The sequence below is a fragment of the Populus trichocarpa genome, chromosome 12 (assembly GCF_000002775.5).
Source record: "Populus trichocarpa isolate Nisqually-1 chromosome 12, P.trichocarpa_v4.1, whole genome shotgun sequence".
Classification (NCBI taxonomy): Eukaryota; Viridiplantae; Streptophyta; class Magnoliopsida; order Malpighiales; family Salicaceae; genus Populus; species Populus trichocarpa.
The window spans coordinates 11,192,096-11,263,501 of record NC_037296.2 but is presented as its reverse complement, the minus strand read 5'-3'; the positions used below and the strand labels follow the sequence as shown (position 1 = coordinate 11,263,501).

The 71,406-nt window shown below is 32.2% G+C and overlaps 7 protein-coding genes and 1 long non-coding RNA gene across 10 annotated transcripts; 5 read left to right on the top strand and 3 right to left on the bottom strand.

The window, feature by feature from the left end:
* The first annotated feature begins 10,782 nt into the window (after window positions 1-10,782).
* On the top strand, window positions 10,783-18,705 carry LOC18103792 (homeobox protein knotted-1-like 2). Its single transcript, XM_024581885.2, has 5 exons — window positions 10,783-11,371; window positions 12,066-12,191; window positions 12,514-12,649; window positions 18,066-18,304; window positions 18,443-18,705. Exons 1-5 carry the CDS (start codon window positions 11,009-11,011, stop codon window positions 18,599-18,601), a joined length of 1,023 nt encoding a protein of 340 aa, XP_024437653.1. The 5' UTR covers window positions 10,783-11,008; the 3' UTR covers window positions 18,602-18,705.
* A 7,120-nt stretch (window positions 18,706-25,825) lies between these two features.
* LOC7458063 (cysteine-rich receptor-like protein kinase 1) lies at window positions 25,826-29,597 on the top strand. 2 transcript variants are annotated; one of them, XM_024582272.2, is made up of 6 exons: window positions 25,826-26,948; window positions 27,092-27,199; window positions 27,293-27,631; window positions 27,846-28,080; window positions 28,312-28,456; window positions 28,654-29,597. In XM_024582272.2, exons 1-6 carry the CDS (start codon window positions 26,090-26,092, stop codon window positions 29,008-29,010), a joined length of 2,043 nt encoding a protein of 680 aa, XP_024438040.2. In that variant the 5' UTR covers window positions 25,826-26,089; the 3' UTR covers window positions 29,011-29,597. The 2 variants fall into 2 exon arrangements, with proteins under 2 accessions (XP_024438040.2, XP_024438039.2); XM_024582271.2 differs by having other exon boundaries at window positions 27,092-27,631.
* On the bottom strand, window positions 28,537-35,881 carry LOC127904080 (uncharacterized). Its single transcript, XR_008056909.1, has 2 exons — window positions 35,625-35,881; window positions 28,537-29,045 (listed from the first exon to the last, which is right to left on the bottom strand). It is a non-coding gene; the product is annotated as an uncharacterized LOC127904080 (long non-coding RNA).
* A 1,755-nt stretch (window positions 35,882-37,636) lies between these two features.
* Window positions 37,637-38,101, top strand: LOC7458062 (SKP1-like protein 1A). Its single transcript, XM_002318640.4, has one exon. The coding sequence runs from the start codon at window positions 37,637-37,639 to the stop codon at window positions 38,099-38,101; it is 465 nt and encodes a 154-aa protein (XP_002318676.2).
* Window positions 38,102-44,015: 5,914 nt separating this feature from the next.
* Window positions 44,016-47,114, top strand: LOC7458060 (50S ribosomal protein L19-1, chloroplastic). The gene is made up of 5 exons (XM_002318638.4): window positions 44,016-44,328; window positions 44,422-44,628; window positions 44,708-44,794; window positions 44,907-45,040; window positions 46,760-47,114. The coding sequence occupies exons 1-5, from the start codon at window positions 44,137-44,139 to the stop codon at window positions 46,866-46,868; spliced, it is 729 nt and encodes a 242-aa protein (XP_002318674.2). The 5' UTR covers window positions 44,016-44,136; the 3' UTR covers window positions 46,869-47,114.
* Window positions 47,115-50,437: 3,323 nt separating this feature from the next.
* LOC7484420 (probable serine/threonine-protein kinase WNK3) lies at window positions 50,438-55,175 on the top strand. Of its 2 annotated transcripts, none has more exons than XM_002318637.4 (8): window positions 50,438-50,832; window positions 51,054-51,091; window positions 51,266-51,493; window positions 51,594-51,817; window positions 51,942-52,099; window positions 53,124-53,307; window positions 53,641-53,778; window positions 53,889-55,175. In XM_002318637.4, exons 1-8 carry the CDS (start codon window positions 50,746-50,748, stop codon window positions 54,590-54,592), a joined length of 1,761 nt encoding a protein of 586 aa, XP_002318673.4. In that variant the 5' UTR covers window positions 50,438-50,745; the 3' UTR covers window positions 54,593-55,175. The 2 variants fall into 2 exon arrangements, with proteins under 2 accessions (XP_002318673.4, XP_024438265.2); XM_024582497.2 differs by having other exon boundaries at window positions 50,495-50,832; window positions 51,951-52,099.
* Window positions 55,176-56,816: 1,641 nt separating this feature from the next.
* LOC7484419 (40S ribosomal protein S30) lies at window positions 56,817-57,501 on the bottom strand. The gene is made up of 3 exons (XM_002318041.4): window positions 57,386-57,501; window positions 57,158-57,295; window positions 56,817-57,069 (listed from the first exon to the last, which is right to left on the bottom strand). The coding sequence occupies exons 1-3, from the start codon at window positions 57,387-57,389 to the stop codon at window positions 57,023-57,025; spliced, it is 189 nt and encodes a 62-aa protein (XP_002318077.1). The 5' UTR covers window positions 57,390-57,501; the 3' UTR covers window positions 56,817-57,022.
* A 4,167-nt stretch (window positions 57,502-61,668) lies between these two features.
* Window positions 61,669-65,034, bottom strand: LOC7484418 (protein DEHYDRATION-INDUCED 19 homolog 5). The gene is made up of 5 exons (XM_002318040.4): window positions 64,817-65,034; window positions 63,031-63,173; window positions 62,749-62,826; window positions 62,340-62,563; window positions 61,669-62,062 (listed from the first exon to the last, which is right to left on the bottom strand). Exons 1-5 carry the CDS (start codon window positions 64,893-64,895, stop codon window positions 61,960-61,962), a joined length of 627 nt encoding a protein of 208 aa, XP_002318076.1. The 5' UTR covers window positions 64,896-65,034; the 3' UTR covers window positions 61,669-61,959.
* Window positions 65,035-71,406: the final 6,372 nt, after the last annotated feature.

Genomic DNA, 71,406 nt, shown 5'->3' with positions numbered 1-71,406 from the left:
ATGTAATTTAAAATTTTAGATAGGAAATTATTGTATAATTCAAGACAAAAAAAATGACAATGAAAACTACAATCGAAGTGCTTGCAATAGACTGATTAAGACTTGTTACAACTATCTAGAATTTGACCATCTAATTTCTTTTAATAACTCACGAGAAGTAGTTTAGATATGTTCATAATTATCTAATTAAAATGACATATTAAGGTTGTATATTTATATATAAATTGTAATGTATAAAATGTATATATATTATGTTATTTTATATATAATACCTAATTAATTGATGATAAATTTTTTATTAATATAAAAATAAAAATTTAACATGTGATTTGCATGATGCAATTCAACAAGAAGTTAATTAGTTTTCATGGTCTTTTGCCATAAGTTTGCTATAGTATGGCACGTAGGGAGGCTTGTGCCAGAATTTCTGAATTTGTTGTCGCAGGGCCGGCATTGGATACAGTCTAGGGCCCCGTTTGTTTTCTGAAAAGTAGTTTTCTTTGAAAGTGAATTCCGGAAAAGTGAATTATTTTCTGATATTTGGTAGTGTAATGAAAATAAGTTGGAAAATATTTTCCAGTGTTTGGTTATGTTATGGAAAATGAGCTGGAAAATAACTTATTAATGTTTTATTTTTCTCAAGTTTATTAAAATAATAAGAAACAAATCTTACAAATTAAAAGGTTGAATGAGAATGAAATTGAAAAAAAATATAATTTCATAAATTATCTCAAATAAAATAAATAATAATCAAAATAATAGAGATCAAATTTAAAAACTTAAAAAAAAATAAAAGATGAATAAATTAAAATAATAATAATAAACATTTCATAAAGTATTTCAAATAAAATAAGTAACAATCAAAAGAATAAGGACCAAATTTGATAGATATAAATTTCAATAAAAAAATGATAAGGAAAAAGCAAATAGCAATTATAAAAATAAGGACCAAAGTTAATATAAAAATTAAATTTTAAGAGATGAAATTGAAAAATAAATATTCAAAACAAAATATATATATATAGCAATCAAAAGTTTGAGGATCAAATTTGATATAATCAGCAAATAATGACATTTCTAAATTTTTCACAACTTCCGGAAAGTGTTTTCCGCCCAAATGTTTCAGGAAAACACTTTCCTGAAAACCAAGCCAAATTTTCCTTTGGCTTGAAAGTGTTTTCCGTTGACCAATTTTTCTAATGGCAAACAAACACATGAAAGTTTGGAAAGTGGTTTCCCGGAAACCACTTTCCAGAAAACAAACACAGCCAAAAGGGAAAACACTTTCTTGTAAACCAAGCCAAATTTTTCTTTGACTGGAAAGTGTTTTTCTTTGACCGGAAAGTGTTTTCCGTTGACCACATTTTCTAATGGCAAACAAACACAGAAAAGTTTGGAAAGTGATTTCCCGAAAACTACTTTTCGAGAAACAAACATGGTCTAGATCTTTATAAAGTGGAAAGGCCACCAATCACTCTTCATGCCTTAATTAATTAACATATACTAAAAATTCTTAGTATTTTTTTTTTAATTTTCTCTTTAAAATGTTTGAGGATTTTTTTTGTATTTTTTTCAGATTTATTTTTTAATGTTGAGTTTATTGAATATTGAAATTTATAATTTTCATATCCAGATTATTTTTTGTTATTTTTTTTATTTCATCCTTCAATATTAGGTTGATTGAAAATTGGACTTTATAATTTATCTTGATTTGTTTTCTATGGAGTTATCCTGGTCTCCTGACCTAGGTTTAACAGGTTAACTCGGGTTTATCCGATGTCATTTTTTGTTCTTTTCTATTTTTATTTTCAATTTAATCATTTAATATTGGGTTGATTTGGGAATCATACTTCTTTTTTTAAGTGGTCATCAAAGTTTTATGACCTGAGTTGTGGGTTAGGCTGGTTGACTCGAGTTTTTTATCCTTTTTTTAGTTGAGTTTTTTTCAATTGTATCCTTCAATAGTAGATTGATTGGGAATTAGGCTTCATAATTTATTTCGATTTGCGTTCTATAAGATTATCTCGATCTCATTACTCATATCACGGGTTTAAGTAGTTGACTCAGGTGGTTTTTTATGTTTTTTTTATTTTTTTATTTTATCCTTCAACATTGAATTGATTAGGAATTGAGTTTCATAATTTATTTTGATTTGCTTTTTATGATGTTATCCTGATCTCACAATACAAGTTAACCCGGATTGACTCAATTTATTTTTTTAGTTTTTGTTTGCAATTCTATCCTTCAACATTTGATCAATTAAAAATTAGATTTTTTAATTTTAATTTTATTTTTGCTTTCTATAGAGTTTATCAGGGTCTCATGATTTAGGTAACAGATCTAACAAGTTAACTCAAATTGATCTGAGTTGATATAATATGTTGTCATTTTAATATTAAATAAAAATATCGTCTTAATTTTTTTAATTAAACTATATTTTTATCTATCATTTAAATTATTTTTTAACCTGTCAAATTAATCAAGTCCCATCAAATTAATCTCTATATATTTCTTCCAATAAAACACATTAAACACTAATCGGATATTTTTTTATATAATAGTTTTTTGATATGACCTACTAGCATGGACAAGTATCTAGTGCAAAGCTAAGATGCCACTGGTGGCCTAAACTTAGCCCTTCGGAAGGTAAACATGCAGAGGTGCTGTCACTGATTTGGAAAAAAGAAAAAGAAAAACCTTATTAAATGCAACTACAAATTATATATATATATATATAATCGATTGTGGTATGGAGCTTTCTACGAGTCCTGGTTTTTATCATTTTTTTTTGTTCACAAGAGAATGGCGATATGGTAATGGTGGGGTAGACTTGTGCTCTCCAGGCATAGCTCAAAACTTCAACTTCTGTTTTCTCCTCTCAGTGAGATGTTGGCGTCGAGAATATATAAAAGATGGTAAATATCGAAAGGGAAGATATATTTTCCTTTCTTTTCTCTTTTGTTTTTCCTTTCCTGCTCTAGTGGGCAACTAGCTATCATTAGAGAAAGGAAACATGCGAGTTTGCGCAAATATTCTATAGTTTATGGGGAATCGGTTCTATTCTTTACAAAATTTATAATTTTAATACGTTTTTGGACCCCAAATTCGGCCATCTACTTGTTAAAAAAGTTTGAAACTTCCACTGCCACTTTACTATAAAATAAAGCCCAGTGATGCACGTTGCTTTCATGACGAGAGCCGTCAAGATATATATAATTAATATTTTGCTCACGATCCTTGTATTTTAAGATTTATTGGTGAATAAAAAAAGTTCAGGATGTTGATGGCTGTGTTTAAAGTAATGAGTCCGCTTTCAACCCTCTTGGAAGATTTATTTATGTGAATTGTATAATCCATGGTCCGTGGCATAAATAGGTCTCAACACAGCACATGCTTTAGAATCGTGATTCATGTGTACATACAATTCGAGGGTAAAGAATAATGAGTTTTTTTTTGTTTGTTTGTTATCCCAGTTGAGAAAAAAACAGATAAAGTAACATGGTGAAAAAAAAAAATAGAAATACAGTATACTTTCAAAAATCATAGACTCGTATTTCATAGTTTTCATCTTCGACACACGAGTCATAGATAGCATCTACGATTTTATTCGAAATTTATATCTAGAAACCTTTTCTTTTCCTTTTTTTTCCTTCTTTCCTTCTCCTCCTCTCCCCCCCACAATCACCAGCATTTCCCCTCTCATGAGTGTCAGCAACCTCCCTCCCTCCCTCCCTCTCCACGACCAAAACACTCATAGTAGCACTACATCACCCATCTCTCTCTTTCCACCACGGCGACCCATTTTTTTTTTGGTCAAAACAACCACTATCGATCACAATCACCACCAATATTCTACATTTAGATGTATATTAAACACTTTCTCTCTATCAATTTAATGTAATTTATGCTTAGTATGTGTTAATTTAATTTTATTGAATGTTAGGGTTTTGAATTAGTGATTAGGTTAAATAGATATAATTTAAATTGATAATTATTTTGTTTCGATTTGTTATCTAATATAATTCTTTCATATGTTTTGATAGGTTACCTGATACTTTTAGTTTCGTTTATATATCGTAAGGGATCTGACCTTCGGTTAGCATAGATCTCGTTGCATTGCTTTGACATTTTTTAGATGCACTATCCAGATTGAGTAATGCGACAGTTTAAATTATCTCAACATATACCGGATTATATATATACTAGTGACGAACTGCATAATATTAGTAGTCAGGGTAAGTATGAGGGGAATTGGTTGGTGACTCATATATCTTACCTAAATTTTTGGGATGCTAGGAGAGATAATGTTTTTGAGGTGTGACATCCGACTATGGATGTAGATACCTACATGAGATGATATCTGTCCATTACATATTGTTTTGTTACATCTACATGGTCACGTTTCCTGAAGTGTTCATGCAATTCGATGTATTATACGCCCTAATATCCAAGACATGATTAATTGGTATGTAATATTGGTTTACATACAACATTTATTATATACTAAATTAATTTTATTATGAATAATGACTATTAATTAGTTTTTAATGTATATGTATAAATTAATTACTTGGTACGAGAGACTCGAAAAACAATAACAACTAGTGTCGATGATATGGGATTTTTTGTGGCCAATATTAAGCTTAGTTTATGTTATTTATTCTCTCTAAATAATGAGTTAGGATTTTTTTAATACAAAATAATCTATATAGGAGTATTTGTTTTTATAACGTAAATGGCCATACATAAATCTTAGGTGGCATCCAATATTGGGGATGGCTACTTCTAGAACCTCCATTTTTCTTTTATTTTATATTTTTCATAGATATGTCAAATTAATTGAGATTTAGACATGCTTCGTTATTGACTTTGCGTTGAGAAAAAGGTGGGAGAGAGAGGCTACCCTTTTCTATGAAAGTGAAACAATTTACATTACCAATAAAAATTAATATTATAATAATAGTTGTAAACTATTTTCTAAGAAAAAGTTTGATAACATATTTCATTATTACCGATTAATTTTAATAAATGAGTTTGACAACATATTTCAGTTTTTTTTCTAAACGAGTATTTAAGTTAAATTTTGTGATGTAAAATCTGTATTAAAATTAAAAATTATTTGACTTGAATAACATGCTAGGTCTGTTTGGTAATATGATAATGGTTGCTTTTCAAAGTATTTTTTACTCGGAAATGCATTAAAATAATATTTTTTTATTTTTAAAAAATTATTTTTGACACCAGCATATCAAAATGATTGAAAAACACTAAAAAATATTAATTTAAAGAAAAAGAAATAAAAAAAATTAAATCTTTTTAAAAATATTTTTAAAATATAAAAATAAACAGCAACTAATAAATCCTTTAGCAAAAAGCCAAGGGGTTGGAGTCACTAAAGGGTTCTTACTTTTATATATATATATATATATATATATATATATATATATATATATATAGATTTATAAGGGTTTTTTGTTTTTTTTGTGAACATATTATGTCGAAGATGATGCATAATAATGCGTTGGAGAAAAATAATAGCAAACCATTTAGGTGATGGTCTAATGGTAAAAGTTTGAGACTAAAAAGTTTGTTCCCTCTGTGGTCTCAGGTTCGAGCCCTGTGATTGCTCATATGATGGCCACTGGAGGCTTACATGGTCGTTAACTTCAGGACCCGTAGAATTAGTCGAGGTGCATGTAAGCTGATCCGGACATCCATATTAAATTAAAAAAAAAAATAGCAAATTGCAGAGGAAAAGCTTGTTTCTCTTGGGCATTCAACGGTCATTGTATATAGTTATAGTTAAAGATGTGATGATGATGAAGTTGGGTTAATAAGTTAAGAGTTCCAGCAAATAATGCAATGATGCATTGCAGCTATTTCTTTCGTCATCAACAAGGAAAAGATCCTTATTGTTTGCTCTTTGCATTCATCTGTCAACCTCAAACATAAAGCAGTGTAGTTGTGTAAGCGTATGCACTGGGCGAAATACTTCACCATCAACCACAACTCTCCTTCTTTCACGCGCACTGGTTTGCACACCTTGTGTTTTTCTTTTGAGTTAACAACAATCAGTCTTCAGTCCTTTTATTATTTTAGCAAGGCTAATTTATTATTCTTCACAGTTTTAAAAGCTACTAGTCGCAAATGGGATCCATTTTTTTTCTAATTTTAGAAAACAAATATAAAGACATTAGAAAGTTAAAAATTTGATGGGCAAAATATTTTTAAAATATTAAAACAGTGATAGATTAGATAACATTTAAAAGTGAAAAAGACACTAGACTAAGAGGCATCTAGAGAAACCCTGTGAAAGATTGTGTGGAAGCTAAAAAAATAGAAATTGCTCGCACTTAAAAGGCAAGTCGGTGTTAAAGGTAGTAAAATACTTATCAAGTATAAGAGGGGGAAAATAGGTTTTAATTGAGGAAAGACACAACAAATGCCAAAAATCGATGCCGGGAGCAAGAGTAAAAAAAACAGAGAGAAAAAAGAAGATAGATATTGAACTATAAACATGTCTTTTGGGATCTATAATAAAGCTTTTGATGTCTTCAAATTATTAGATTGTTTATCCATCGAAAGAAAAGTTAGATTTGTTTTATGATCTCTGTTAAAAGAATATTGATCTTTTAGGTAAACACAGAATGTGTGGCATGGTTATATGTCATTCTTTTATAAAGGTAATGAAATAGAAATTAGGAAATGATGAAACTAATGATTGGTAGAGAGCCTTGATTTTTCTTTTGAATTGAAATTTGAGATAAATGAGTATCAAAAGATAAATGATGGATAATGAGCTTTATTATTCTCTCTAAGTTTGAGATTAACAATGAAAGGAGTGACATAGTTATATGTCAATGGTTTACTTTGATTAATAACACTGAAAGTTTTTTATTGATGAGAAATCCTATTAAGAGTGAGTCATGACTATTGTTTGATTATAATGGAGTTTCCTGTCTAGTTTTAATAAACAAGATTTATTGATAAAATGTATGGCATGATTATACGTCATTTCTCAACAAAGACAACAAGAGAAGGAAAATTATTGAATAGTTGATGGTGATCCTAGGTTTTTGAAACCCTCAAACACCTTTTGAACCTATGAATTTCCTCTCTTTTTTTCATAGCCTGCATTACGTGCTTTCAAAAACACTTTTTAGTCAAGCAAGCAATTTGCACCAATAAATAATGCTCTTAAAACTTGAAGAGCTTTACCATAAGGGTCATAACTTCATGAACTAAACTACTAGTTATTATGTGTGCTGATAAAGTAAGTGTTGAAAGTGAGACAAATTTTTAACGGAACCTCGAGTCTTCACTCAAACCCCTTGTTGTTGAAATCCATAGAAGGTCACCTCGTTATATACCATCAAATAATATACCTAAAATCAGAGATTAAAATTGATACAAAAAATCATAGAAAAAATTATTTTAATCTTACAACGGGTCAATTTTGGTCAATTTTTATTTTCAAAATATAAGATAATCAAAGTACTGCATGTACTGAATGTCGTGTGTTGGGTCCTTGACTAAAAATGCTTGATTTTCTAAAACACTTTAAAAAATCGACATCTCTCTAATTCCACTTCAACAATTAGACTTGAATATACATGATCTTTGAAATGTGCGAGTTGATTATAGAACAAGAACGATTTTCAAACAAAAAAAAACATTGATCGAGTTTGTAAAATCCTTGACAAAAATGACATCGACACTCTTTAATCATCCTTGAAAAGTTAAGCAGTTAGGGGTAATGCAATGAACCTTGAGAAGGAAAACAAACAATATTCAGATTAGCTATACTGGCAAAATCAAATGACGAATCCATAAAATCTATCAAAGTTATGGCAATGACAAATGCCTTTTGATGATAAACAATAGAATAAGCATGATCAGATCAGCTAAGGGCAATATTTCTCAAAGACAGTTTGTGATTTAATGAACTTTAATAACAATTGAAAGTAGCGTTGCACTTGAGGGGCATCTTCATGTTTGAAATTTTGGTTTACCCAATGAAATATGGTTATGACTCCTGATAGATGTTATTACATAGGTACATTTGGATAAATATTGAAAAGATGCACGCCACCAAAATTGATTGTAGGACAATCTGCTTTGAAGTCCATTGATTAAAGGTGCATTTCACCACATGAATGTGAGTGATAAAAGGGAACACCATTAATGATGATAATGAATTTCTTTTCACGATTTGATTAGATCAGCTGAGAGGAATTTATTAAGAATAACACTAAGCATATAACGATGAGCTTTTATTGCATGTCTGGATGACTTGACAGTTCCATGAAGGTTGATAATAACATATGCTTGAAGAGTATATTTCAACTGAAGGCAATTTCATGGTTGATTGACAATCTAAGATGAGGTCAATACTAGAAAACATTTTGATGATTGTTGGCAGGATGCACACAGTGAATGATTTGTTAAACTCCTTCATGATAAAGCAAATAATACGACACTTGGAGGGCATGGTCATGTTTAATAAACAATGAGAGTAGTAATTGTCGCAAACAGCCCATGATGGGCACTACATTTACATTTGAGTTGAGGATTGGCATATGGTAAACTCAATTGAGCCAGTGCATCATAAAAACTAAGAAGAATTTGGATAACAAACAAATACACTATATGATGATGAAGCATTAAAGAATGGGGCCTATACTTCAAACTAGATAAGGATATATGCATGTCATCTAACCCCAAAGTATTACATATATGTTTTTGAATTTTTTCAAGAAGATTAATGAATCTAAGTTGACAAATAAGACATTTGCCATTCATCTAACCCCAAAGGATTTGACTTGTTAGCCCAGGTTGACCGAAATCAATCCAATAAATTGTTATCTTAATATTAAAAAAAATAACATCTTGAAATATTTTCTGAGTCAAACTAGATTTTTACAGGATATATATATTGTTTTTGAACCCGTAAAGTTAACCGGTCATATTAAATCAACTTTCATAATATTTAATTTTTTTATTAAAAAATATTAATAATATCTAAATATTTTTTTACATTTAACAAAAATTTAACCGACTCCCAACATAATGCTAGTGAATGATCAGTGTATTCTTTCAGGTATCTGCATGTTCCGCTGAATCAAGCAGGTTTTTGCTAAAAGTTTTGCTGCAACGGGAATTCACAGTTTAAAAGATTATTTTAAGGCGAGTTAGGGCAACGCGCACCCTAATGGCGTGGAGGAGTATATAGGTGCGCAGGAGGGTGTGAAAAGATGTAACTGAGGCTCGAGGGTCCATGCCTCAGAAGTACTTAAGCTTATTTGGACGCTAAAATCACAAAGACCACTTTACCCACTTTTTTGAACACTTCTCTCCTTCCTTGTCTAATCCTGACCAATCATCATCAGCTGAGTTCTGTTCTTTCTCCATTAATTAATTTCAAACACCTGAAAGTGAAAGATTATTATATATATTATATATTATATACATACAGGAGGCTAAATGGCAATGGCGATTTACTGTGGATAATAAATAGTGTAATCCACTATAAAAACTACCATTTTATCTTTTAAAAATTAAAGAATATAACACATTGAGGGGTAAAATATTGTTTTCACACACTTTATTGCATGATATAATTACTCTATGACCTTAAAAAAAAGGACAACTTATATCTATGGAATATTTTTGAATTTTTATATTTTTTTTATAATATAATTATTGCATAGCTCTTGGGATTATTATATTTTTAATATTTTATTCGATTTAATCTTTAATCATTTGATTTATTTTTTTTAAAAATTTAATTTTTATTTTTATTATTGCAATTTCTTTTATTTTGATTTCTCTTCTTGATTAATTATTTTTCGGTAATTTCATCACTCGTTGCTTAATTTTATTGAATTTTCATATTATATTTGGTGCTTATTTTTTTTTGATGCTTTTAAAACCTAACCCGGAAGTCGACCCCTGTCATGTTCCAGGCAATTGGTTGGGTCGAATGACTGGGGTTACCGGGGTAGATCAAATTTTTTATTGTGCAAGAAGTAAAAAATAATGGCAAAAAAAATCAATGGATTTCAACATGATTTTCTCCTAACTAATTGTTTGATTTTTTATTTGGCATAGCTAAAAGTAAAAATAGTATTGTTTTGATAAAAAAATAATGAAGCAAAAATTCAACTATGATAATATTTCCTTTGATTGTTTTTATTTGTTTTAATTTTTTTTTATTTTTTTTCATCTCATTCCTTTTCTTTTGATTTTTTCATATCAGATATGATATTTTTTTAATCATTTTCTTGGTTTTTTTTTAATTTTATCTTTTAATATTTTTTTTTCTAGATTTAGTTTATATTTTTTTAATTTCTCATTTTTCAAATTATTTTCTTAATTATTTTCTTTTAATTTTTTCACTCAATATTTTATTTTTTATTTTATTTAATTTTGTTTTTATTCTTTTATTTGTTTTTTATTTTATTTTTCAACTAAGTTTCTTATTATTTTAATTACTATTTATTTCTTTTTAATTTTTTGATGATTAATAATTTTTTGATGATCTCAAGGTTACTAATTTTAAATATTAGTCTTATTTAGCTTCAATTTTTTTTTTTTAAATTTTTTAATATTAAATTACTAGGTATTGAACTTTTTATTTTTTTGTTCTTTTTCTTTCTCTAACATTATTCTGCGTCACGGAATACTTAAATAAAGGTTATCTCTTGAATATTGTTTTTATATATTATAAAAAGATTAAACAACCCCGCAGCGTAGCACAAAAGTATCCGATAAACCCAGTCCTTTATTATATATTACGTACTGTAACTACAGTTACTTTTTATTCTCTTCTCTCCGTGGCTCATTCCCCATTACCTCCTGCTACAAACCACACCTCTTATTCTATTTCGACACAGTAGTACCCCCAATATCTTTCCTTCTCTGTTTGCAGTATCTACCACTACTGCTGCTGCTGCTGCAAACTAGTAGAAGAACGCAGTTTGCTAATCCTGACTCTTTCTTTCTTTCAATGATGGAAGAACTTTACGGTCTTCAATCCACCAGCTCTGATTACTCTTTGCAGGTTCCATCAGAGAACATGGTTTCTCCAGTGGCTAATTACTACCATCCTGTGGGGTTCACCTCCCCAGCTGGGGAGCCATCATTTCCTGTTTTTGGATCGGAGCAGATGTTTTGTGGTTCCTCAGTATCTGATGCTGCTTCAATGGGGGCCGAGTTGCATCAGAAGCAGCAGCAGCAGAGTGGGGGTGTTGGTGTTGGTGATCATAGTAATAGAAATAATTCAGAGGAGGTTTCTTGTGCAATTAGGGCTAAAATTGCTTCTCACCCGCTTTACCCTAAGTTACTTGAAGCTTATATTGATTGCCAGAAGGTATACACACTAATCTTTTTTGCAACTAATAGTTTGGATTGAGCTATTTAATAGTCTCAAAAGATGTCAAGAAACGATTAAGCACACGCAGAAAAAAGAAAAAAGAAAAAGAAAAAGAAAAAGAAAAAGAAAAAGAAAAGAACTCAAGCAAATCTAGAATGGAAAGTTTGGCCAAGTGATGATACAACTGGAAGGATGAGGAACACTTTTCTAAATGGAGTGTGAAGTTCTTTGAAAAAAAAAAAAAAAACTTCAAGGATACGGGATTCTTGATTTCCAACGTTTCAGTGGTCCGAGGACAGTCATGGTTTGAGGGATGTCTTAAAATCTCAATTTGATCCATGAAATGCGTTGTTGCAACAATTTTTGAGTGTATTTTATTGCTATGTTGTTGCAATTGCATGTGTTTTCTCTTGCAAACTTTTCCTTTTATGTCGATCAATTTCTTTCACATTTTTGTTAAAATGAAAAGCAATACTCTTGTGCAATACCAACTTTTCTCATTAGCTAGGCTCATACTATAGGGAAACTGTGTAGACTGTAGACCATATATGCTGTTAGACTTTTGAAAGTCTTGGAAATTGGAAAGTTCCAGTATTTATTGGTTAGTACTCCATAAAGTGTATTGATAAGTCTACTGTTGTTTTATTTTCTTATTTTTACTAATTTTGTTTTTGATTTCTGTGTTTTGCAGGTGGGAGCACCGCCGGAGATGGCTTATTTATTAGATGAAATCCGGCTAGTGAATGATGTTTCCAAGGGGTCCAATGATACTGTCGCCTCTTGCTTGGGTGCCGATCCCGAGCTCGACGAGTTCATGGTCTCTTTTTCCTCTTCAAACTTCTTCTGTTCTTGAAGGAGCCCAAACCCTAAGAAGCGATTTCCCATCTCTCTCTCTCTCTCTCTCTCTTCTCTTCTGCTAACTTTCTCAGTTTTCATCTTTGATGGCCTTGTTTCGTTGCTTATTTAGACATGGAAATAAAATCCTTTCTTTTTCCCGGGCTTCCTATTTTGATCTCTTGATTTCCAATGAAATATTATTTCCTTTTCTTTTCTAGGTTTTCTTCTTCAAAATGGAGTTTTATTTTCTTCACCCTCCCTCTCTTTCCGACTGATAGTACTTGACATTTTTCTCCTTGCAGGAAACTTACTGTGACGTTCTGATGAAGTATAAAGCGGATCTCTCAAGGCCTTTCGATGAAGCCACTACTTTCTTGAATGATATAGAAGCTCAGTTTAATACTCTCTGCAACGGTCCTTCCAGAAGCCAAGTTTATGGTCTCCCTCTCTCTCTCTCACTCTCTATTTTACTACTCAGTATGTTATCTAGTTTGTTGATGTTTGTGCAGTGGATTTTATTGTTTATAGTTTAATCTTCTGTCATGGGAAGCTGTGATAGTAAATACATAATGAGATACCCACACGAGAGAGAGAGAGAGAGAGAGAGAGAGAGAGAGAGGCGCTCACGTTAGCATAAAAACTAGTGTATTTTAGCAGGACAAACGGATCACATGAGAAATAGAGGCTGCTTTCATGGCCAATTTCCCATATTGCTTCTGGACAAAAAACCTGCACCTTTAAGAAACATATATTCACATTCTTGCTGTACAAATCAAGGTTTCAGATGTAAAAATGATAAAAAGCATAACCAAACAACAAAAACCCTAGAAAAGAAAGAGAACACCTGCCCTTTGACATGGATCTCTCTATTGAAAGACCCTTTTGTTGGAAATGGATCTGAATTAATACTGCAATGTGGGGGAACATGTGGAAAGGTTATCCATTTTAGGGTTGGAGGCATTAGGCTTTCATCTCTACTTTCTCTTTCCTTTTGTTTCTTTCTTAAGGGAGCATTCAAGATCATAATTTTTAGCTTTAAAGGTAAGAAGCATGGAGATAACTGCTTTAGTCATGGGTCGCATTCAAGGAGAAAAACCAACAGAAGCTTTCATATGGTAAATTTAACATTTTAGTTTCAAACCACCTTTGATGTTCCAATTTTTTTTAATTGTGTATTCAGATCAATTGTGGTTTGGTGTTATTGCTGATCCGAATACTGATTGTTTAGTTACTTGTAAGCACCTGTTTTTTCTTATCTTAAGCATGGGGGAAAGGGAACAAAAAAAACATCGGAATAATAGAAAATGTCTGAGAAAATGAATTATATCAAAAAGCATTTCTTTATCTTGGGAACTGATAAGAGCCTATGAGTTCTGAGTTTGTTCAAGTGCCTCATAAACTAAACTCCCTTTGTTCCTCAAAGTTGTCCTTGGACAAGGTTGAGGTTATACTGACTTGTGCCTAATCAATTGTTACATATTTCTGGTGAGTGTTTGGATGCTAATCTCAAGCTGTGTGAATGGAAATGGGATAGGTAATTCCCTTTCAAACAACTGGCTGTCAATTTTATTTGTATCGTGACTGGAGATCTAAGTTTCAATAAAGCATGAGTTGTAGTGCATGCCATGGGTGGGAATTAAAAACTATTCCTCAGGAAAGGTCATAGGATTGGATTAGTTCTGGCATCCACAGAGTGAGTCTTGGAACTGCTGTCTTTGCATGTTAAGAATTCATTGGGAAGAGTTGCAGGCAGATGGAAATATATAAAATGTAGCCCGACTGAAAGCAAACCCCTTTTCTGCCTAATCATACACATAACTAAATCCATTAGATTCCCAACTGAATCTCCCAATGAACAAGAGATATCATGGTAGACTAAAGTATTATGAGTTTGGTTTTCAAAATATTATGTTTTCTTTATGGCAAGTGAAGTAAAGAAGCACCTGCAGCTCGTGTTAGGATGTTCCTCTTGTCTTCCCTTGTCATCTACTCCTTTCCTTTTTAATGTACCTGATCACTGTTGATCTCTTGCTTTTGAGGCTTAATGTAATTTAATAACATGTTTAAACTACTGGCTTTTTTGTACTTTGTACAGAATACAGATGGACTTTGTCGCCAAAATTGATAATTTAGTAGAGCATTTCGTTGTGGTTAAGGCAACAAGTTCACACATTTAGTATAGTCGCACGTTATTTTTTAGAATAATTTTGAAAGTTACATTTCGTACACTCTGTTAATTTATGGATTTTGTCTGGGAATAAAAACTTTAGGTATGGATTGGTTGAATTATTATATTTTTGCATGCGTGAAACTAAAGTTCCGATCTTAAGAGGGTGCATGAGTTTGTGAAGATACTATAGTGGGGCTTCGCACTCTTTCTGCCAATTGCCTATTTGTACAGTGAAGATTTGCATATTCTTTTGTGGTATTTTGATGCTTTAGATATTCCCTGATTAGAGACTTTAATGCTATTAAAAGGGATTCTTAGTGCTGGACAGTGAATAAGAAGAAAAAATGCTTTGCTTTTAAGCTGTTACTTGGAATATCTTCAAGTATCTTTTTGTTTGTCAACTAGCAAGATTGATGATTTATATTTTCTCAACATGGATTCAAGGTGGTGTTGTTCCATAGAAAGCACACGAGGTTTCCCTCTTTCATGGCTTAGTTTGGTAAAAGCTGAATACTTGGTCAGCCTCTTGATTACTCTATATGATTCGACTTGATTATTCATTAACTTCTTTGGAGAGGTTCCTCCTTTTCCCTTCATTTTATTGAAGAAGCATCGAATGAACTAGCCTTAGTATTTATTGAGCTATTTTCTGTTCATATATTTATGACCATAGCATTCTCATGGTTTGATGTATCACGTTGTGCTACAACGTTTCATCATCTTGTCATTAGGATTTAGTAATTTGTAATTAAGCTCTACTTATCGCCCGTACCTTTGAGCTTGCTTGCACCACCATGGCTGGAATGCTTTCATGCAGCATGCTATCATTCCATGTTCAAGTGTTTGTTAGAAACACGGGCTTGAATTTGTATTCGTTGTACACTAGCCGTAAACAGCTCATGTGCCAGAGGCCCTAAAACTTGGGACTTCCCTTGCACGCATTTGAGCTATATGCATAAGAGTGAGTGAGATAGTTAAAGAGTCATATGTCCGTGTCTCATCTATTGCAGTTGTATGCTAATATCTTGTTATTCCTCATGGCGCGGCCATATAATCTTCTATTCCAACAACTGAAGTGTTTTGCTTTTCCATACTATCCCAAGCATCACTAGAGGCTTACCTTGATTGTGCTGTTCTTATCTGGAGATCTTGTCATTCTGCATTAAGTTTCAGTGGAGATGGCTTTTAAAAATCCATGGGAAAAAGAAGTTTTTAGGGTTTGGGTACGTTGGTTTTTTTTTTTAAAAAAAAAAACTAGAAAAACACACAGAAACACACGGCAGTGTTGTCTGGTATATCTCAACAATCACACCTTTTCTCAGTGTTGAAAGAGATGGTATAGCCTGTTATAATTATGTGCACAATCTTATGTGAACAGTATTACTTGGTATACGACTGGCTTTCACATTCTCTCAATGAAGAATGCCCCCATTAATGTTTCATTTTATGCTTACAATGGAATAGGATTAGTGTTGTGGCCTCATTATGACGTGAATGTTGTGAGTGATCATGTGTTAGGTTGTATTTTTTAAGCTTACTGATCATGTTCTTCAACTATTAATAGGATTGCAAACAGATTTAAAACGTTCAAGTTTGTTTTATCAAAATCTTCCTCCAGGTATAGTGTATAGCCAAACATGGTGTGGATGCTATGAATTAAATTCTACACTGATTAGGAAAATAATTTTTTTTTTGCCTCGAGGTCATATTGCTGTTTTTTTCCAGTGAAGATAGATTGAAATATGATCTTTGAATTTGATGTCTTGGTGGCTAGTGTGGTTTATGTCCCCTACAGTTCAATTTGCTCAGTTTGCTTTCCGCCAAACGTCTTAATAACTAACAATATTTGAAAAAAAAAAGATAAAAAAAAGTGCGTCTAAGCATATTGATGTTACTAACGCTCCCAGGTTGCATACACAGATGAGTTGTTGCCATGACATGCATGACTGATCTCCACCTTTTGTCACTTCATTGCATTGAGTTCCTCCATTCCCTAGTTTATGTTCACTCTTTCATCTATGGTTTCTGCTAGGTATCTATGTTAAAAGACGAGGATGTTTTAAAAGTTCTAGTTGCACATAGCCACATAGATTGTAAGTGGAGACATTATTTGCGCTGATAGCTTTTGATTATTATTATTATTATTATTTTTGACACGAGAGGGTTTCAAACTTGAGTTTTGACAGGGACTGAGGATGGCAAAGTACTCGTCTTTGTTAGTAAATCTACTGAGCTTTTTTTAGTTGTGAGTTTGGGTTTTATTTTATTTCATTTCATTCGGTGGATAATGATTTTTGGGGTTTGATTTGTATTACTAGGATGAAGAGGTGCATCAGTGCATGTGTCTGGGGTTAGGGTTTGGACATGAAGGGGCATGAAAGGGATTTGGTTAATAAAATTTGTGAACCACACTGGACTACCCGCTTTTAGCGCTGCAAAACCAGGTTCTAAGCAATGAGAGTCTCACTCTCACTCTCACTCTCACTAGGCCAAACTTTCGGTGGCTCTGTATATCTACGTCGGTATCTTTCTAGTCTCATTTCAACTAGGTCGTAGGCATGTTCCTCTCTGGTGCAGTGATTCAGCTCTGAATCATTGCAAAAATATTAAATGCTACTCTTCCGTTCTTCAATCTTTTAGCTTTTGGGTGCAGTATAGGGAGTCTCTGGGAGAAAATGATGGGGCAAAAGACCTATTGGTTCCCCTATTTTTTATTTTTTTCTGGGGCTTTTCCAAGGTTGAGGGAAGTTAATGCGAGCACTGCACTCGTTGGAGGGGAGGTGAGGCGAGTGGAGGTGTCTGTCATGGGAAGTATCGTAAGAAGAGAAGGGGGTCTAGGGCAGTGCGTGCGTGCCTTGCGGGTTACCTCTTTTATCTTTTTAAGGAACCGTACTCTCTTGAAGACGCCAACTCCCTCTCCCTTACTGACTGCGATACGACACAACGAACCTCTGATCGACTCTCTCTCTCTCCTACTTTTAAGTTTTGCCTGTGCATATTCTTCTTTTCTGAAAGAATTGATTGTGGGTCCCGACCTCATAGCACAGCATGCAATGGTGTTAAATCACATCCATGGAGACATGGGATCATGCCTCCATGTGTTGATGACGTTGGACCCCACTTCCCCACTTCTCTTCTCTTTGTTTCTTTTCAATCAGATTTTCTTGAGACCCTTTCGTTGTTGTGGTTGATTTTGAATCCTTGATCGCCTCCACTATGGTTTGTTGGGCATGTACTTTCATTTCGTGGTTGGGTTGGGCTGTCCTCCTACTGTACATATAATATATAATATGCTGAAGAAGTTGTTCATTAATTGGGTGCTTCAATGGTCCCCATTAAAATTCTTGGAGTCTCCTTTAAAATTGAAACAATTAATTTGTTTTATTGTGGGCTGTAGTGCCAAGCTTATATATATATATATATATATTCAATTTTTAAGATGGTTGTGGAGTCATCCTGTCTGTGGTTACTTGGTTCAGATATGGAGGGTTGCTACGGAAAAGAAGTATTGGTTATGGCTGAAACACTGATGTGATTTGCAATATCAGTGGTATTGTGAACAATGTCGATGAATTTGACGTTGTAAATTGAAGCCTTTCTAACTTGGTAGCTGTTTATATGAATTTTCTTGAAAACACTTGTTAGTTTGGTTATTTATGTTTGTTGGCATCCTTCTCCTGCCAGATGAAGCTGCTGGTTCATCTGATGAAGATGCCAGTGGAGGAGAGGCAGGCATGCAAGATTCAACCCGTATAAACGAGGATCGAGAGCTGAAGGACAAACTATTACGTAAATATAGTGGTTACATAAGTACCCTAAAGCATGCGTTTTCAAAACAGAAGAAGAAAGGAAAACTACCAAAGGAAGCAAGGCAAATCCTGTTAAACTGGTGGAACATTCATAACAAATGGCCATACCCAACGGTAATTACTTTGAAGCAAATATCGTAATAAAGTGAAATATCCCAATCTATATCTTACTCTAATGTTTAGAATTTAGTTGGAAAATCTGAGTTCTCGATCAAGCCCCTGAATCATATCTTACTGTTTTTTAAATTTCAGGAAGCTGATAAGGTTGCTTTGGCCGAATCAACTGGCCTAGATCAGAAACAGATAAACAACTGGTTCATCAATCAAAGGAAACGTCACTGGAAACCATCAGAGAACATGCAATTTGCTGTTGTGGATAGTCTGTATGGTCCCTTTTTCATGAACGACTGAGGTGGGGTGTTCCCACTTAGCTCTCACTACGCTTTTTTTTGTACATGCTTGGACAGGGCCTCATGCTGATGCCTAATGAAATGCTTACCGCTTCAATTATCTAACTATTTCTTTCAAATTTATTTGCATGCTATTTGCTAAAGTGTTCTTTGCTAATCGTAAGATTATGTCAATTGAGTCCGATTTCAATAGAAATTTCACAAATATACCCAAACGACTCCTAAAATGACATGCTCGGAAGGTTAATATGGCAACTCGTGAGGCTAGTGCAACAGCGATTAAGGTTTTGACATATTTAGGATGTATATGCAGCGTTTGAGGCAATAGATCATGAGCCAACTGAAGATTGCTGGAAATTATCTTTAATCATGTAACATGGAAGAATGCACCGGGAAAAAGATATGGAGGAGAAACAATAATGCAAACAAAATAATAATGGATCTTATGCGGGAACTTAAAATTTTTTCTTTTAATGTAGTAACTTTGATCCAAGGTTTAAATTTCATGGTTGTTTGAGCATGTACAGGGCTAGCTGGGGCTTTCTTGATGAAACAAAATACACAAGTATTTGGAATCTCTTCAAGCTTTATTTATTAATTCACTCTTTATACATTAAATCTAGAACAGATTGCAATCTCTAACTGTTTAATAATAATTTTAAAAAAGAATTCTAATCATTGCAATCTATAACTTTCATGATTTAATAATCATTATTACTAAAAAATAATATAAATTATATCTTGAAATTTTATTTAACAGTTTAAACTTAAAGTATTGGATAAGTTATTGAGTTTTCTTTGACATGGTATCACAAACTTGATAGTCAAGCGATTACGAGTTCAAATTCTATTATCTCTATTTATTTTATAAAAATTAAACACAAGGAAGTATGAGTTTATGCAAGTTTCAAGTCTAAAAAACTTTCACTTGAAGAAGTGTGTTAGAAAATAATATAAATTATATCTTGAGACATTACATAACAGTTTAAACTTTTGAGTTGAATTGATTATTTGATATGAACTCACATAACAATTTAAGTTTTTGAGTTGAATTGATTATTAGTAAAATTTTTATATTAGACTAGTTGATTAAAAATTATTTTATCAAACAATTCATCCCTTAAATTATTATTGTTAAACACTTAATTTAACAACTAGAAACTCTTATCAAGACTGTTTTTTTTAGTGAAAACATCAAGTAATCTTTTAAACTTTATAAATGATCTCAATTCAAATTGAGAGGAATTTAGGAAATATATTAGCGAGTTGATTTTTACTTTGCAATAGATAATTTCAATGGTGTCATCATTTGCGAGATTTCTACTTGAACTAGGATTTTATCTAACATTCACAAGGATAGACACCCTAGCTAGTTGGAACTTGCCATCTTGTAGCATTATTGAAGTTAATGGGAAAGGAAAAAGGAAAAGAGTTGCAGCAAGAGAAAGAACATTACCTAGCCGTCGGCAAAATTAATAGCCACAGCTAGGAAAGTGGGTTTACAACAACTGCTGCTGATTCCTGCCAAGTATTTTGAGTATTTCTTACGGATCATAAGAATACATTCCATTGAAGTCATTGGAGAAAGCATAATGCGTTGGAAAATCAACCCTAACTGTTCAGACTCCTTCCATGCCTTGGAACTTTCATGAGAACGTGCGAAGAGAATTGTGTGGCAGTATAATCTTAGACAATTTTCCTTTACTAAACATTAAAAAAAATATATATGATAAGATTTTTTTAAAAACAAATACAGAGTATTAATTGGATTATTGAATTCACAAGTGACTCGACTCTCTTTAAGATCACGATTCAATCCTTCATTTATATTTATGAAATCTTGGTTTCAACACTCAGAGTAATTTATTTATTAATTTTTCTTAATGCATCGGACTGATATATATAGAATAAGTTTATTATCTAGAAATGAAATTTATTGACACGCAAACTAACTTGAAAATATCTATTATCGTCCAAGTTATTGTCTTCTTAATGCCATCACCTCTCGTAAGAAACACCACTTCTGACTTTCATTGATTGAAAACCGATCGATAGAAACACTTTTATCCACAATTTAGTGATTCACAGCGGACTTTGTGTCGATTTCATACTCAATTTGTTTGTCTCAATACTTGTATTTTGTGGTGGGTTCAGGCATTAATTATATAAGGTTTGGAAATTTTATTTATGTTTTTGTCAATGGCAGCACTCATCATAGTGAAAGCGAGGGCTAAATTCTTCCCTACGCTAAGTTTTATTTTAACATGTAAATATTATATTTTGTGGCAGCCTTCTATTATGAGTGTCAAGCATGCATATGTTGTAGGGAAAAACAATGCACTCGTCGATATGCTTGATGACATGTTCACACCATGCCATGGGGTGGAGATTATGTTAGGGTTTCAAGTTATACTTGATTGCCATCATTACATCTCGCACTTTTCAGGAGATTCACTCTCTTTTTGGTTCTCTTGTGAAAAATTCCATATTATACTCGTGAAGATATTGGTTATTTTATACATGTGATGTTATATAAGATGTCTTCAAGAATGTGGTTAAAATCCTGTTTATGAAAAATTAAAAATTTATGTTTTTATATTTTTAGATTGTTTTGATGTACTGATATTAAAAATAATTTTTTCTAAATAAAAAAAATATTATTTTAATATATTTCTAAGTAAAAAACACTTTAAATTGTAACCATTATTATATTTCTAAACAAACTCCAAGTTACTCATTGAGAGAGGAAATTTTCTTTTATGATATTTTTTTTCTGCATAATTTGACATGCAATAATATTAGACTTGAAAAACTATATGAGACTAATACGACATAAAATATATTTATATTAAAAAAAATATTTTCCTAAAATTTATAATGCGTAGGGAGAAATCTCAGGTTGATTATACATTTGAAATGATTTTGAAAAATCATACGTCAGAGACTTGAGCTCCGCATGGATTGCGTGAAAGTTTGAATTTTTCGAGATGGAATTATATATTTCCTCAATAAAATAAAGAACTTGAGGATTTTCAATCAATTTATTATTATTATTAATATAAATGTCTGGATCAGTTTTTGTATACCTCGACTAATTTTATAGGTCTTGAAGTTAACGATCATATAAACCTTCAGTAATTTTAAAGTTGGTAAGATTCGAACTAATAATTTTTAGAAAGTAAACTTAGAGTCTAATCAGTTGAATTACACCATTCAAGAATAAAAAATTAAATAATTAAAATAATATCCCACCCTCAAATGATCAGCAAGAAACCAAATAATACTGCTGACAAACTTTTTAATCCTAGGAACATTGACATGATCGGTTGAAAATTACAAAAAATAAAATAAAAATGTATTGCTTTCATTTTTGGGTTGCGAGAAATTTATTTCCTGGCAGGGTAATAATTCAGAGGAGGAATCATCGTCTGATTACTCTTCGAGCTATGTGTTTGTATTATTTTTATAAAATTTTATTTCTTGGATACATGATTTCATTCGATTTGGTTGGATATGATCTTCATACGGTTTGACTAAAGTAAGTAAAATCAAAGGCAACTATCAAATCATGGATGGTTAAAATCAGATCCAACTTCCATCATTACTTTTTTATTATCTTTTTTTTTTATTATTATTTTAATATTACCATCACCATTAGCTTCATAACCTTTGCTAATGTATTTAAAAAATTTCCATCACCGTTCTTTTAGAGGCACCTCTATCATGTCATCATCATTGCCGCATGAGATACTTAGGTGACCTAAAAAAGAGTAGAAAGAGATAAAGGAGTCACATCTAGTTTTAAAGATCACTAGAATATTTAAGGATGGTCTCACTGAAATAAAAAAAAAGAAGAGAAAGAGAGTAAAGTGCTCGTTGTACTTAAAAAATTTTTATAAAAATCATTTTAAGCTAAGCTACTTCATTGTTGTTTAGTTGAATTGTTTCGAGAGTCAAGTTTTTATGTCAAGATACCTAAATTATTGAGTAGTTTTATTATTATAGTAAAAACTAGTTAATGCTAAAAAAAATGGTTATAGATATAGGCTCAGGAAAAACTGACACAATTAAATAATTGATGTTCTTTTATAAGTGTAAGAGTAAGTAATAAATACCCGCTAATATTAGAATCGATCCATAAAGAGGTTAAGGATATATAACCACAAATAATAAAACAAATATAGTTAAAGAGAGCTAAAAGATGTGATGTTAATGTAAAGATTTAACAAAGATAAAAAAATTTACCAAGGTTAGAGGATTCACTAATGGTATTTTAAATAAATATAGTCCAAACTCTTTATATTACTCAATTGAAAACTACACACAATGAAGGTTCCAATATAATGATTTATCATTAATGACTCATTTTAATTTATTAACATGATTATATTAATTACCTTATTCGAGTAACGCCAACACTTGTAAATATTATCAACAACAAATCGAGATCCTTTCATAAAACATGTTCGGTTATCCATACAGTAAGCTATGAAAAAAATAAGTATTTGTTGTGCTAAGGAATGTATACTACGAATCTAGACTCACTACTTAATAAGTAAGGTATTAAGATTGATTAAGATAACAATTATAACACATCTTAATAGCAAATTTTCTTGAATTTAAACATTAAAACCCATGTTGAGTTTGTACTATACTTATTATTACACAATTAGTGTCATATTGGAAAAAATAAACTTAACTAAACATAATTAAAAATAAAAACATAAATAAACAAGATAAAAACATAGCTATGATATAAATGAACTAAGTATAATAAAGAAAAAATGATAAGCATAAATAAGAGATTAACGACAATATAACATGAAATAAAATTTGAATATTACAAAAATACAAAAAAAAAAAGCATGGATCTTGATATGAAAACCAAGATGTCTAAATGAATGACAAATGCCTTCTTTTATCGGCTAAAATTTAGAACTATTGATGGTGGCTAATTAATTTGGTGGTTTAACTAATTGGATGACTAATTATTAATTTGGTGGCTGAACAAAACATCATTGATAACATCATAATCTAAATAAATGGTTTACATGAAAGTTGTAGGTATTTGTCTTATATTTCTAACAAAACATGAACGGGCTTATTTGAACTTTTAGGACTCGAGACATGGGCTGAATATCAAACAATGTCTGGGTATAGGATAGATCCATACTTCTCTTTTGTTGCTAAGATTTGAACTCTAGAAAGACAGTATTGAGTCTTGAACTCTTCATCAATGTTTTAGACCTATGTCTTAGCGCTCCATCATGCTAAACCACACCTAAATCCAAGGTCTATAGCTCCAGTTATGACCTAAAAAACAAATGGTGTTCCGGTTTGAATTGAACCAGCCCAACTAGAATTTTTTATCTAAGCTTAACCCTTTTTTTGTCCCCTTAATCTCAATAATCAAACACATCAATCAATCCTCTAAATTGTGAGATATGCATATTTTACAAACCTGCATTTAAAACCAAACATTTGCCATAAATTAAAGATATCTTATATTATCAAACTTGTTATTATAAAACATGCTTAAGTTAGAGAATTTAATGATACTTTAAGTGCAATAATATAATGATATAAAACCTTAATAAAAATACACTTTTAAGTACTTATCAAAAGACCCTATCCTCACCCATGAACAATGACAGGCTTTGAACCTAAAAGGATGGTAGAAATCCATTAGATCCGTTTCATTTTATTATGGAAAACTAGACCCGTAGGCCACCACTCATACTTAGTGGCCTAAAAAGGTCAAAATATCCCAATCCAAAATTGCTCCCTTAGTAGGTGAAGAAGAAAGAAGAGAAGCTCATTGTCAAAATAAAATATGGTTATGCTTTGGATATATAATGTCAATTCTTGAATGAAACATAAATGATAAAAAGAATAATTTATTTAGACTAGTTAAAGGGCTAATGAAAACTATGTTCAGATGACCGGGATAATTTGCTAGTTTAGTTTATTCAAAGGAATTAAAAGTATTGGTAAGAGACTAACCCTGACTTGCTTTTTAATTATTACACATGCTTTTATAAATGTTAGAATAACAATGGAAATTAAATTTTATAGTGTATTTTATTGTTGATGGAAGGCATATGCCTTTGAGGCAGAATTTGATTTGTAATTTGTAATTAATTGCATAAGCAGAAGTTCATGGTATGTTATGAGATTGTGATTTGACCGCAACAATGAGAAAACCTTGTGTATATTACCTTTGATAGTAACAGTGAAATTTCTATGTAAGAATTATTATTGACCACAATAACAAAAATTATGTTGGGAAAATTTAGATGATGAGACTCTAAGATAACTAACGTGTGAGATAGCCGGCAGGTAAATGAATATTGTTGTGAAGCAGGTGCTTGACACCTTGATACGGTTGTATTGAATTAAGTAAGTATGTTTTTCATTAAATGTGAAATGTTCTCTTTAATATTGATGTGGGTGGAACTAGTTATCCTGTAATGAAGCTAGTGCCCGGTAATAAGGTTAGTAACTTTGCATAATATTTGTTTGCCTTTTATTTTATTTAATCAATTTCATGTATCTATTTTTATTATCATTTAATTAAATAAAAAAGTTAATTTTTATGAACAAAGTCGTTAAACATAACCATGTCAAACAATTGAGTTGCGAGGTCAAATATCTTGGTCAATATCTTACTCTTAATTTTTTAATTTTCATGTTTATTCATTATTAATGACTCTTTATTTATTTATTAATACATATAGTTCTTAATTTATTTTATTAGATGTATACAAGTTTTTTTATTTTTGATTTTTTTTATATAAAAAACACCTTAAAAAAAAACATGCATACTTTTTCTTTTTAAAAAAAGTTTAATTGGCGACGGATAGCTTGTAGTGACTTAAACGTGTGAAATGAGTACCGGCCAGACAGCTCAGGGGTGTTTGAACGTATGATTACGGTTGTTTTTCAAAGTGTTTTTCACTCGGAAATACATTAAAATAATGTTTTTTTATTTTTTAAAAAATATTTTTGACATCAGCGAATTAAAATGATATAAAAATATATATAAAAATTTTTATTTAAAAAAATAAAAAAAAAATTTCAAAATTTTTCAAAAAAACTCTTAAAAGACAAAAACAAATAATTTCTTGTCCCAAATCCATGGCCTCCCATCCACCCGCCATTATTAAATTGCCACTTTGCTGTGTTATCTTAACAATGCTCTAAATAAAGAAAAGAGAAACCAAAGCCAGTTCATCCCTCCAGTCTATTTTCTATTCCTTTCCATCTTCCTCCCGAAAACCAATAGCAGAAATCATGATAGTTCGTCCAAGAAAAAGAAAAACAGAAAACATTCTGTTATACAAAACCACACACCATAACATAGGAGGATCATATCCTCTCCTCCTCTCCTCCTCTCCTCCTCTCCCTTTCCTTCTAGAAGTCACTCAAATCCAGAGAGAGAGAGAGAGGATAATATGTTTCAGAAGATAACAATTGAAGGTGATAATCCATGTCCCCTCTATTCTCCTTCATTTTTCAATACATAATACATCAAAACAGAGGAGAACAGAGACAAACAGAGCAACCCCATTTGAATTCAATGCAATCATCATTCACATTCTCTCAAAACCTCATAGGGTTGTTTGTAATATTTATTTTAATTCTCTTTCCCTTTTCATCCGCCGATCGCAAGTCCGAAACCAGCCTTATCTGCGGCTCTTCTAAGCACATTGACAATTCCTACGTACCAAACATTGTGAAAGTCATGGATTCTCTCCAAAAACAGGTCGGTTCTCGGAACTGGGGATGCGGTTTCATCACCTCCCCATTGCTTCAGATATATGGATTAGCCCAATGTCATGATGATCTTTCTAGTCTTGATTGCAAAATCTGTTTTTTCCAAGGCAGAGTCAAACTCCCACGTTGTCTCCCTGCCACTTCTGCTCGAATCTATCTTAATGGTTGTTTTATTCGTTACGATAACTATAACTTCTTTCATGAAGCCATTGATCCCATGAATGATGCTGTGGTATGTGGTGAGCCAACAAATGCTTTGACAGATAGCTTTTTGCACATGGAGTTCAAGCAACGCTTGGCAGCAGCGATACAGAATGTCACTGCAATGGCACTTGGGAATGGAACATTTGCAGCTGCGGAGGCAAAGGGAAGAGTTTTTTCCGTTTATGCTTTGGCACAATGTTGGAATACGCTTGATAAGGATGAGTGTAGAAAGTGCCTGGCGAAAGCAGGCTCAAAATTAAGTCAATGTGCTCCTGGCTCGGGGGGCAGTGCCTTTTTTGCTGGTTGTTACATGAAATATTCTACACGGCATTTTTTTAAGAAATCCGTGGAATCAAAAGCTCGTTATGGTAAGATTACCTCTCTTTGATTAAATTTGTATGGTCTTGAATTTTTTGCTGTTGGTTTTTATGGTATGTAGTCTATGTTAACACTATTTGTTTTGTCTTGAATGTTGCATTGCTGTAACAACATGTTTTGCTACCTTGTACAGACAACACTGGAATCATAGTTGCAGTTACTTTATCGACAGTTGTGGTCGTCGTGCTAGCTTCTTTTGGTGCTTTTATAGGGTATGAGAGATTGTCAAATAGGAAAGGAGGTGAAATTGCAACCAAAAAACTATATGTCCTTGATGAGCTATCAATTTCAAATTTATCCATTTCTAACTTGTTCTGCTCTTTCTTATCCCTAGACAAAACCAATCTCCGCCTTTCACCCAACTCTAGTTTAAATTTCACTTATGAGGTGCTTGAGAAGTCAACTGAGTGTTTTGATGACTCGAGGAAATTGGGCCAAGGAGGAGCTGGTTCTGTTTTTAAAGGAACTCTCCCAGATGGAAGAACGGTTGCAGTTAAGAGATTGGTCTATAGTACAAGGCAATGGGTTGACCAGTTCTTCAATGAAGTTAACTTGATCAGTGGTATTCAACACAAAAACCTTGTCATCCTTTTGGGTTGCAGCATTGAAGGCCCTGAGAGTCTTCTTGTTTATGAATATGTACCTAACAGGAGCCTTGATCAGATTCTTTTCAGTAAGTCAATCTACAGTTCAATGCCAGTGTTTTCATTTCCTAGATACCCACTTTGATTTACCCTTTCTAATTCGATTACCATGTTAAACATTGCTTAAAAATCCTTGAGCTTTCTGCCAAAACTTGTGCTAACAATAATTTTAGGACAAAAGAGGATGTAGAATGCTTGAGATCTATATATCCATAGCAATAACATGATCTTCATTTGTTGCAGTTAAGAACACATTACATATTCTCAACTGGCAGCAGCGGTTTAATATTATCCTAGGAACAGCCCGAGGACTTGCATATCTACATGGAGGTTGTGGAGTGACTATCATTCATAGAGATATCAAAACTAGCAACATTCTTCTTGACGAGAAGCTTACTCCAAAGATTGCTGATTTTGGACTTGCACGTTGTGTTGCCACTGACAACACCCATATTAGCACTGGCATTGCAGGAACGTTGTAAGAAATGAACCTCCTATATACAAGTTTTACTTACTTTTTGCTTACATATTCTTTTCTTTAAAAGCACATCGGCCATTGATTTCGTTATCGTGTGTCATTTATGGAGTAATGCTAGAAGGGGAACTAAGTTTCAATATAACAAAAACCAACTCAGAATTAAAATCACAACATGATAAACAGAGTTGTAACATCATTTGTTGCTTCTAAATCGCGACTATTCGTTTGCAGGGGATATATGGCTCCTGAATATCTTGTTCGAGGGCAGCTAACAGAGAAAGTTGATGTTTATGGTTTCGGGGTTCTACTTCTTGAGATTGCAACTGGTAAAAAGAACAGTGTATTCTCACAGGGATCAAGTTCAATTCTGCATTCTGTAAGATTCTTATTCCTTTGGAGCAAAAATATTCTTATTGAAATTTCTCAGGTGTTTTCAATGTAAAAGCTTTTTAGAAATATGGAAATCATTTCTATTTGATCATTGAGACCTTTGTTAGCAATATGGAGTGTTTTACAACCGGCAAGAATGTGTTACATGCCTATTGACAGTGTTTTTCATCATTCTGATATCAGGTTTGGAAGCATTACAAAGCTAATACAATTACAGACATGGTTGATCCTGGCTTAAGAGGTATGTTTTCCCAGAAACAGGCAGAAAAGGTGCTTCAAATAGGACTTCTATGCACACAAGCTTCTTCAAGGCTAAGACCGTCCATGAATGAAGTAGTACAGATGCTCACCGATGCCCAATGTGAAATTCCCTCTCCAAAGCAACCTCCATTCCTGAATGCTAGCGTTCTTAGTCCAGATGGCGGTGCAGACAGTTGCATCACGGAAGTATCGCTTACATGTAATTCAGTGGTAAATCAGCAAACAACCTCTCATGAAGCACTCTTGGGTGACCCCTCCAAATTCAGACGCTACAGATAGTCCCAGATAAAGAAATTCTTCAACACTTGAACAACCTGAGACAACGTAGATCCTGTCAAATACTCTTCACAAGTCATTGGGAAAATATGCACCATTTTGTATCAAAGATACGCAGCAGATCAAGAACCACCTCAATTCTCTAGCAAGAACGTGAAGTGGGTTCAGTGAGATTCCATCGGGATCCTACTAGTAATTTTATTCTTTAGACTCCCTGAGAAGTGCTAGCAAAATGAGATGTGATTTGGAGTTGAGGACATGGAAGTTGGAAAACTTTGTCCATATGAAATGGATAGACAATATTGAAAAATATAGTGTAGATGCTGCTTTTTGTGAACAAGAGCAGTAGTTATGAATCATGCAGACCATTCCCATGAAGGTGGTGAGGAGAGGGCCCCGATTGATAGAAAAGAACCTGCAAGGGGGTTATCTTGCTCTTGGAAGAAAAATATTTTGAATAGAAGAGAGGATAGAGATAGGTTTTTATTTTTTTTCAACAAAACCTCTTGTAATCTTGGGTCTTCTCTTTCCCCCATTGATAATATGTCATATGCAAGCACACAGAAAACCTTCATACTCATTTTGTTTTCTGTTTTTGTACCACTTTGTGAGGCTTTGTCTCCTCTCCTGGCTGCTAGGTTTAGATTTGGTTTTCTGACTAGTTGGCAGCTGTGTGCATTTTCTACTGTCTTTCCGTAATACGATGCCATGATGATCCTAAACTAGAATCCCAACTACACAATATTCAATCGCCTCAATTACATGCAATAAACTATTTGGTAGAGGTGAGAAAAAAACTAAAAAACTGATTAAATTGAGAAAACCAGAAAAAAATAACTAAAAAAACCGAACCGTGAAAAAAAACCGATTAAACCGATTAAAATTTTGAAAAAACCGACCGGTTCGGTTCGGTTTTTAAGCCTGAAACCGAAAAAACCAAACCGAATCGAATCCAAACTAAAAAAAAGCCGGAACAAAACCGAGCCAAACCGGAAAAACCAAGCCAAAACCGAGCCAAACCGAAAAACCAAGCCAAAACCGAGCCAAACCGAAAAACCCGAGCCAAACCGGAAAAAACCGAGCCAAACCGGTTTGAACTGGTTTTTGTTCTAAAAAAACCGAACCGAATCGAAATCGGTCGGTTTGAACCGGTTTCGGTTTTTTTTTTTTAAATTTCGGTTTGGTTACTTTTTTTAAAAAAAAAAACTGAACCGAACCGAAAATGATCACCCCTACTATTTGGTCGAAAGCTATTCTGAGTTTTCAATCCAATCCAACTAAACTCCTGATTTTTTTCATTTTTTTTTATTTTCGTGTTTTCACATCAAGACAATATAAACCCTTGGTTAGAATTCCGTCCAAGGTTGTAATAAATGTTTTTTTTTACATGATATAAAAAATACAATATAAATTTGAATAGGAAAAATAAATTGTAAAATCATAAGTATTTTTTTTTCCATACGCTGGTCATACAAACAATAAGCAATTCTATAAATAAAGATATAATGCACTTGTTTTTGCATGATAAAATCCTACCATGCAAGATTCAAGGAAAAAAGTTGGAAGTGGTTAGTAAGATTTTACGTTTAAGAAAAAACATTGAAAACAGCTAAGTCTTCACAACTATGCTTCCTTGTTGGCTAATACCAGTTCCAATGCTCTCTCCAAATGCATGATCATCTATAATGTTTTGACTTATGTGATTTCTTTTGCCTTGATAAATAATACATTACTTTTAGATATTGTTATGCTTTCTTTTAAATATTGTTATATTTTTATAAGTTTAAGATATTGTTTGTTACACACTATGAATCTCAACATGTGAATCAAAAAGGAATTGAATATCAACAAGTGGGTCAATAAGAAATTGTAGTCTTTGTATGAACTAAAACGAATGAATCAAACAATTCAAAGTAAGATTTTTTTCTTTAATCTTGAAGTCTGGTTCCTTGTTAGATCATGTTTTAGACAAATTATAAGATTTTTTATAGAGAAATCATAATGTTATAAACTTGTTTAAAAGACTATGATATTTAGATATAAACACATAGTATATCAGACTTTAGAATATGGTTTGTCACTCTTGTTCATAAAAATATCCTTATAGAATAAGAATTTTCAAAGTTCTGTCTCGTAATAGATAATTGTTTATTTGTTAAGAAGGATTTAAGCAAGACTATGTTTTCTTCATCCTTACACTATTGATTGAAAAAAGAATCTATGAATATAAGCGCTTATAGGGCTCATGCATTAATGAATAAACATAAGAGTATGTAATGAGAAAGATAATAATTGAAAATTTATAATTATTGTAAAATTATAAAATCAAAAGTAAAATCATGATCTTACATAATTTCACATGATTTCAATTAGATTTTATCATTTTTTGATTTTTACGTGATTTTACACAATAAATATATGTTGAATATAATTTTACGAGTTAACTCGTGATTTTAACAACCTTGTTTTCGTCCATTAACCTTAATAGACACATAGGCTAGTCATGTATATATTTGTGTGTGTGAAATTATATATATAAAAAAAGCAAATATATTTATACATGGTAAGGACATGTGAAAGCTATTTGATTTGATTTTAATTTTTACATGGTTGTGTCTACTTGATATATCATCTTTGCATGTTTAATTTATTTATGATTTTACATTGTTCAATGATTGCTTATATTGAATTCGTCCGAGTTAGTGTGTTTGGTATTGTGGTAGGTTTTATGATTGTGGTTTAAAAAAAATTATTTTACAAAAAATACTTTTAGTCGAGGATGATTTGGTATTTATATATGTTTGGTTAAAACTGTGGTTGAAATTGAGGTTGAACAAAAAATAGTTTAATGTGTTTGGTTAAAAGAATGCTTTTCAAATTGAGGTTATAAAATAATTAAAATATATATATATATATATATATATATATATATATATATATATATATTGATGGTTTTTAATTTAAATATTGTAAATTTAACTACTGCTATTATATCATGAAATAAATAATACTTATATCAAATATTTTTTATTATTCCATTAAACTATCTACAATTTCATCACGTACGAAATCCATCCGACAAGGATTATAGTTTTCTTGGTTTCTTAAGCGCACAACAACATCGGATAAAATATCATCAGGAACAAAATTAGAATTGCGATCAAATTTTGCAAATGCTACGTCATCAAGCGATCTCCTTCTAATTTACATAGGTCCCACGTGAATAATAAATTGTGTTTTATCATTACCAAACAGCCTAAATCTGTGGTTTGCTTTAAATGCTGCCACAACCGTGTAAACAAACAAACACTTAGTTGATTCAAGTCCAATCTAGATGTAAGACCAACATGAATAAAATGATGGAGTTTTCTCTTTGTTTGTTATTATTTCTATTTTATTTATTTCATTTAGTAGTTTCCTTATATATAATTTCCATTACATTGTGTATATTAATATCATTAGAAGGTTTTATTTTTTATGGTTTCTTTTGCGAACATCATCATTTACCAAAGATTTCTCAGTGGCTTCTCAACATAAAAAATAAAATCAAGTAATATATATATATATCTTGATAAACTAATAACTTCTATTAAATAATATTTTTGTTTGTCCTAACTTAAATTTAAAGTTTAAATAATATCTTGATTAATTAAGAAAATTTCATGATCCCTAAAACTATTAATTTATATAGGTTTAAGGAACAAGCACATAATCATGGCCAGGTGATGAAGCTACCGGACTCTAATGAACAGAAATTGAAAAATACAAGGTATAACCATGAAATCAAACTTGGTGAATTAAAGGACCTCATCAGTAGGTTGACATACCAATAAACATCTATTCTTCAGGCCTTACAACAAGAGACTGGGGAGTCTAGTGCCACCAAGGAGAAACACACACTGCAGGCTAATGCTAGTATGCTACAACTACTCAAATCAATCTTCCCTGTGAAGGAGAACCTACTTACCACAAGGTACATAAGCCTAAACGTGACTTTCCTACTTTTTTAAGGGAGAGGACGTCCATAAATGGCTATACAAATGTAACCAATGCTTTGAAATAGATTAAGTAGAGGAGTCAGACAAACTGAACTGAAATTGGCTTCTTATTACTTGAATGGGGTTGCCTTGTACTGGCACCAAAATTTCATGAAAGGTGTGGGAAATGAAAGGGTTACCTGGGGGGATTATTTAGAAGGCCTATGTGCTAGGTTTGGGGGCCAAAAGGATCCATTAAAAGAGCTTATGGAGCTTAGACAGGTTGGGAATCTGGAGACTTACATTCAGGACTTTGATGTTCTATGGAATAGAGCTGACATTTCAGATAAACAAGCATTGGTATTTTTTTGTAGGTGGTCTGGAGGTTGAAATAAAAAACTTGATGAAGATGTTTGGACCTAAAACCTTAAAAGAAGCATACCACCTAGATCATTTACAGGAAAACACCTTATCCTACAGATGAAACCATCGAAGCCCTACCAAATACCCTTCTCAAACTATCTCCTACTCTTCCCACACCAGACTCAACTCCTTCCCTGCTCATCTAAAAAATTCCTCTACACAAAAACTAAACAATACCAAAATTTCCCAAGATAGCATACTATCTACGCCCCCTCCAAACTTGATTAACAGAAACCCCATCAAAACCACCAAACCATTGAGGAGTAAAGAGTTTGAATAGAGGAGGGCATAGGGCCTATGTTTTTGGTGTGATGATAAATTTATGCCAGGGCATAAGTGCAGGAACAAAAGGCTTTATTCTCTTTGTATCATTAATGATGATGGAGAAGACACTGGAGAAGTGGAAACTGAGGTATAAGATCAGAACTTGGGAACAAGTACCCCTCGTATATCTATAAATGCTTTAGAAGGTACTAACGGGTTTCATACCCTTAAAGTGACTGGTAAGGTTAACAAGCATTCTCTTTTTATTATGGTTGATTCTGGAAGGACTCGTAACTTCCTCAATACTGAAAGAGGTTATGACTCAACCCCCTATGGTGGCACTACTAGATTTGACAAAACCTTTCATAATTGAAATTGATGCATCTAGGAATGGTATATGGGCAGTGTTGATGCAAGGTGGTAATCCTATAGCTTTTATTAGTAAATGTTTGGGTTCAAGACAACAAGCTCTATCTACCTATGAAAATGAGATGCTAGCTATTCTACATGATGTATCTAAGTGGAAACACTACTTATAAGGCATACATTTTACCATCCATACTGATCAAGTCACTCTCAGATACATCCTAGAGCAGAGGTTGTCTTATCCTTCCCAACACTTATGGATGACAAAACTTCTAGGATTTGACTATGATATTGAATATAAAAAGGGCAGGGAGAATGTAGTAGCTGATGGACTTTCTAGGAGTTCCAGTTGTGGAGTTTTTACTATGGTAATGTCTACAGTTTCTACTACCATTATGAATGAGGTTAGGAAATCATGGGAGCAGGTTAGTGTGGTGCAAGGCATTATAAAAGATCTACAAGATAATCCTAATTCTCACCCTCATTATAAATGGGTGAATTATCATTTAAATAGAAAGGGAAAGATAGTAGTGGGTAATGTGGAGGAGCTTAAACTACAATTGATTTCCATGTACCACGACACTGCCATGAGAAGATATTTTGGATCAACAATGACAGCTAAAAGGGTAGGCAATCTTTTTTATTGGAAGAGACTACAGAAACAGGCCAAGCAATATGTAAAGGAGCGTTCTATCTGCCAAAAGAATAAGACAACATGTGTTAAACTACAACCATTACTCATACCTCAGTTTCCATTTACAGATGCTAGTATGGATTTTATAGAAGGATTCCTAAATCTTATGGGAAGGAAGTTATATTTGTGGTGGTGGATAAACTCAGCAAATATAGACATTTCATGTCCCTCAACCATCCTTATACAACAATGATAACATTCATGGAGAATGTCTACAAATTGCATGGCCTTCCAGCCACCATTGTGAGTGACAGGGATGCAGTGTTCCTTAGTCAGTTATGGAAACATTTCTTTTCTTATCCAGGGGTACAATTGCATTCTTCCATTGCCTATCATCCACAAACTAACGAGAAAACAGAAATTGTTAACAAGTGCTTGGAGAGTTACCTAAAATGTATGATAGGAGACTCACCGAACCAGTGTTCTAAGTGGCTTCCTTAGCTGAGTGGTGGTACGTCTATAAGGACTACTCCTTGTGAAACTTTATATGGCCAAGCACCCCCTTTTCATTCTCCATATTTTCCCTGGGACTCTAACATAGCTACTGTGGATGAGTATTTAACAAACATAGAAGACATGCTCAGGGCACTCAAGAAGAACCTACAGACGGCTCAGCACCGAATGACTCAGTTAGCTAACAAGAAGAGGAGTGAACGTACATTCAATGCGGGAGATTGGGTATGCCTCAAATTGCAGCCCGACAGGCATAATTCCTTGGTTCAAAGGCCCTCCCACAAATTAGCAGCCAAATACTTTGGTCCCTACAAGGTGATTGAATAATTTGGGACTGGCATTCAAGCTGGATTTACCATCTTCTACCTCAATCCATCCAGTTTTCCATGTGTCTCGACTTAAAAAACATGTGGGAAACAGGAAGGTACAAGATGATTTACCTGTGATGCCGAAGGAGCCTTTGCTTCTACCCCAGGCAGTGTTGGATCGAAGGATTGTTAAGCGTTTCAACCAAGCTGCTACCCATGTGCTGGTTCTATGGAAAGGTTTGTCTCGTGCAGAAGCTGCATGGGAGCTTGCAGAGAATCTTGCATTGAGGTTTCCACAGTTTTCCCTTGAGGACAAGGGCGTTGTTGCAAGTCATTGAGGATGCCAGAGGATTGATACAGTGAAGATCCAGAAGAGATTTAAATCCAACTAGCTGGTGGTACAGGAGCTGATACAGGGCGTTTCGAAACTGATGTTAAGCCTGTAATACGCACCGTTTCATATATCTTTACTTTTTGTATGTTTTCTTTCGTTATTGAGGGTCTGTTTTAGTTAGCCACGCATCCTTAGCTTGTTGGTTCCAATTAAGAAGGAAGAATCTGCAGCAGTGATAGTACAGGGAAGGTGTTTGTAAGCAAATGGGATATCATGCAGCACCATGAGATCATTAACAATCCACCCCTTATCATTTACAAGCGGAGATTTATGTTGTGTGCTGGTGACTAATTCCCCTGCAAATATTGAAATATGCAGTTTGAATCGATACGAAAGACTTCGTTAAAAAACCTCAAGGTTTTGTTGATTCCCATGCAGTAGTTGCATAACTACGACATCCAGATAATATGATTTTGTGCTCCTTCATTGATTCTACCTGGTAACGTCACCACAGCTTTTTCAGCACCAGTATGAAAAGTAGCTAAACAAACTGTACACATCATTATATATGCACCATAGCTATATCAGACAGCAACAACATCAAAACTCTTCAAGAACCGACGAATTGTATGGGGAAAGCACAACAGGGATGGGTTGTCAAAGTCTTATGCTCAATCCTGACAGGCATATGCAGAATTATCAATATAAGGCTTGAATGTCAAGTCTTAGTCACCAGATCAGATGTACTATAGACATAGGGTCCTAATCCGAGGCTCACAAGGCACACAGAAACTTCAGTGTATCACCCTCGTCGTCTACATTGCAAGCAAATGTAACATGAGAAGCCACATAATCCTCATCTGTTTATTTTCCGTCTGTATCTAGTTAAGCACTTCACTACTTGATTGAATAGTTACAAATGAAATATTGGAGAGGTGAATGGGACAGGAATTGATTGCTTACACTATAGGAGGTTCAGCGGAGAAAATCTTGGACATCTTTACTTCTTCAGCATCTAGAAAGCATCCACGGTCTTCAGGCATAACGGACCCTTTTTCTGAGCCGTGTTGTTCTCTTCAGCAATTTGTGCTTTATGCTCAGTGATCATTGTTTTTGTTCTCCACAAGGCCATGATTGTCCTATTGATACAACATGCTCTGTATTAGCAATTCACTGCATGATTGTGACAGATTATTGAGGTGAAACATGAAAAGATTTAATAAGTTGGGTTTTCCTATTTTATGACATTATAGAAAAATAAATATTGGCTAATTAAATGTGTCTATATATATATATCAATTATACAATCGGTTCACATTAAAAATATAATTGATATTACAGCTGTGAATTATAATATCAATTAAAATTTTATCATGATTTTTATTCGTGATATTAATTTAAATGTCATGATATTTAAATGTCATAATTATAAAATTCAACATTATTTAAATATCACACTTCTCAAAAATGACATGCAAAAGTATATTATTTTGTTAAAAAAATTTGCTGCTGTGTTAATTTGACTTTTATTTTAATTTTTTGGGTTAATTGTCCAATTTTTCCTATTATAACTTAATTGTTTTGTAAAAAATATAATATTTTTCCTTATTTGTTTTGGATTAGAAATAATCCTATTCCGGAGAGGGAGTAACATGCCCTAAATCCTATATATACCCTGACCTCTTGATGTTTCTTCTGTAAATTCTCAATCATTCATACTCTGCAATCTCTTAACGAGTAGTTTTTTGTTATCGGACTTCTGGTTTTTTATTAGGTTTCTTTGGACTAAAATTACTGCCTGTCATACATCATGGCATGTTCAGAGACTACAACTAAGGTTTTGAAGTTGAAAACCAGTGACAATGAAGTTGTTGAGGTGGAAGAGAAGGCTGCCTTACAATCTGAAATCATCAAGAGCATGGTTGAAGATGGCCATAGTACTGATGATGCGATTCCACTCTTCAAAGTAGAAAAGAAAACCCTAGCCAAGATTGTGGAGTGGTTGAAGAAGCATGCGAGCGATGCATCTAAGGATGAGCTTGCTAAGTGGGATGCAGATTTTTTAGATGTTGACACAGATTTTCTCTATGATCTTCTCCTAGCTTCGAACTATCTCAGCATTGAAGTTTTGCTTGGCCAACTTACACAAAAAGTTGCAGACATGATCACAAGGAATCAACCTATTAAAATTCGCGAACTCTTTAATATCAAGAACGATTTTACCCCAGAGGAAAAGGAAGAAATTCTCAAGGAGAAATCATGGTTATTCAATTGATGTTAATTTCTTTAATAAAATTGTTTTAGAATATTCTGGTTGGGGAATTTAAGGTTTTTTTCTTTTTATTCTTGTTTTAGGGTTCGATCAATAAGTACTATGCGGATCAGTTAAGATTGCATATGACCAACCTTAGCAATTGATCGCCATCAGTTTTATATGTGGAGTAGCCATGCATGTTTTCTGCTGATGATGTCCTGATTCCTGAGTTAAAATAAATCTTAGTAACTACTATATATACTTAGTATTGGCAAACATGTCCTGGTGTAAATAATGTGCATCAGATTCTATTTCCTACACTGTTTCGTTTTACAGATTCACCATACTTTTTTGCTTTGATTTCTGTCTGTCACGTAACTAGCGATTTGGAGAGCCAATCAAGCTGATTAATCCTGGTTCTTTTGTTGCCTATTGTTAACATGCATATCTTACAAACATTTATCAGGTTATGAGGTACTGAAAGATTAAAGGATTAAATAAAATTGTGTTTGTGAGTTGGAAGGTCCTCTGAGGACTTCAGATGAAGAACAGATATTGGACAAAGACACTTTTATAATTTTGAGCCTCTAATAGTCCAAGTAATTTTAAACTCTACAGGGATGCAAGGCTGAGAATCTCGTAAGCTATGCATGCAAGGCTTATAAAGGGACTAGAATGCCTTCAAAATCGCTTCCTCTAGTGAACATTTCATTGAAGAAGCAAAATCCCATTAATTCAGTTTGGAATTCTATACCATCTGACTAGAATTTGAAAATGTGCAGTTTGAGAAACTTGTTTTAAGGCTCAATGGATTGAGCCTTGAAGATTATGTAAAATGAAAGGCTAGGTTATAAGCAGAATTGTTGTGGCTGTTAAAGAGCCAAAAGCTGTAAGATCCTACAATATTTCCAACAGGACAATGGAATACCAGAAAAGTGAAGGCTTCGTTTTGGTGTTTGTGGACTCACCATGATGACTCAATTCCTTAACAACGAGGGCCCATTTTCTCTTTTTTCCTCTGACCTTGTTGACTCTTGAATTCGGAAAAAAAGAGAGCACATTATACCAGCACATATTTAACTCAGTAGTAGCTATGATTTATTAAGTTTTTATGTGTTTTTTCAGGCTGTGTTATGCCTTCACAGTCATTCCATTGAATTGCAACAGGTAATTTCTGGCCTAGCTAATGCCAGATTAATATTGATAAAGGGTCTTACAAATTTTACATCTTCTTTTCTAGTAGTAACTTCTCTTAAGCAGCACTGAATTTCCCAAAATTTGCATAATGGTCATGATGAACATGTTCTGAGAGCAATGAAAGCCTGCGCCATCGGTGATATGGTAGGAGCTCTATTCTTCCATAGCTAGAATCACTGTTTAAGTATGCACAAGTATACAAAAGCAAAATCATTGCCAGATAATTATTTGAAAATATACCTATATATTCATTCATCCTCTAACGCAGAACAACTCCTATGCATTGGTGTACTATATTGAGGGAAGGCATCCAAATTGGCAATCTTGTTTAGGCTCAATTCATTTAATTCTTCTGTCGTGTTTGAGAATTCAACGGTATGAATCCTTTTGCTTGTTCTTTGCTTCGATTAGACCTTAACATTTAAAGCAAATTGATATGCAGCTTCAAGCTTTATATGGTTATGGAACTGCACATCTTAATCCACCTAAGCTAGTCTACTTACTCTTCTTCCATTCTCCATTTATTTATAATTTTGGGGTGTAAGACAAGTGTCTGTGGGCTTGCAGGAGTATGGCAGTTTGATCAGATGCTCCTCAATTAGGTTCATGCTGCATCATGTGGAAATACAATCTGCATTTATTCTTGGCACAAGTCTGTTGCTTCTGAAGTTTTAGGATATCTTCTGTATGAGCTCTAATGCTTTGAGGGTAATAAATTGTCAATGTAGGATGTAAAGTTTACATGATCTAAATACTATGTGGGTCGGACAAAAAATTATTGGATGTAATAGAAAATATCTAGTAGAATTATTTGATATTATTATTAAATCCGGTTCAAGTAGGTCAATTTTAAAACCTCTCAATTCAACACTTTACTTAACCTGAGTTTAAAATTAAACAACATAAAAGTTGACCTAATATAACTCAGTCGATTGAAAGACAATCTGATCAACTAGTAAAAAAAATCTGAAGATAAAAATGAGAAAAAAAATAATGAAATTGAAAGGAAAAAAACTATCAACCAAACTTCTTGCCCATTCTAGTTTAAAATTAAACCATATGAGAGTTGGTCTGACATAACCAGTCGACATAATCAATCCAAAAGTAACATGCCCAACTGGTAAAAAACATTTGAGGATAAAATTGATAAAAAAAACACTCGACCAAACTTCTTCCCCAGCCTAGATTTAGAATTAAACAATGTGGGAGTTGTCTTCAAGTGACTCAGTTGATTTGGCCAATCCAAAAACACCTCACCTCAACTCTTTGTCTAGCCCGAATTTAAAATTGAATTATGTAAGAGTTGCTCCGGCATGATTTAGTTGACTTGGTTGGTCCAAAAACAACATGGACAATTGTTAAAAGAATTTTGAGGGTGAAATTTTTTTTAAAAAAAAGATTGAAATTGAAAGGAAAAAAAAGTTTCAATGTTTTCCCTGGTGTTTTAGGGGGTATTTAAGAGTGTGGTTGCGGTTGCTATTCAAAGTGCTTTTCATTTGGGAATGAATCAAAATAATATTTTTTTTATTTTTTAAAAATTACTTTTGACATCATCACATCAAAATGATTTGAAAACACTAAAAAATATTAATTTGAAGTAAAGAAAAAAGTAAAAATTTCAATTTTTTTTCAAAAACATTTTTAAAACACAAAAATAAATAGGACTTTAGTATAGTAGGATAGTGTCACAAGTATAGGCGTGAAGGCGCACCAACGAGACACTACTAGACAGTTGCAACATGCATGAACAGTGACAGCATACATGTAAAATGTCATATTTTTTTTATTAACTTTGGTATCCGGGCCAACTTGCATGTACCTCAATTAATCTCACGGGCCTTAAAATTAACGATCTTGTAATCCTCCAATAGCCCTAAAGAAACTCAAACTCGTGATCATTAAAAAATAAACTCAATACCTGACCAGTTGAGCTACTCCTTACAGTTACGATGTCATATTTTGGCAGCATGAATAACGGTGCTGCTAGCACAGTGCTCATGCTTGGCACCACCTTGGCTTAGACAATGGACTTCGGGTACACTAGAGGGATGATAAAATGTGAAATCAGTTTGTTGTTGAAGTCGAATGTTAAATGTATTGAGATTTGAGTAAATCATTTTGCAAATACATGAACACAGCCATGCACTAAGATTAACATTGGTAAAATTAAATGGATTAATTAGAATAGTTTCATCACATAAAAATTACATTTATTGGTATAATTAATACATGATTTATACACATTAATTATATATAGTTCAGAATATTGTTATGATCAAATTAAGAAATCTATAAACATTTGAATGATCAAAATTGAACTACCTTGTAATGGGATGTAGACGATTAGGCCACCACAATACAATCTTTAGTTATAATTTTCTTAGTTGTAGAGAATACTCTGTTGGTTGCCTATATAGTTTTTGAAAAAAGTCATATTCATTTGTCTAAAATTATTGATCTTTAAAAATTAAATGAATTCTTCGTTAATGACTCACTCAACAGCTCTTTTAGTAAGCAAATATTGTATAACATTTTCAATTGCATGCATAAATTTCTATAAAAGTGAATTATTCATTTTTTTAGTCTAAATTCCGGTATTCAAAAATTCACTAGACCCCAACTAATCCGATTAAACCGGGTCGATCCACTAAGAGGTAAAACTCTCCTAGTAATAGTATACGAAGAATGATAGACGAAGGAATTTATGATATTGAAAATGATACTGGAGGAATATTTTATTTTTTTAATGTGAAATTTGTGTAAGATAAAAAATCTTTTAAAATAATATTTTAAACTTTATTATTTACCACATGTATAGTCTATATCACATGAATTGTTTCTTAATTTTTTTCATATGTAATATTAAAACCTCAAATATTTTTTTTAAAAAAATTCGGGTTGACTTGAGTTGACTTGGGTCAACCCATATAGCCTGAGACTTGACTCCTTAATCGGGTCAACCCTGGACAGGGTTTGATAACTATTTTAAAATAGGGTCCACCATTTATTCTTTTCTTTTCCTTTTCCATTTTCCTCCTTAATTTTTTATTTATATTATAATTTTTGCAAAATCAAGAATAAATTCAATGTGAAGATTTTTTTGACTGAGACTATAATAATTTTGTAGGAATAAATTATAAATTTTAATTTAAAAAATATATATATATTAAAGGATTAAATAAAAAATAAAAGGAATGGAAAAAAACCAATTCATTGTACAAATCCAACTTGTGTTTGCATGAATAGGTTTTCATAAGGCCGTTTAGATTCTTATCAAATAAAATAAAATAAGACCCACGTGATCGTCACGTTAGGCCACCAAGATGGGATCTATTTGCATCTCCTCCCTCTCCTGTTAGTTTTAAAAAAAAATTAAAAACAAATATAGAGAAATTTAAAAATATCATCTAAATAGGTATTCTCAGCTTTATCACTAAATAATTTTTTCATCAATTTTTTCTTAAATTTTCAAATATTCTCAATTAATAATTTCCATCTATTTTTAAGACTTTTCATCCATATTTCTATCTAAATTACTTCTTTTAGTAAAAAAAAACAATGTGATTTTATAATTAATCTAATGTTTTCTTAGTGGATTCTAATAAAAATTGATATAAAAAAGTTAAAATAATATGATTGTAAAATTAATACAAAAAATAGATTAGATGTTAAATTGAAACTATCAAATAGTTTGAATATATATTTGTTGGGTATTTTTGCAAGAAAAAGTTTTAGTAAAATAGTATAGTTTGATACATGTTGTGATTGAAAACATGACATTTAAAATTGTCACTAGTAAAAATGTGATACTTCGAATAAATGGTTAAATGAGCTAACACAAATTATAATAAGGAGAGAGGATGGAGAGAAAAAAAAGGAATAAAGAGACTTCAGAGATACACCAAAGTTCCAATCACGACATTACTAATACAATTAGAAATATATCAATGTGACGAATCCAACAACACCAAAAAATATCAATAAAAGTGATCAAAGTGGGTCTTTGGACAACGAGTAACCCACTTTAATCGTTGTTGGTGATCTTCATTGATGTAGTTAGATTCGTTTTGTCGATATTTTTTTGAAAGTATTGATAATGTTATTATCATAACGTTAGTGTGCCTCTAAGATTTTTTTTTTCTAGCTTCTTATTATAAATGGTGTCAACTCATTTAATATTTTTTTAAACTTGTATCAAATTATACTATTTTATATATAAAAAAAATAAACCATATTATTTTCCCAAGTTTTTTATTTTAACACCGCTAATCATAGTTTTGAAACCCAAACCGACCCAACAGATCGACCAGGAACCTGACCAACTCGGGACTGGAACCAGGTCGGATTTCAGAAAAAATAGGAAAAAGAAAAACCCGGTGTGACCCGACGACCTGGTCAAAAACTCGGTTGCAACCCGTTGACTTTTGTTTTTTTTTTACTAAAACAACGTTGTTTTGATTAAAAAAAATAACCCGAGCGACCTGATAACCCAGTCAAAACCCAATGACCCGGTCAAAACTTGAAATCCAAGTCTTGAACCGGACCGGCCACCAGGTCGGGTTTAACAACTATGCCGTTAGTTTTCAAAAAAAAAAAATTCTATTTGTGCTTTGTAAAAAAATTAATAAAGAGGAAAACCCGAAGAGAAGGTCCGCAGCCACGACCCCACCACCAGGACAGTTGCTATAGCATTCACAGGGGGCATTTTGGTCCATGTCTATAAACCTCAAAACCCATCAAGTAGAAGGGGGAGCAAAGCAGGGTTTTGGATGCGGCCCGTCGTTGATCAACTGTATACATTTTCTTTTACTTTCTCTCTTTTTCTCAGCAACCAAGCAGCCTCGGTCTAATTCGAAGCAATGCAATCTCTCTACGGCACTTTATTTCGAAGACAAAATCTAAACATCTCTCATTTCAAATCCACTTTAGCTTATTTAGCTGTTACTGAAAGTAAAAATCATGGATTAACCCTTTTAAACTCAAATTCTTCGGCTCCAAATCGATTCCCTGCGTCAATGACTCAGCCTTTTCGCTCATCTCACTGCTTCTCTGTATGTTCTCCTTCCTTTTCCATTCAATTTTGCTTTTTTACTTAACCTAAATCCGTTATTTAAGTTTAATTTCTTAATTGATTCATGTGGCAGCCAAAATTTGGTACTCAAACGGAAACGGCGACGTTCTTGAATGGTAACGGGAGAAGCTGTAGGATGAATTTGTCTTGCTATAGGAGCATGACAACAGTGGGAAATCCGGCTGAAGCGTCTTCAGAAGATTCGTCCGCTCCTGTTGCGGATGTTCCTCCTCGCATCAAATTCAAGAGACTTGATAAAACAGCCAGGCATATAATGCAGGTAATTTAGCTTCTTTTTTTTTAACAATAATTTCTATTATTATTTTATGCTGTATTGATCAATAATTATTTTTGAGCAGATTTTGAATAAAGAAGCAGTGGAGGAAGTAAGGGGACAGAGGGAGATACCTGATATAAAGCCTGGTTATACTGTGCGACTCAAAGTGGTATGTTTTTGCTTAGGGATATTGTTATTTTTTGTTTAATTTTGTTGATTGTGAAGGAGGACTTGAATGGCATGCTTTAATTCTGTTCCATTTTGAACCTTGCTATGAGCAGGAAGTGCCGGAGAATAAGCGGCGTGTTTCGACTATTATAGGCACTGTTATAGCTAGACGGAATGCTGGTATACATACTACTTTTAGATTAAGGAGGATGGTTGCTGGTGTTGGAGTTGAATCCTTACTTCCACTGTAAGTGGTGATGAAATAGTTTTCTATTCAATGATCAAGCTGTGCCCTGGTAGTATTTTTTTTTCCTTGCTGTCTCATACTGGAATTAAGATATGTGTGAAGTCCATGAAATTTTACTTAAAAACTGTGACTCAATGACTTGGAGGACAAAACTTAGTATTTAGATGTTTAGGAATCAGTAAAGAAAGAAACGGCCAATCTTTTTGTAGGAAGTGCTTGTATCACTATCCTTTTCAAAGACTTTATGCATGAATTTTTGAACCCCTGTTATCATTGATGGTGTGAGGTGATTTATGGATCTTAAAAACTGCTGGTTGTATTGATCCGCTTCTGTTTCCCTTGCAGACACATTGTGCATTTGAATATCAATGAAGTCATATTGAGATCTACATATTTTCCCAAAAAACATAATAAATTCCTTTCACTTAGATGTGTTGAAGTTATAGTGTAGGCTCCTCCATTTTCTCCCTGTTTTTTGTCCAAATTGTAGATTGATCATGGGAGAAAAGGAATTTACCGTAACAATTCACATGTACATGGCAAGGTTTCTCATAGTTTAAACTACATATACGTTGTCTCACTGTTTTCATAAACATTGATGAGAAGCCAGCATTTCCCTGTGGGATAGAGAATTAAATCCATATACTTCTGTTTTAGCTAGTTCAGGAACTTGGTAAAATAGGAGATTATGTTACCTTTATCTACTGAAATTATAGAAATGGCAAGGGCACTTGCCTGGTTGTGATGCTTAAATAATGAGTCATGTTACCCCCCTCTTTGGTGCCCTTGGGTATCCAAGGCACATATGGCAAGTAATTGATGCCAAAGTATGACTTACAGTCCCTCGGCAGAGATATGCCAAGTATCTATGTACCAGAAATTTGAATGAAGACGCATCTTTTACTGATATACTTTGACTGGATGATATTGATACATATAGGTCCTCCTGCTCGGTTACTTTTCTGTTTTTCAAAAATCCTTAATCTTTTATTTGTTGATTTGTATTTATTTTTGAATTCCTTGAGTTGAAAAATATGTCATCCTACTCACCTGCAACTTGAATGTCCTAAGTGGGCTATATGGAGTTCAATCCATCAACTGTTAAATATAATTTATCTGTATAGGTATTTTTGTGTGTGTTTGAAGATGGTGATAGGAGTATTTGTTTCAACTTGAACCTTGTATGCTTGTGAGAGGGCACCCAGTTAAATGTTTTTATCCCTTCGTAAGCATTTCAATTTTCTCATCATCCTACCAAGCTAGGAAAAAATCACATGCCTGCATATATATCTTTAAAAATCAACATCTTAACAAAATTTCTGAGTTTAGTCTCTTCGATTTTCTCTTCTTTGTTAAATTCAGTACCAAAAAACTGACTGCTAGATGACCAATAACAACAACACTTGTTATCTTGCATTAGATCTACAGATGTTTTGTATCTTGCTCTTATATCTGTGTGTAATCAGCTTTGATAGAATGAGCCTAAGTGCGGACAAACTAACATGTTAATTGACTACTCATCTCCTTGATGAGATTCCAGAGTTATGTTTCCTGTCTTGGTCTACTTTTCGTGTTTGGTTCCCATTGAAGTGAATGTTTTCCTGTAGAGTTTTTCTTTTTTCCTCTCTCTAGAAAACAGGTGATACTTATCATCAATTCTTTATTGCTGGTGCTCATCATTTCTGTATGGTGACCAAGTAAGTGGGTGATGAATGGCAGGTACTCACCTAACATAAAGCAGATAGAGGTGCTCGATGACAGGAAGAAAGTGAGGAGGGCCAAGCTTTACTATTTAAGAGACAGGATGAATGCACTTAAGAAACGTTAGCAAGATCTATATCTAGAGGGAGATCAATCATCCATTTCTCAGGAAAGATGGTGGTGGATTTGATCATCCTAGCAAGAAAAGTTGCAGACTGTTTGTTTTCCAACTCCTTTTCCATGTTATTATCAGGTTTAATTTAAAGACCTTTTTTGAAATTGTGGGATGGGGAAGATACGAGGCCTCTGGTGGCGCATTCAGCAACCTGCATAAGTTGTTAGTGATAAAAGTGGCAAAGAATTTTGTTTCTCAGTTTATCTTGCATCACCTGCATAATTTCCTTCTTCAATTATACCATATAATTTTGGACATGCGACTTACTGAGCACAAGATCTATGATAGAACAATAATATAGGGGAATGCTCATATATTCTGGGTTTAAGTTGGAACAATTCAAAATAGTATGCTCATACATATATTTTAAAGGATCTTTATTAAAATAATTATCAGTGTAATTTTGAATCTGCCGACCGTACTCATAGCATGGATGACATATTTTTCTTGGCTTTAAAGTTTACAGAGAGAGATTGCGGTGATATATTGTAAAGAAAGGGGAGGTCAGGTGCGTTCAGATCACTCTATATGAACTCTCTTTTCAGTCAACTGTTGGTTGGTTGATGATATGGAAAACCTGGAAGATGTCGATTTCTTGCCCTTGCGTGTACGGTTGCTTGAAGCTTTTTTTTAATATGAAAATGGCTGCCCATTCTTCCTCGAGTAATGCCTGGTATCTGACAGGAATAAGATTTTTGGTGGATAAACCTGGAGTAGGATTGTAATATCGTTTAAACGGAAGGGTAAAAGTGGAACACTAAACTACAAAATAGGCAGAAAAGAAACTTTAATGCCGAAAAATTTATTTCGTTCGTCATCTTCCAAATAGAAATGGTGTCCAAATGGAAACCTCCTGCCCGGGATGGTTCTTAGAAAAGGACAGCATGTGTTAATTTATTATTATTATTTATTATTATTATTATTATTATTATGTCACAAAAATCATGTCAAATTGCAACAGGAACTTTTAGCATTATTATAAGACCTGTTAGGCCCGGCAAACCGTTACCAGCCAATTTATGACATGACCCGCCCGTGTTGGGATAGTAAAACAAAAATCAAATTTTTTATTAAAATAATATTGTTTTCAGTTAAAAAAACTGAATTAATCTAAATTAATTTATCCACCAGCCTAAACTTTGAACCAGGTCAATTACATAATTGCGTTTTATAACTATGATAGTTTTAAAACAGTTCATTAAATCTATACTTAAACCAATTAGAACACTGAACCTGTTTAGCATTGTAATACTAATTTTTTTTCAAAATATGTTTTGTTCAGAAATATATTGAAATAATATTTTTTTTATTTTTTAAATTTTATTTTTGACATTAATATATCAAAATGATCTAAGAACATCTAAAAAATTAATTTAAAATAAAAATATTTAATTTTTTTCAAAAACATTTTTCAACTACAAAAACATTGGTATGATGACTAAGAAAAATGCCATTTACTTAAATTTAAACGTCAAATCAAACCATGTGAATCCCATATTTATGATCTATATAGCTTCCTCTTCTTCTTCTTCTTTTTTTACCAATCAAACACAAATTATGTAGGCATTTACAATATATGTGCATTTCACGGTTCTATTTTAACACTCTCCGTATCAATAAACGTTGCCTTGAAAGAATTATCTAACCTTTAAAAAATCAAATTTATTTAGTATACAGTGAGAAACTAATTGTAAAGGGTGGATTGAGGGAGGCGGCGGAGCCTCTAATTAATTATCTTGCAGCATTTCTGTCAATTTCCATTTACACTCGCTTGAATAGTTGGTAGACATAGACCGTATGCGAGATGGCGGCCGGCCAATTTCCATATTCCCACTTGGATAGGTGGTCAGTTGCAATTTGCAAGGCTGCTCTTGATATCTAATTCACATATATATATATATATATATATATATATATATATATATATATATATATTCTTTCTCTTAAAAAATATTTTTTAAGTAGTGAAGAGTTATCATCTCTACTAAAAAAAATATTTACATATATTAGTCATAAACCATATTGATCTACCAAGCATGGAATGTAAGCTAATTAAAAATATATATATAAAATTACTAGTATCATTAATTAATTAATTATTCAACTTAAAAGCTTTTTCATAAACTACTTAAACTTTTTAGACTTCATCACTTTCTAACTTTACTTATACTTACGAGAGATCACATATATGCCATCCATTACTATATCCAAGAAAAAAAAAAAACTTGAAAAAAAAATCAACTCCTCGCATCTTTGCCAAAAATAAAACGAAAATAAGTAAAGTTTAGATAATTCTTTCGAAACCAAATGAAAGAAAGTCCTTTCAAGTCAAGGAAAATGTTTTTTCCTATTCTTTTTCTTAGTGTTATCATTTTGATGTTCTTAAGACTCTCCATAATAATAATAATAATACTACTACGAGGTTTCCTTATTTCATTTTTAGAATATTATGTAAAACACGTATATTAAGGATGTATTTGGAATTGTAGTAGTGGTAGCAGTTCAAAATATTTTCGCTTAGAAATGCATCAAAATAAAAAATTTTATTTTTAAAAAATTATTTTTGACATCAGCACATCAAAACGATCTGAAACCATAAAATAAAATTTCATTTTAAGCAAAAATAAATTTTAAAATTTGAGAGAACATTATTTGTATCGCGTTTCTAAATAGTCTATAAGAATTAAGCCTATCTCTTTCCAACACTACTATTCAAGTCTATTTGGAAGACGAACATAAAAAAAAAATAGAAATTTTGGATAAGTTCACATAAATGGTAGGTAATTAACTAATATTGAATTTAAAATTTAGAGAAACTTTATTATTCCGAAATATACTGATTAATTAGAGATATTACCTAATTCAACTAAAAGTTTTAGAAAACATCATGAATAGTGAAGCTTTTCTTCTTCTTTTTTCAATCCAATCCTCTTTTTTATTTAATTTTATCTCTTTTTTGTATCAATTTCATCCGTAGGTTTTTTCTAACAATTTTCTAGGTTGTCTTTGGTGTGGTCAAATTAACTAGATCACATCAAAACAAATCTCACACAATTTAATTTTAAATTCAAGTTAGGTAAGGAGTCAGATCAAAAAGTTTTTTTTATCAATTTCATTATTTTTTTCTTTTAATTTTATTTTTGGATTTTTTCTATCAGGGAGAGTTGTTTTTGATGTTAGACTAATCAAATCAACTATGTTACTCATATATAATTTAATTTAAAATTTAAATCAGAAAAAAAAATCAGATTAAAAATTTTTAAAATTAACTCATTAAATTAAATGAGCATGTAAATTAGCTTGTTTTAAACCTAAAAAAAAAAAAAAACACGCAGAAACTCTTGAAGATGCCTCTCTGCTGAAAGAAAAAGAAGAAAAATTTGAGATCTTGACTTGACATGTGTAAACATCCAACAGCACGTGCAGTGCCCCATCTTATGTGGCAAGATCTGAGGTCTCTGCCACCTCTGTTCCCATGTAACCCCAAATCATACCTTTTGAAACCCTTTTTTTTTTTTTTTTAACAACCTTGCAACATAAATTCAGAAGCTTCATTGATGGAATTATTTATTTATTTTTTCTCCTTTTCATTCACTAAGAAAAGAAATAATTTTTTTGTTCCTAAGAATAATAGCAACTCAACTTTCCTTGCTTCTTGCAACGCTTTTCTTCTCTCTAGCCTCTATCGTTCTCTTTCCCACTTCTTCCTTTTCTATTTCTGCCTTTTCTCCAACAATAACAACACTATTCTTTTTAATTTTGATTCATCTGTGAACACATAAAGATTTAACAAAAAGCTTTCTTTCTTTCTTTCTTTGAGAAACTGAGGATGCCACAGGAATCCTCGTCCGAGACAGACCCGGATGATTCTGATGCTGAGTTCGTAGAGATTGATCCCACTGGTCGTTATGGTCGGGTATGTGTTGTGTTCCATTTTTTTTTATTCATGTAATTTGAAATTTTCCATTTAAGTTTCTGCCTTTTGTTTTTGTCGATCAAAGTTGAATTAGCCCATATTGGAAATATATGATATTGTTTGCCCTGTCTCTTTCTCAGGTCAATGTTATGGTGATTTTATTAGTTGCTTTGTTGTTAATGGGGTTCTTTTATTTTTCTTCTTCTTTGTCTTTCTTGCAGTATAAAGAGGTATTAGGCAGGGGTGCTTTCAAGAAAGTGTATCCTTTTCTTTTTTGTACAACTTTGTCACTTTACAATGGAAGTTACCGTATATACTGTTTCTTTTGTGTTTGTGTGTGTGTGTGAGTGAGTGAGTGAGTGAGATGCAAGTAAGGACTAATGAGTGTGTAATTCTATATGGTTTTGTCCTTGATTGAATCTTGGGGGTTTAGATATAGAGCATTTGATGAATTTGAAGGAATAGAAGTAGCTTGGAATCAAGTTAAAGTGGCAGATCTATTACGTAATTCGGTGGATTTGGAGCGTTTATATTCTGAAGTTCATTTGCTTAATACTTTGAAGCATAAAAACATTATCAAGTTTTACAATTCGTGGATCGATACCAAAAATGAGAATATCAACTTCATCACTGAGATTTTCACTTCTGGGACATTGCGGCAGTAAGTCTATGAATTCTACTAATTAAAAATTTCTTGTTTTTGGATCTTAGTTTGATTGTGCTCTTGGTTGACTTGAGGAGCTCATTTACTTGCGTTGTAGGTATCGGCAGAAGCATAAGCATGTAGGTCTAAGAGCATTGAAGAAATGGTCTAGGCAGATCTTAGAGGGACTTTTGTATCTTCATAGTCATGATCCACCAGTTATCCACAGAGATTTAAAATGTGACAACATCTTTGTTAATGGAAACCAAGGTGAAGTGAAAATTGGTGACTTGGGTTTGGCTGCCATTCTTCAGCAAGCTCGGTCAGCTCATAGTGTTATTGGTGAGGACTACTTTCTTGTGATTTTCATGTTTTTTATTTTTATTTTCTTTTTTGACATGGAAGGTGTTCTGGAGGTTTTTGTTATCTGTTGGCAATGATAACAAAATTGTTAGTGCGGAATTAGGTACACCAGAGTTTATGGCACCAGAGCTTTATGAGGAGGAGTATAATGAGCTTGTTGACATTTATGCCTTTGGCATGTGCCTGCTAGAGTTGGTGACTGTTGAATATCCATATGTGGAATGCACCAATGCTGCTCAAATATATAAGAAAGTGACATCAGTAAGGATCCTTGCCCAAATTTAAATTTATTGAACAAACTACTTCTGCAATTTATATTCTTGCTATTTGTCTTATGTCGTAGAGTAGACTATTTTCAACACCATTCAAAAGAAAAAAGACAAATTTTAATGCAGTTCTGCCTTTGTAGTTTAATATGTTGCTGCATCTTTAACATATAAACGCTGTGCAGTCCTGGTAGTTCAGTTTGTCAGACTCTATTGGAAATTGATTTTCTTTATTCTTGCAGAAAGCTGTCACTGTTACCTGGTTTAATCTCTCTTCTCTTTTTCCTTCCAGTCCTGGCTACATGATTCATTGGACATCAGATTTTGTTCAATCTTGATTTTATATGTATGTTGTAAAGTGAAAACCCTGTATTAATCTTGTGGAGTCTTCTCAAGAGACTTTATTGTTCTCATGATAGTTTATGATTTGAGCATCAATTCACTTATTGGTGAAAGAATGTGGCACCAACATGATGTTCATCTTTCTAGAACGTGATTGCTTTTCATTTCTATAGTTACTACATGACATATTATCGTAGATATCATTGAACCCCAATATACTTGAATATGGTGTTGTCATGCATATGCTGTGTTACTCCTTAACATAAGCTGACATTACCTCAGATTTCTTCAGTAGGACAGTTGGAATTTGTAGAGTAGAAGCTTGCATACTTTTCTGCAGAGCATACCTCTAATAACAAAAACCTAGTTTTCAATGACATTAGAACAATTTCTGCTACATAGGGTTTTGATGAATGGAGAAAGGGTAGCTAATCCTCTTGTTATGTTCCCGTGCTTTTGTTATCAGATTAGATCAGACACTGGGGCTTTTAGGCCTCCATGCATTGATTAATGTCACCTCTCCTTGCTAAGTCTTTTCTGAATCAAAGCTTGTCCAGCCACCCTGCTAGCACCCCAATTCATGCACAGCCAGTGGCTCCCAGCATATTATCATATTTTTCTTTGTGTTTTACTTTATGTTTCTAAGTTGTCATCGTGGTTTTTCTTTTTGTTGAAAGGGAATTAAACCAGCATCATTAGCGAAGGTGAAAGATCCTGCTGTGAAAGCATTTATAGAAAAATGTACTGCAAAGGTCTCTGATCGATTGCCGGCAAAGGAACTTTTGATGGATCCCTTTCTTCAATCAGATGAGGAAAATGAAAGTGTTGGTCACTCTTTCCGACCGAAAGCCCATTCTTCAGGTAAACTCAAATAGCTTCAAAATTCTTGGTGTTCAAATGCTTTTCAAAATCATGGATAGGAAAAATGAGAGAAAAAGGAATAGAATCGTTTTCTTTTTGTTTATCTATGACAAACAATGAGAAAAATATTTAAGTGCTTAAATCCTGAACAATTTGGCAGAAAACACACAATTCATAACTAGAACAAAGCTTCCCTCAACTTTGTTTCTTTTTTTCTCCCACATTATCAACCAAATTAGAGGAATATGATTCCTTGCAAATTTTCCCCTCACTTGTTTGTAAGACAACCACATCATTAGTGTTTTTGGCTCTGACACCTTGCTCGAACTGCAGGTGGTAGTTCTGATCAGATTGATGTTAATGAAATTGCTAAGGATTCTTCTGCTGAACCAATCAGAGATTTCACTGTGCAAGGTCAGAGGAAAGACATTAATACAATATTTTTGAAACTAAGGATAGCTGATTCCACAGGTTCTTTCTCTCTCTCCCTCTCTCTCTCTACACACACACACACACATTAGAGGTCTTGTCCATCAGCATCCACAAATGATTCTAATTGAATGTTGTCTTCATGCTTCCAGGTCATATCCGCAATATCCACTTCCCATTTGATGTTGAGGTAGATACAGCAATTGCAGTTGCTAGCGAAATGGTGGAGGAGTTGGATCTGACTGATCAAGATGTTTCAACAATTGCTGCTATGATTGATTCAGAAATTCGGTCCCATATTCCGGGTTGGGCTTCCCACAATGTTTCACTAGAAAATTTAGTTGCAGAGGACTCAGAACCTCCTTTTGAAACTAAGGATGACAGTTCACCCTTGTCAAATGAATCCATTCCCTCTCCTGGCAGTCTTGTATTGGAAAGATTGCCTTCAGGTCGTAAGTATTGGTCCGACTCACCCAAGGACGTTGATGGAAACTCTCCAAGCAAGCTTGGACGTTCAAACTTGTCTTGTCATGAGCCTTCTCTAAGTTGTCCAAATGCTGCTCGGTCAAATGGACAGTTGGAGGCTGAGAGCATGTCTGATGATGATGATAACAGTGCAAAACATGGAAGTAACAGATCTGATGATTTGCAATATGCTAATAGAAACAGCACATCTGTCAAGATCATTGCTGAGAAACTTGATAAACTTCTAGTAATGCAGCAACAAGAGCTAGAGGAACTAAAGAGGAAGCACAAAGTAGCCATATTAGACCTTCTGAATGAAGTGTCTCCAGAAATTCGTCAGGATGTTTTAAATATATGTAAACTGAAAATACCTGTTCATGAAATGCCGTGATTCAGTGCGTGTTTTGTTAGAGATATGGGCTACCCTCTAGAATTTGAAGTGCATTCCATTGCACATCTTGACAGTGGATGGTGAGTTGGTAATTAAACAAACTCTAAAAGGTTTTCTACCAGTCGAATGGATCAAAACATCACTGAGTACTCGGATCTTTATTACAGAAGACCTGCTGCTTGACATGCTTTGAAAGGCAATGCTGTGATATCGAGTCATGAGGGACGATAGAGCAGAATCATAGCATGAAAATATAGGTGATGATCAACTCCACATGTGCATGAAACAGACTCGCAGCACAATATTTATCGTGCATTAATCTCTTAATTGAGCTGCAGAGAGGATGCAAGGTCTAGCAAGTCATGTATTTTTGTAATATTAGCTCACCTAAAATTCTTACTTCACCCCAACTCCACGGTTTTATGTACTTGTACATATGTTTCAGTTGATTGACTTACGCTATAGTCTTGCTGGTTCACAATTTGTTGTTGGAGTGATCGCGTTCGCTTTGTCCCGTCAAACTCGTTAAGCTATTTAATGCTATGAAGGGTGTGGATTGAAGCACTGTTTGTGCCTTGATTAATTTGTTGGCTCTTTTGTGTTCTATCTTTTTAGTGAATAAAGTTTGGGGTGCAACACTATAAAATCTTCTATTCAGCTGATCAGAACAGAGCTGTCAGGTGATTCTTTCTGGCAGGTAACTCTCCTATGTTAGCAATCTTCAGGAAAAAGATAGCTAGCGCTGGTTTTATCATGCTGAGATCCAGATTTGAGCTATAGGTTTCCAGCTACCTTGAGCTCCAGATTAAAAAACAAATTTAGGCATTCCTCAGTTAACTTTGAAACGTGTTGCAACATGCTGAGATCTTGATACCCGGAAGCACCATTTTGCTTGCATTTTACTTTACACCAAGCAAATCTGGAAAGGAAGCATTGATATCATTGCATCTATAATATGGTGGATCAGAAGTTGGTCTACCTTGATGCTTTCTGGCTGCACCGTGCCTGTTATCTTCTCTTAGGACATCTTGAGAGAGCCAAATGAGGAGCCGAAAGAAAGAAAAGAAAAAACTAGTTTTTTAGCTTTCTTCCCTGATTTTGCAGTTCAAAAGGATAGCAGAATAAAAGGCTAAAATGACTTTTCTGAAAAAAAGAAAGCTATTCCAACATATCCATCAGATAAATCAAAAGCATTCAAATAAATTATTTAAATAGTTTTTCTTTCATCTCCACAACTTTTCTTCTAAATGGCTTTTGCTAATGGAGATGCTTTTACAGCTAGCGTAACTTCGGATCAAATCAATAGTGTTTGAAGCAGAGAATATAACAAATATAAAGTTGATGTGTGCCTCATGTGTTAGTATATTATCCGGTGTTCAGTGTTAAGACATCAGCTAGATATATTATCCGATGTGCCTCTAACTGGCCATTATTAGATATAACCATGATATGCAATGAAGATTTTATAGCATATCCATCAACCACTCCAGAGACATTTTCCCAAGAACTACCTTGCCTTTGGCTTCCTAAGTTAATGTACAAACGCTATGGGAAAAAATAACTGAAACAACTGATTATGCCTCGATTTCTTTCACAACTCAAGACATCAGCTAACTAATATCCAGATTCAAGGCAGATCCATGCTTATGTCAAAAAAGAAAAAGAACAAAGATTCTCTCCCTGATAAACCCTTTCGTCAGAAAATGTAATGGCATGCTTATAAGCTTATTGGTAATATTCTTTCAAGGATTCTGGGCGAGTGCCATTTTCTGCAAAGAATAATGGGCATGCAGGAGGGAAAACAGAACCAAAAGCTTTGGAAACAGTACTTCCAGTAACAAGAACCATCGATCACATTCACTTTTCTCAGCAAGATTCAACGGGATGCAGAAAATAGAGCCTGATAAGAAATACAACACTATAAAGAAGAAAACTAGAACCACAAGAGAATAGGGACGATCCCTCATTTAGGCATCTCCTCATAATCTCACCATTTCTCTCCAAGTCTACCTATTCAAATAACCCATTGCATTCTATAAAGTGCAAAAGACAATCAAAATGCGCAAAGATTGCCTATTTCCACATTATTTCAATCAAAATCCATTGGCTTCCCACACTAACCAAGCAGACCATCATCATTAATTCTTAATTCTAAATCATTTCTCAAGAACAGAAAACAAACAAAGAATACATCACGACAACAAACTAAGCAAACCCCACAACAAAATTCTGAAGCAACATTTTTAATGAAAAGAAGATCAAATCATCTATAATTAACAAAAAGGGCAGATGCTCCACATAGTCTGACAGTTAATATCAACTACTAAAAGCAACCTGCAGTAACATTGTCATAATTAGAAAGGAAAAACAGCAATGTTTCTTCATCTAAAAGTCAATAAATGTTTCTTCATCTTCTCATTCTCTCAAGCTTTACTTCTCAGAGGAGTTGGGCCCTCTCTTCTTGCCAAATCCCACAACTGTAATTATAATAAATTCATTATTTCTTGGTTCTGCTACCGGAACAAGAACCTGCAGTTAAATGAATAAATGGGAAAGAGAGATTACCTGCTGTGACGAAACGGCGGTTGTATTGCATCCTCTTGTGGGCACGGCCACGGGGCTTCTTTTTCTTGTCCTGCTTTGCCACTTTGGGAGTTTGGCCTCTCACCTTACCAGCACGAGCTAGAGAACCATGCACTTTACCTGCAAGTCGGACCCAATGTTAAGAAGGGATAGGATGAAGAAAAACATTAAGCAAAATCTCAAAGAGATGATCAAGATCTAGGGGTTTACCCATGACGACTGCTGCTGCTGTTTCCCTTCTATGCGGCGAGAAGATGGCTCGACTTCACGGAGCAGCTAGGGTTTTATCTTCGCAGCCAAACTCTTCTGTTCATTTACGTTGATAAATGGGCTTGGTCCGTCCAATGGAAATTGGTTCGAACTGGGCTTTGTCTCCGACCCATCTGTGTTATGGGCTGAAAAACTATTTTATTATTATTTCTTTTATGTTTACATGATTTTCAGTAATTGAATTTTATCATTTTTGTGGTGCAAGCAATAATTAATATTTGACAAACAAATATTAAAAATTATTTTTTGCAAAAATAAAAATATTTTCTTACTATAAACTCTCAAATAAGACCCTAAATGTATATAATGTATACTAATTAAAAGAAAACGAAAGCACAAAAATTTCATCAAACAAAAAGAATAATAAAAAACGAGAAAGCATAAACCCTAATTCCACCAAGTATGAAAAAGGAAAAGATCAAACTGGACGTGGAGACCTAGGTGGCTAGGTCTGTCTAGGCCTAGATATGAAAAACATAAGACGTGGACAACGCCTCATCCTTGCACGTGACAGGCCATTCATGTCGTCTTCAACCTTGAGCTGGTTGGATTCCTACAAATCGTGTTGTCCGCCTTTATCCGAACGACAACATGGAAATTCTCAATTTTATTTTCATTTTTCACCGTGAAACAATTTTAAACACTTGCCTAATCTTTTATGCCCGTTTATTTACTTAAAAATATTTAAAAATAAATACATTTTTTAAAAAATATTTTCTGATATTTGATATTATCATAAAAAATAAATCTGAAAAATATTTTTCAGTATTTGATTATACTATACAAAATAAGTGAAAAAAATTTATTAATCTTTTTTTAAAAATTTTATTAAAAGAATAAAGACCAAAATTGATAGATGAAAAATTTAAAGGAGGATGAAATTAAAAATAAAAATAAATTCATAAATTATTTCAAATAAAAAAATAGCAATCAAAATAATGAGGACCAAATCTAATTAAAAGATGATGAAATAAAAAAAACTTTAATTTCATAAATTATTTTAAATAAATTAAATAATAAAAAGAATAAGAATCAAATTTGACAATCAAATTTGACAAATAAAAAACTTTTAAAAAATAAAAAAATAAAAAAATCAATTTCATAAAGAAAAAAAATAATAGAGACCGAATCTGATAGAAAACAAATTCAATTAAAAAATAATATGAGAAAAATAACAATAAAAAGAATGATGATTAAAGTTGATATAAAAATCAAATTAAATCAAATTCTAAGGGACAAAATTAAAAACAAATCAAAATAAAATATATAGCAATCAAAAGATTGAGGATCAGATTTGATATAATCAACAAATAATATGTTATTTTTGAATTTTTTTCAACTTCTAGAAAATGAAATTGGGGCAAATTTTTCTTTGACTAAAAAGTGTTTTCATTTGACAAACTTTTTTATTGAAAAACAAACATGGAAAATTTTAAAAAATAATTTTCAAAAAACTATTTTTCATTAAACAAACGGTGTCTTAAACTCAAATATAATTTCAAAACTCATTCTTAAATTACTTATAAACACAAATTTGATTTGAAAGTTTTTAAATCTTGCATTTCAAATCGATGTTCTTTTAAATCTAGCATTTCGAATTCACATTCCTCGACTCGACATCTTTTGTTTCACCACAATATAAGTTATTTTTAATGATTTCATTTTTTTTATTGTTAGGATGTGAATGAAAAGTTATGTATATTAAATTTTATTTAAAATAGAGTTGTGTTCTTTTAAAAAAATATGTCTTTTCATTTTAAAAACTAATGTTAAAATTGTTTTTATATACAGAGAGTGTCAATTCTGACATGGTTTTGATAATGGAGAAAACTTCTAGTTTTTCTAAAACTTTCTCTTTTACATTCCTTCAATTAAAATTCTTACAGAAAGTAACATAAATTTTGACTCATTGTTTATTCTTGATTATGCAATCAAAAACTAGAAAATAATATTAAAATCATACTGCTAACACTAGAGAGCAGATAATAAATTGTTTTAAAACCAGTGGATTGATCATTCCGTTAATCTATTTTTTCAAGTCTATTTTCTATCAATAAGTTCTGTAAGTTGATTTTTTTTATTTACATATTGATTCATATACATGTTTTATGTTTTGTAGAAACTAGTTCATCAACAATCTTATAAACTATTGAAAGTGTTCCAACACTTGATGTATTCCATCCATAACATGGTTCAATTTTAAAATCAAAAGATTAATGTGTATTTATTTTATTTTAAATTACAACTCTCTCATCTTGTGGAAGAAATATAACCCTTTAAAAATGTTCAAAAGAAATTACAAAAAAAAAAAAACTTAAACCACATACCAAATATAACATGCACAATAGAGACATATAAGTGCAAGACAAATATTTTTTGCATTTTATTTCGACTTGTCCTCTACAACTAAATAGAGACGAATAAAAATTTATGTTTTCTCCAAATACACCAAGCACAAACCAGTCTTGTTTTCAGCGTTGTCTTTACAGTCCCGTCCTCGCCGCTCTCTATGACATTCCAGTGTTTATTTAAAATTGTAATTACTGTTGTTTTTTAAAATATTTTTTATATCAAAATAATATTTTTTGTTATTTTTTAAAAATTATTTTTAAAATCAGCATATCAAAACGATCCAAAACACACAAAAAATTGAATTTTGAGGAATGCGGTTCGCACCGCGTTCCTAAACGGAGTTCGACCTTAGGATGCAAAGAAAGATTGGTGAAATATCCATTATATGCGTTTTTTTATTAATTAATTTACCCATACTAATCGTATTAGAATCTGAGAAATCCCAATTTGTTTTAGAGGCTAATATTTTTTAAAATTTTTATTAAAGCAAAATTGGAGAAAATATCCTATATATATACTTTTTTTAGCTCCTATAATGAAAGAGGGGTTGGAGCAAAGCTCTATACACTATGGCAAATCCATTTGCTATGAAAAATAGTCCTATCATCCTCTCACTCTGGGTGGGATTAATTTTTACAGGTCTAATATACAATCTGTAGAACAATTTATTCTCACAAATTTGTGGCTGAAATTCTTCACATCACCCTCTTTAGTAGACTCAAGATCGAGGTTAAGCTTAATAAATGGTGTTTGAATTATAACAAAGGTCGTATTATATGATAAGCAACTTCAAGAACATTGTATGGACTATGGAGGACAAACCTGCAAAACTAAGGACGCAACCCCAGCTGAGATACCAAGCTGTTCATACGAGCAATTAAAGGGAGAAGGGAATGGTGGTGATCATTTATTGCAATACTAATACTAGATAGGTGACATGTGGTTTTAGGTTAAATTTTTTTAATATAAAACAGTGTTCGGATGATTATTGTATTTTTAGATGATACTCGAATTATTAATTTGAATGAGTTTAATAAATTTAATAAATTTAATAATATAATTATAAAAAAAATTAATAACAAAAAATAACAATGATTAATAAAATAAAAAATATTTGCTAATATTATAAAAAAAAATAAAACAAATAGTAATTAAAAGAATAGAAAATAAATTTAAAGGAAAAACAAATTTAATGGTTGTATTGAAAAATTTAAGGGTCATGCACTAAAATAAAAAAGATAGAAAAAAAAAATTATCAATATCAAACCGGATGTTCATTTGATACACACACAACCCAAGAATCACGGGGTTATCGAGACGATTACAACACCGCCTGAATGGTGAAGTGTCTCGTACATGTCAGTCACTTTTTTTTAAAATATATATATATATATATATATATATATATATATATATATATATATATATATATATATAAACCAGATGGAAAATACTAAAAAATCCTTGGACACTATCTTAATAGTTTTTATTTATTTTAAAAGTAATTCAATATTTTTACTATGCTTAAAAATAAATTAAAAGGCCCCTAGAGACTAATTTAATAAGTTTTTGCTTTTAAAAGTAATTTAATAATTTTATTATGTTAAAAAAATAAAAAATAAAAACTAATTTATCTAATCAATATAATAATAACCAATTAATCATATTACCCCAACAAGAAGTTTGTTGATTTTGTTTGAGAAGAGCATTGAATTGTGTCTTCATACATAATGAAAAAACGAACACTTTTAGTTTTTTTCAAAAATAAATAAATTAATATGCTGTTTAAATTAGTCCAATAAATGGTGTTTTGTGTCTTGATCCCGACTAGAGGAATAAAATCCAGGAAAGTCAGAAGGCAACTAAATAAATTTTTGCGCCTCAGAAGTAAACACTATTATTAACTACTTAAACTCGTGTTCTTGTACTATAAAGGGAAGAATTAGCTTAGTATTAAGACTAGAAGAGTTCTCTGTAAATGGTCATGACAGAATGCATGCAGCTTCTAAAGAGGCTGCCTATATACACTCAAAATATATGCACTATGCACTTGATCGAAGACTTTCTAGCACTTATCATGTGGAAACTACGCGGCACCCTAAGATCATGCACCAGCACTAAGAACTTGTGTCCCTTGATACAGCATCACTGGTAGCAAAGCTCTAGAAGATCGTTGATGCAATCAACTGTTGTACAAATGTTGATTTCTGTCTCTGCTCTTCATAGTCCACCTGACTTCCTCTATCAAGTGAAGACATCCCAGAGCTGCAAAAAGAAATGAAAATAGTGATTTCCCATGGCCTGGCCTTCTCAGACATTCATTTATCCGTAGGCAGATATTAGAGGCACCTTCATTTGAATGCGATCCATAATGGCTAGTCATGGAAACTACAAATTTTGGTTTGTGTGACATTGGTTATTGGCTGCTTAAAGTTTCAGGTTTTAGACTGTGGTTCTCTTCAAAATAAAATTTACTCAACGTTGAAGGCACAAATAAAAAAAACAAAATAAAAAACATTATGATGCCATGAAAGGACTATACCTTTTTGAATGAGAGGCACTTATGTTGAAAGGTTCATCATGCTGGCTTTGTCTAGGGTCTGAACGGGAAAGATTGCCCAAAAATGGTGAAAGGAGTGGATCGGGAGCAGATTCATGTGTGTTAGTCCTACTATTGGTTGAAGATCCAAGAAATGAGCTCAGATCCTTGCCAAGCATAGCTGAACTACCAGTCCAAAGGCCAGATTTTTTATGTTTTCTTCTGTGCTGCGAAGGACAAAGATATATGTTTTCAGGTGAATTCAAAGAATAAAAAAGTGCTTAACATATTATTTGATTTATGCTACGAAGATACATTAGTTTGGCCAGGAGTTATGTAGCCAAACCCAACTGACTAAAGCTTAGTTGACCTGTGCTTTTTCATGTGAAGGTCCAAAACAGGTGAACAGTACCTTCAACGAACTTGCATGCTGCACTATGAAATGTCCAATAGCATCTTTCCCTAGATTTGCTGCGCAAAGAGGACAGACCTGAAACAGAGGAAGCCATCGAAATCAAAATTTCAACTGAATAATAATAAATATCACATGCAGCACTTCCAGATGTCCAATTATAATGATGGTTCTATTTTATCTTCATTAGCAAATCAAGATGAACCACACGAGGGAGGTAGATGGACGCAGGTCAAACATACACATAATATATATTAGTATCAATCAAAGATAATCACATACTGCATTTTTTAAATCAAAGCAGTGTTCGTCCAGCAGATGGCTACAGAACAGATGAACTTCAATCTCCACATAGCAGAAGGGGCATGGAAAGTAAGCTCTTGAATTGTCATCTCCATCTGAATCATCCATTGCCAAATGATTGTCTGTTGATGCATAACAAAGTGCGAAGTCAGTGAGTGTACTGTTATACGAATGACATGGTCACCAAACTTGGAAAATCAGAGACCAGTGCAGACATAAAACAGTGCGCCATCTTATAAAAGCAAGTGAAATAGCCGAGAGTCAGTAACACAAACTACTGATTCAGCGATTAAAAACAATAGAACAGGGATGAAGAAAAACAGAGAAAATGATAAAGAATAATGGCTTAATTCAAACCATCAGATCATCAAACACAGATCATCATATGTATAATAGCAGCATAACCTCAAATATGTATGTTTGTCTGTGCATAAACAATGATTCATTCTATCCAAGCCAATTTCTAAGAGTCCAGACATCATTTAACAATTAAACTACTATACTTTAAACTGCAGTTAGAACTCTTTTCTCTAATCTTCCGTTATGAAACAACCAGCTACTTAAGCAATATCCAACTCGTGTTTGAGAAGAAGCTTTTCAAGGCATTGAATGCCTGAAGAAAATTCACATCTTCCTTAAAAGAAACAACTTGTCAACCAATTCATTGAACTATCAATCCTTCTACAAGCATCTGCCACACCTACTCCAAAACCAATGCTTTTCAGAACTAACTAAGAGCTCCATCGATTACAAAACCCAGTCTCTTGCAATTATCAAAACCATTTAATTCCTCACCAACACATTCATCCCCGTATCCACACTCACTGTGAAAATGCGGGGTATTTGCCACAGGTCTCTTCTTACTTTCCTCATCTTTTAATGTTGAAAAGCCAAATGACTTGGCAAAAGGTTCGATTTTGTTCTTGAAAGATCCCACCTTTCCTTTGATAGTTTCAAACTTTTTGTCTTTGATAACTGAATTCTCATTGCCATAAGTTCATCGTAAGCCTTTTGAAGCTTTGACACATCCAAATCAATTGCATTTAGCACTTCATCACCTGGATTCCACTCTTTACAGGATCTTCTCTATCCTCAGTGTAGTTTGTCATATTTGGTTGGCCAATTTGATTACTGATTCCCTTCAATTTAATTTTCATCTTCTCCCTTGATATTCAAAGCTGCCCACTTAAATCTTATGTGAGCTCCTTGTCTACTTTCCTAAGTTGCATCCTTTTACTAAATTTCCTCGGTACTTATCACAAACATAGAGCATCCAATAATATCGCATTAAAAATCTCTATCTAAAATAGCTAGGCTATGACCAAAAAACATCTAGTTCTTCACCAATTACACACCACTTAGCCTGTGTCATATATTTAGAGAGAGACTTCTTGCTTAACACTTCTTAGCAATTAGTATAATTCAAGTAATATATGTCCTCCAAAAAACAAAAAATAAAGAAAATAAACCTCTAATTTTCTAAACCCTTCTCCTGAAATGAAAAGATAATCAAAACAGAGAACACTCATCAGGAAAGAAAAAGGCACGCGCTCAATTTAGAAGTAAATGTTCAAGAAGAAAAACAACCACTCAGACACAGCACCAACTAGACAGAAATTAACTCAACCCAGATTATAAATCTCTCGAAAAAGCATCTTACTTCAAAGATTAAAAAGAAACAACAAAGAGTGGAAAGCATTTGTTCTAACAATACAAGTGTATAACAAAAGTAAGTAATAGTAGAAGAAGCTAGTTAATTAAGTACCAGAATTGCGACTAGCAGCTTGGACAGCAGATAAGTTCTTGGAAGAGAGAACTCTGGAGGTCCAGAAGTCAACATCCATGATGGCGTAAGCTTTTCCAGGCGAGACACGTCAGATTCCGGTGAGTAGTCAGTGTTGATGAGTGTAGCAACGTTGTGGTCTAGGAGTAGGAGGGGTGTGGTCTTCCTTTGCTTGACTCACTGTCACTTGATATATTGCCTTCTGACATTGTGAAAAGCTCCTGTTGGCACACCGAAAGCTAACTTCATGGATGGTTGACACGTGGGAGTTGATTAAATTCTAATTTATTTTTTTCTTTTGATATATAAAAAATGGAGCTAATAATTTTGCCAACTTGGATGACTTGTCTTTTTTTTTCCCCCTGATTGGTAACGGTTCACATCATATCCACTATCCAGAGTTAATTAGAATTTAGTCTAGTTTAGCAAAACTAATTAATTAATTGTTATAGTATTAAAAATAATTAAATAGTTTTTTTTTCACGACTTACTTTTTTTCTTTTTTCAGATGTAGCTTTATAGGGTCTGAATGCTTTTAGTGCAGTTGTTCCTAGTGATTTAATACTTCTACTTAATTATTGCTTTTTTTTTTTTAATTTAATTTATTGCAAACCCTTAAATATGTTGTCATATAAAATAACACTTATTTAATGTATTTAATTAATATTATTGATTTTTATTTTTAACACAATTTAATAACGAATAAAGTTTAATAAATACACTTAAATAATACTTGATGGATATCACAATATGCAATATTTGAAGATCTCAAAATCACCTATACATGAAAATCAAATTCAATAAATTAAAGATTTAACTGTCTATTTGGAAATATGGTTATGATTGTTTTTTAAAGTATTTTTCGTGATTAAATATATTAAAATAATATTTTTTATTTTTTAAAAATTATTTTTAAGATCAGCGCATCAAAACGATCCAAAACATACAAAAAAATTTAATTTTTAACAAAAAAAACAAATTTGAATTTTTGTGAAACATGGTTTGCACCACATTTTCAAACAGTGCCTAAACATTTTCATCAAAACTTCATTTGAGTGCATTTTAAAAATATATTTAACTTGAAAAATTATTAAATTAATAATTTTTAATAATTTTAATGTATTAATATTAAAAATATATAAAAAATTATTTTGATGTATTTTTTTTCAAAAATATTTTTAAAAAACATATAAAAACAAAAATTATTACAACTTTTTTTTTAATGCTTTTTGTGCAGTTGTTCCTAGTGATTTAATACTTCTACTTAATTATTTCTTTTTTTTTTAATTTAATTTATTGCAAACCCTTAAATATGTTGTCATATAAAATAACACTTATTTAATGTATTAAATTAATATTATTGATTTTTTATTTTTAACACAATTTAATAACGAATAAAGTTTAATAAATACACTTAAATAATACCAATATGCTATATTTGAAGATCTCAAACTCACCTATACGAAAATCAAATTTAATAAATTAAAGTTTTAAATGGTTGTTTGGAAGTGTGGTTGCGATTGTTTTTTAAAGTATTTTTTGTGCTGAAATACATCAAAATGATATTTTTTTTATTTTTTAAAAATTATATTTGAAATCAGCGCATCAAAACGATTTAAAATATACAATTTTTTTTAATTTTTAGCAAAAAAAAAAAACAAATTTGAATATATTTAACTTGAAAAATTATTAAATTAATATTTTTTTAATAGTTTTAATATATTTAACTTAAAAAATACATTTCCCACTTAAAGTCTTATGTTTCCCAGGAGAATGTACTTACTATCTGATCCAGGTGTCCTATATTATATTAAAAAAGTACTTTTATCAATTTGTAGTATCACAGAGAGAAAAATTAATCACCAAAAAAATAAAAATAAAAATAAAAATAAATTTGTTTGCTTAAGATAGAAGCAATTTGATGGGAGGATGGAGGTGGGGAATGTATATTTGATTTTTTTTATAATGGCAAAAGACACAAGATTTTCAAGAATCCAGCTGAAACCATCTATTTGCTGTCTTGATTTGACTAAAAAGAGCATATCCATTAAAGTATGCATGGAGAGATAAATCCTACAATTCATAACTTTAAATCTTAATTTTTACTTTTAAAATTGAATAAAATATAAAATAAAATATAAATAATGAACTATAAGCATCTATACTTTCTTTTTTAAATTCTAATATTTATTAATTATTAAGAAATTAACAATAAAATTTATTATAATTTTTTACATGTCCTTGAAAATTAAGAATATATATAAATTCTCCTAATTTATGATCTACCATATTATCTGTTATATAAATAAATAAATGCTTTTTCTCATTATTAATAGCAATAATATAGCTGGTTATTGTAGGTATAATGGTAAATGCCCGAGACCATGTTACTATTAATTTTTTTTTTGTGTTAATTTTTTTTTTAATAAATAACTTGCTATAAAAGAATTTGTTTTAGTAAATGTGTCATAGTTAATTTTTTTAATTTGTTTTTAAGATAAAGAAACAAATTTTATTTTATCTTCTATTTACCAAGGCGATGAAGAATCAAATTATCACTCATGGCTGATCGAACTACATCCATTAGTTTAGATAGAAATTTTGGGTTTTAATTTCTTGGATTTTAATTTTGAAATCAATATTTAGGGTTATTTATTAATCTTCTTTGATATAAATTATATAAACCAATTAAAAAACACATATTATCATGAAAAAAAAGATGTTCCAAGTTTTCAACCTCAATCAATTTCTAATGTTGAAAACACGTACAAGCCAGCAAATTGAGGAATTTTTCTGCCAGTTGCCTCGTCGGATTTCCACTAAATAAGAACCCTAAAAGAACAATGGGAATAATATCACGACCTCCCTTTTCAACTCCCCATCGCCTTCCATCAAATAAAAGGCATTCATTTTCAAGCCCACGAGTCATCATTGTATTGGTCGTTTGACAATTAACAATTAAATCACAGGCCGCCTCAAATGATTTTCTTAATAATTATTATTATGGCATATTAATTCTAATATTTTTTCAAAACGGGCAAGCCAGAAAGGCTAGTAGCCTAGTACTGCCTAGGTAATTGCATCTGAAATATTAAACAAGAAATTAATAATAATAATAAAAAAAGTCAGTGAAGAAGACAACCTAACAAAGACATAGGCACGAGCCCTACACGTCGGACAAAACGATGCTTTGATTTCAAGGATGCTTGTGTGACGAGGCAAAGTGACTAATGCATGGAATATGACCAAGAGACGGTGCCTTATGGCCAGAGGAAAAAGAGGCTACACAACAAATTATCAAAAAGCTTATGGTGGAAATGGGACACTGTACATTATTTTTTTATTTTAAATTATTTTTTTTATTTTTAAATAGTTGAAAAATAAAGAAAATATTATTTTAGTATAAAAAATATTTTTAAAAATAAATATTATAATAATATCAAGCAGGCTGAAGCACATGAAGGGTTTCTTTTAGCACGTGAGTTCATCGCCAACTAGCCCCAAACTTGAGCTAGCCATCAACGTTAAGAAAAGAAAAGAAAAAGCTTGTGCTAGTGTGAGCTAAACCTTAATTAGGTAGCATCTTCCTATCCACATGAAGATTTTATTTTTGATTTGAGATCTTCCCATTAATTCTAGACACGGTTGAGGAACACGTGCAAATTATGTTTTATGAAAATTTATTGTTTTTATTTAAATTTTTTTTTAATGTTTTCATTTCGTTTTGATGTGCTGATGTTTAAAATAATTTTTAAAAAATAAAAAATATTATTTTATTATATTTTTAAATAAAAAATATTTTAAAAAATAATTATTATTATATTCTCAACCATCCTCTTCCACTGAAACTAAACCTTAGTTTAAGATTGTTTGTCTCCGTATATTGGTGACATGTGATAATTGATGCAGAGTTACAATTTAAGCTATTTAATCTTTTTTATTAGTGATTCAAATTAAATTGAAACCAGTAACATTGCTACAATAACTCGCTTTCAACGGGACATTTTAATTTTTTCATATTGAAAAATACCATAAAGTTTATTGAGTTCCATGTTACAAGAATCAACCAAAAAATCTTGCACGGAAATAAGTCTTGAGTTTTCCTTGATCAATTGAAGATTTCAATTATTTATTTTGTGGTTGATATAATTTGTTTGTTGTGCTATTATCACCTATCATCCATTATGTATCAAACAGGTGTGGACTCCTGCTATATTGTTGGGTCAAATTAATTTTTTTTATAAAAAAATAATATTTAGATATGTAAACATATTTTAAAAATAATATGTGATTTAAGTCATAGACTCAATCAAGTCAAATAAACTAATTTTATTTTAATTAAATGAAAAAAATAAAGCAACAATAGCATATAGATTAAATTTTGTTTTTTAAAAAGATCATAATAATCTGAGAACTTTTTTTTAATAGAACAAATTGTATATCTCAATTCTCAACTCAATAAATATGGAAAGATGAAAAAGGGTAAAAAAAACCTAAAAACATCATTCATAGTTAGCATGAAAAACTTGTAATCCTATTAATCAGGGTCAAGCCAACCTAAATTATCCTGCTAAACTTGCGGTCCAAGTCATAAGATTAAGATAACCCGATATAAAAAAATAAAAAAAATCATAAAGTCTATTTTTTTATATAAAAAAACAATGTCAACCTGCGTTAACTTTTTAAACTTATGACCAGAGTCATTAGACCTAAAACACTCTATATGAAAAAATAATGAAGTCCAACTCACAATCAATTAAATATTGAAAGATGAAATAGAAAAAAAAATTCAATCATACAAAAGGACTCAAAATAAAAAATATAAATTAAAAGAAATAAGAATCAAAATTGAAATTGAAATACAAAATAAATTTTATTTTTGATTGAACAGTAAAATTAAAAAAAAATCAATTTAACAAAAGGACTAAAAAAATAACAATCAAATGAATGAATACCAAATTATAAAAAATAACATATTACAAATTGAGATTGAAGGATAACATTGAAAATAAATCAAAATTTTACAAAAAGTTCAAGAATAAAAATTAGAAAAAAAAAAAGAATGATCGAAGTGAGAATACCCCTTTATCAAAGGACAACACTAAGATTTTTCAAGCCCAGAGTGAAAATCAAGGGGAGGAGAGAGACAAGAGGGGGAAATAAAATGTCACTAGTGACAAACCGTGTCATCACCGAACATATGCATAATTGCCCCAAAAAAAGAGAGGATGTTATGATGTTTCCAACAATACGAAAAAAGGGGATTTTTGGTTGTCAAAAGTCACCACACACTAGCCACTTTATATATATATATTTATTCAAATACCAAATTGTGTCTCAATTAACCTGATAATAACAAAAAAATCTATTATGAAAATACAAAAAAAAAACCCTTGGATTCTAATTTTAAATTTTCTTTCTTTCAAATGCATTTTGGTCATAATGTGCTTTTAAATGGGAAAAGAATTATTTGTCATTATAATGTTCCAATGGACGACGCAAATGAGTCTGTATCCGTAATGTTTTTAAAGATTAATTAGATTTTTTTATCTTTTATAATATATAAATAATTAAAATATATTTATAATCATTAAAAAAAACTAAAAGAGCTGGTATTTTTATAACAACACCATATTCAAAACACTATTAATTGTAATAGTAACCCATTTTTTTTTCTAGTTACTTGATTTTTTTCTTGATTTGGTCATTTTTAAGTTGATGTGAGATTAGGCTTGATGGTTTATTTTGCTTGGCTTGGTATTGGGTTCTCACGATGTCGAGAAAAAATCCAAAGCTTGGTTAGTGCTTGTCTTAGAAAAAATAGAATGTAATTTTATTGATTGAAAATAATTTAAAATTGAAAGAAATGTTCCTAGATAGGTGAAATAAAACAATATAGCTCTTTCACTGTTCATAGTTTTGAATATCTAATGTTACACGGGTTGTGGACTAGCTATTAACTAGATAGATGATACGCACTTCTAAATAAATCAGTTGAATTTTTTTTTTGTAACTTGAAAAAACAACTAATAGCTATTACAGTATATAAGGCTAGTCCTCTCTCTCTCCTTCTCTCATTTTTTTTTTTTTTTATATTATTTTAATTTTTATCAAGTGATGTAAACTTCAAATTAATATTTTGTTTTTAAAAAAAATTAAAACTTTTTAATTTGCTTCAAATTAATATTTTGTTTTTGTTTTTTCATATCGTTTTAATGTACTAATATCAAACATAAATTTAAAAAATAAAAATATTATTTCAATTTATTTCTGAATAAAAATTACTTTTAAAAACAAATGTTATCATAATATTAAACATGTTTGGTATCAACAACGGCTGAAAAAGGAATTGGTGGTGATGGACTCGAGCCCAACTTGTGTTAAATTCTCCCGGAGGCCTAACAGAGGGAGACTTCATAAAAATTGAGCCTATACGGCCTTGATTTGGCCCAGATCTTCAATGGAATTCAAAGTCTCACAGCCTCGTTTACACTGCCTTGATACATTAGCGCCTACCTGCAAGTCCTCGCGCCGCTTTGGGCCTTCAATTTTTTTTCTATAACTACGTAGCT

Bases quoted from the DNA above. Each gene is read 5' to 3' on its own strand.
- LOC18103792 (XM_024581885.2), top strand. From the start codon at position 11,009: ATGATGGAAGAACTTTACGGTCTTCAATCCACCAGCTCTGATTACTCT. The intron at 12,650-18,065 runs GTCTCCCTCTCT...TTCTCCTGCCAG, and splicing joins TTCCAGAAGCCAAGTTTATG to ATGAAGCTGCTGGTTCATCT. The intron at 18,305-18,442 runs GTAATTACTTTG...TTTAAATTTCAG, and splicing joins ACAAATGGCCATACCCAACG to GAAGCTGATAAGGTTGCTTT.
- LOC7458063 (XM_024582271.2), top strand. From the start codon at position 26,090: ATGTCCCCTCTATTCTCCTTCATTTTTCAATACATAATACATCAAAAC. The intron at 26,949-27,091 runs GTAAGATTACCT...TACCTTGTACAG, and splicing joins GGAATCAAAAGCTCGTTATG to ACAACACTGGAATCATAGTT. The intron at 27,632-27,845 runs GTAAGTCAATCT...CATTTGTTGCAG, and splicing joins CCTTGATCAGATTCTTTTCA to TTAAGAACACATTACATATT.
- LOC7458062 (XM_002318640.4), top strand. From the start codon at position 37,637: ATGGCATGTTCAGAGACTACAACTAAGGTTTTGAAGTTGAAAACCAGT.
- LOC7458060 (XM_002318638.4), top strand. From the start codon at position 44,137: ATGCAATCTCTCTACGGCACTTTATTTCGAAGACAAAATCTAAACATC. The intron at 44,329-44,421 runs GTATGTTCTCCT...TTCATGTGGCAG, and splicing joins GCTCATCTCACTGCTTCTCT to CCAAAATTTGGTACTCAAAC. The intron at 44,629-44,707 runs GTAATTTAGCTT...ATTTTTGAGCAG, and splicing joins CAGCCAGGCATATAATGCAG to ATTTTGAATAAAGAAGCAGT.
- LOC7484420 (XM_002318637.4), top strand. From the start codon at position 50,746: ATGCCACAGGAATCCTCGTCCGAGACAGACCCGGATGATTCTGATGCT. The intron at 51,092-51,265 runs GTATCCTTTTCT...TTGGGGGTTTAG, and splicing joins AGGGGTGCTTTCAAGAAAGT to ATATAGAGCATTTGATGAAT. The intron at 52,100-53,123 runs GTAAGGATCCTT...TTTTGTTGAAAG, and splicing joins TATATAAGAAAGTGACATCA to GGAATTAAACCAGCATCATT.
- LOC7484419 (XM_002318041.4), bottom strand. The intron at 57,070-57,157 runs GTAATCTCTCTT...TTATAATTACAG, and splicing joins CCGCCGTTTCGTCACAGCAG to TTGTGGGATTTGGCAAGAAG.
- LOC7484418 (XM_002318040.4), bottom strand. From the start codon at position 64,895: ATGGATGTTGACTTCTGGACCTCCAGAGTTCTCTCTTCCAAGAACTTA. The intron at 62,564-62,748 runs GTACTGTTCACC...TGTCCTTCGCAG, and splicing joins AGCATGCAAGTTCGTTGAAG to CACAGAAGAAAACATAAAAA. The intron at 62,063-62,339 runs GTATAGTCCTTT...TTCTTTTTGCAG, and splicing joins AGTGCCTCTCATTCAAAAAG to CTCTGGGATGTCTTCACTTG.